Source organism: Felis catus, chromosome C1 (genome assembly GCF_018350175.1).
Source record: "Felis catus isolate Fca126 chromosome C1, F.catus_Fca126_mat1.0, whole genome shotgun sequence".
In the NCBI taxonomy this organism is placed as follows: Eukaryota; Metazoa; Chordata; class Mammalia; order Carnivora; family Felidae; genus Felis; species Felis catus.
In genome coordinates, this window is record NC_058375.1 from 3187292 (window position 1) to 3259380 (window position 72089).

A 72089-nucleotide genomic window follows, 5' to 3' on the forward strand; every position below is an offset into this window, starting at 1 on the left:
CAGCTGCAGGCACTACTCTCATTTAGAAGATAAGTAAGAAATTATAAAGACCATTTTCCCAAAGAATCAGTAGCTTCCGTTTTAATGAAGGCTGAAGTCTGAATGATGTTATTCTAGCTGGGGACTTTGTTTCTGTCGGTGGTTTTTAACTAATTACCATAAGTACTGTCCATTTAGAATTTCACGGCAATTCCAGTCCCTATTAGTGTGTAAGCAATGCCTTATCTTTGCCGCAAGCTACTGTTTATTCATAGTATGAAACAGTACATCACAGACATTGTCATATCAAATAGATGTTTTTTTGTATTACATTGTGTGCAGTATGAATGAGCCAGAAGTGATTTGCTAAATAGGAGGTGCATTTAACAAGAACTTTGAATTTTAAAAGAAATCCACTTGCCAGTTACTTGGGAGTGCCTCCCAGGGTTCTAACTTTCCTTTTATCCTTGAGTTTTTGCCTTAAGGAAGGATGAGCTGGCTGGTGGGCTGAACCTTTGCAGAGGGGCTTGCTTACAGTGTCCCCAGGCCACCAGAGGGTGATGCTGTGCACTGTCTTTATGCGTGGGGGTGAGTGTCTTGCTGGCTACAAGAGCCACGCCACCTCCATTTCTCTACTTTTCATCCACAAAGATGTCAGCTATCTGGCATGTCAATTTGGAGCCATTAGGAAATCAAGCTGGCACATTTTGCAAAGCTTAAATGCTTGGTTGCCATTAGGATTCGGGACGGTACTTCTAGGAGCCACCAAATGGAACCACACATCTGCAGGGACCCAGGGAAAGATCACCTCTCCCCATCTACGAGAGACACATATGGAAGCAGACAGATGTTTCTGATGGAGATGGCCAACCTAATTTGCAGTTTCTAAATCTGCAGAGACACCATGTTCCATCATTAAACATTCATTTAGGACCATCTTAATCGGAGACAATATAACAGAGCAAGGTACCTGGGTGACAAATGGCGCTTTCTGTGCATGAAATACTAAAGTGACAGCCACTAACTTCTCTCCATCTGACCCTTCTAGTAAGGACTCATTTGACTAAAACGGTTCTGTGTTTCCACAAAGCTCACTGAGGCACACGTGATCCATGTGTTCACTGGAGTTGAACACGGTGCTGGAGGCAAAATGGGACGGACGATGTGTGAGATGCAGTGTGGCCATTCAAGGAGCTTCCTGGAAGATCTTTGGGGCATTTAAGAATAAATGAAATAAAGTCAGGGTATGTCTCAGTAAATTACCATGCTTCTATGTTGGATTCACTTTAAAATGAGTTACATTTTTAGCTTCTCAAGTATATTTGACATTTCTCTGGATGTTATCAGTGCCATTTTGAAAGCTTTCTGTGTGCACTCCACTTCATAAAGCTTCTTTCTTATTCAAAGACATATTTAATTAAAACCCAGTTTTATGGTGCATGCACTAATTATTACTCTTGGCTTGAAGGCTTCGACTGAACCTACTTTTAATTCTAGAACTCAAATCCTCTGCAATTATTTTGGAAGCCTGGATGTTTTCAAAATAATTCGATAGTTTGTATATTAGTTGCTCAGTGTTTTTTTAAATGTAAAAATAAAAATAAATAGAATATCCAGGAACTGGTTGCAATACAGCCACATCAAGAGATGTGGCTTGCTTAAAATGCCATATATTGTGAGAGGGCATGGAATTTCAATAGCAGGAAGTTACACTTCTCCTCTGGCCAAGCCTTACTCCCTTCATCATCAGGAGTGTCCATTTCCCTACCTGGCACAGTGCATACACGAGTCTTTGTGCACTTGGGTGAGGTTGATTGTGACAAAGAAATTGTTTGGCTGATTGTTGCACAAAAAGATGTAGATATAGTATGGATGTTGCCACAGAAAGGGAAGTAGACACCCAAGGGCCGTTGACACAGTCTTGACATTGGGGTCAGAGCTAGTATCAACAAGCTCAAACACCACACTGGTCTCAGCATCCATCTCACCCTTGCGGCCCCAGGGGAGCCGGCTTGGCTTAATATTGTGTGTCAGTTCTGGCGACTCATGAGAGTCTCCTGGGAGCTTTATAAAAACTCTGCTACCAAGAATCCCCTGATGGGTCTGCTCAAGCTGCCATCACAGAATAGCACCCAGCAGGTGGCTCAAACAACTGGAATGTATTCTCTCACAATTTCTGAGGCTGGAAGTCGAAGATCAAGGCACCAGCAGGGCTGGTTTCTCCAGAGGCTTCTCTCCTCAGCTACAGATGGCCACCTTCTCACTGTGTCCTCGTATGGCCTTTTCTGTGCACGCACATCTCTGCTGCCTCTTCCTCTTCTTATAAAGACACTAATCAGATTGAATCAGGAACGCACCCTAATGGCTTCATTTAACCATAATTACCTCCTTAAAGTTCCTGTCTCCAGATACAGTCACCCTGGGGGTCACAGATTCAACAAATGAATTTGGGAGGAACACAATTCTGTCCATAACACCTGCCCCCAAGACAAATGAAGTCAGAGCCTGTAGAAGCAGGGGATCATTAATGTTTTAATGATTTTCATATTTCAATTAAGGTACAGTTGAAATATGATAAACTTCACATATCGAAAGCATACGATGTGATATGTTTCGACATATGTACATGCCACTAAAACTATTATCCTCATTGAGAGAGTGGACATTTCAGCACCTCCAGAAGCTTCACCATGGCTCTGCCCCTCATAATCCGTCCTTGCATCCCCCGCCCCCAGGCAACCACTGATCTGCTGTCTGTTTCTCTGTTGTGTTTCATAGAGTTTTATATGATTGGAATGTTACATTATGCACGTTTTTGGTCTGGTTTCTCTCACCCAACATCATCCTGAGCCTCACGCGTGTATTATGCACCCACCATTCATTCTTCTTCATTGCTGAGCAGAATTTCATTTCCTGGTAACCTACTGCAGCTTTCTTTTGGGTAATGTTGACACGGCATATCTGTTTCTATCTACCTGTATCTTTTCTCTACATCACTGGTTTTGAGCAATTTGATTATGATATGCCTTAATTTAATTCCTTTAGTTAACACATGTTTCTTGTGTTTCACCTTTCTTTGAATTTGTTGGGCTTTTTGGATTTGTGGATTTATACTTTTCATCGAATTTGGAAGATTTTGGCCATTGTTTCTTCAAATATTATTTTTTCTGGTCACCCCTCTTTCTCCTCTTTTTGGGGGACCTTAGTTACACATATAGTAGGGCCAGCTAAAGTTGTTCTACAGCTGACTGATACTCCTTTCTTATTTTTTTCTCTCTGTATGTTTCATTTTAGATAGTTTCTATTACTGTCTTCACATTCACTAATTACTTTCTTTTGCAATGTCTAGTTGACTATCCCATCCAATGAATTTTTCATCTCAGACATTTTAGTTTTATTCTCTGGAAATTTGATTCGAGGGATTTTTTATACCTTTCTATGTCTTTACTTGTTTGGGAGCATAGAATGGAGTTCTAATCATTGTTTTAATTTTCTTGTCTGCTAAGTCTGTAGTTGTATCAGTTCTGGGTCAATTTCAATTGATTTTTTTTCTTCCTCATGTGTCATATATATATATATATATATATATATATGTCATATATATATATATATTGCTTTTTTCCTGGCTGGTAATTTATAACTGGGTTTTAGAAATCATAAATTTTACCCTTTTGGGTGATGGATATTTACACAGAAACAGTTTAATCCTTTGTAGTCTTTAGTCTTCCTGGAAGATTTGTAAGATTGGTTAGGTTGGATCAGAACATCAATTAGTCTAAAGCTAATTATTTCCCACTACTGCTGAAGACCCTTCTGATTGGTTTTCCAATCACCTTTTGAATAATGAGGTTTTCCAGTCTGGCTGGTGGTGGGAGGCACTATGCCTGGCCCAGTGTGAGTGCTGGATACTCTTTTCTTTCTTTATAATGTCCCCAAGTGTTTTCTCAAGCATAGCCTGAGTGGCCTAACTGATAGTAAATGAGATTTTCCATTGGATATTCACTTCCGATGTGCAGCAAGCCTGCCTTTCTTGAGGGTTCTCAGCCTCTACACTATGAGCTACAATCTTTTTGTAGCTTGACTGGACTCTGTTAGATCTTGGTTCTCAAAATTTTGAGCAACCATGTGAGTCAAATGAAAGCCAAGAGGTAGAGTGTCCATTGTGTGAGATGAGTGTTTTTCCATTTGTCCCAATTACATGATACGGAAAACAAGCTCTCTGAATAAGATGGAAATTCTTAGGGAAAGGCATGCATATGTTATTCACCCTGGAGAAAACCGAGACTTCTCTTTGTCCCTGTGGGGAGCAGCTTAAGAGTCCCATAGACAAATTAGTCCCCGGTATGCAAAGCAGGGCTCATACCTGACTTAGAGGGGCATGAAACACATAATTACATGCTATCTGAGCAATGCCTCAGGACAGCTGAAACGTTGAACCCCGCCCACTGTCCTGGACCCCGCATGGAGTCAGACACGCCTTTATATCAGAACAACCTTTAATTACATACTGTTCTGCTCTCTCAAGATATTTGAGATAATTTCATTTGGTTAATGGAAATACAGAGGCCCTTGTCATTTTAGCAACAGAAAATTTACCTCTTTGTCACCTTCCCAGAGGATATAATCACTGCTTTCTCTATCCAACAAAAATACATCAAGCACCTTTAAGGCTCTACACACTTTGTGGGGCCAGAGTAAAAATAAAAGCACAGTATTTGTTTTCCAAATAATCTCTTTCTTCTCCAAGGGACACCCTTATATTAGGAAGGACTCAAGGAAAACCTTGGATATGTAGGGTTATTTATAAATTCAACAAATACCTACTGAACATGACAAGTGCTGCTTTCTGTCCACATTGATGGCTTCCAGTCATTCCTTGACCTGCTTTCCCATGATTCTGGTGTGTTTTGTCCCTCTCAAAAGTTGGCAGCCCTTTTCAGTTCTTGGTTTTGCTGTCCATACAATGCACCTGATGGAGCTAATATGGCAAGGATTTCTTCCTGAAATGGGTGCACAGACACAGCACTGACAGCTAGCACCACATGAAGACAGCAGCCACAAAATGAAAATGGCAGAATGGAGTCCTATTTAGCTTTGTGTGAAATATTCTAATTTACCCCATTTACAGTCTCTCACAGAAGAGGCTGGACCAGAATGTTAAACACTTACAGACATTGGAATGGTTGCTCCTAATCAAGTCAGGTAATGAATGAAGAGAATAGAAGATATTAGAATAGTTGGCTGTCACAAACAGTGAATTACCAAGAAAGAATGGGAACCATGTACTATTCACCGATTGTGAATATGGCCTGATTACTTTTACTTTAGGTGATGGCTAATTCAACAGATGAAGTTTTACTGACCTAATGGACTTCAGTGCTCTCTCTGCCTAATTTTTAACAATGAATCCATTGCCTACTATGTTTCCAGGGGAGTAGGAGCAACACATATGCACTGAGCCTGTAAGCTTATAAGCAAACGGGAAGGGTTAACAAACTAAAACCACACTACACAATTATTCATTCACTCATAAAATAATTGTTAAATATTTTAAGCATTCTGCCAAGTGCTATGGGAATTCTGAAAAGTCTGTCCAAGCAAAGTGCCTGACATGTGGAGGGTGCACAGTAAATATTTGCTGTATGAATGAATGAGTGAATACATCTGGGATCAGAAGAGACTTCCATTTAGAGAAGGTATTTGCTATGAGTGGAGGTGTTTTTGAGAGAAAAGGCATGGAGTTGGAAAAGCAAATATTGGATTTGAAGAAAAAGAAGGTGTGAAGTTTACTTGAAGCCTGGGTATACGCAGGAAAAGGTGGAAAGAAGTCCAAATTAAAAGGCAGGGCCATCTCGCAGAAGATCATAGTCTCCTTAAGCAAAGAAAAACCATCAGAAATTGATAAATGTGACCCAGCTAAGGCAACACCATGAAAGTATTTGCTCTTTCTGAACATTCTTGTTGATACCAGGGCAATTTTTCCATGTATTAGTCAAGGTTCTCCAGAGAAACAGAGCCAATGGGATATATATGTAAGAGGAGATTTATTATAAGGAATTGGCTCATGCAGTTATGCAGGCTGAGAAGCCCCAGGAACTGCCATCTGCAAGCTGAAGACCCAGGAAAGCTGGTGGTGTGTTTCCAACCCAAATCAAAAGGACTGAGAACCACAGGTGTCAAGGGCAAGAGAAGATTGATGCCCCAGCTCAAGCAATGAGGCAGGAAGAGACAAATTCTTTTTCCCTCTGCTGTTTTGTTCTATTCCTGCCCTCAACAGGTTTGATAACAGCCTCCTGCACTGGGGAAGTCAAACTGCTTTACTCAGTCCATTGATTCAAATGCTAATTTTATCTGGAAACAACCTTTGGGCACAACCAAAAATAATGTTTAGCCACATATCTGGACACCCTGTGATCCAATCAAGTTGGCATGTAAAATTAGCTTTCACAGTCCATTTAGAGAAATCGACTAATTTTACAAAGCAGATATTCTCCCTGGAATTAAAGATTTTAATCTAAGAACAGAACTTGAGGTTCCAAAACAATGGTGCCAACTCAGCACAACTATGATCTCACCTTATGTTCACTAGGTAGAAACCACTGTTTATTATATCTGACCATAGGGCAATTTGGCTTAAACAGCTGAGAAATTCTATAGTGGAAGACCTGTCCCTAATAAATCTACTTTCTCTTTAATTCAGAAGGAAACTGTTGGCCCTTATTCAGCCAAAATCCAATTCTGCAAATAGTACATTCCTCTCTGACTAGAAAGTGTGGCCACAGTGCCAACTGCCCACTACTGGCAAGGAAAACCACTTCAACCAAAATAATCTTGTCTAGACTATTCTGATATGGGATGAAGACAAACAGCCAACACATTGGCTTGGCGAAGAAGTGGCCAGCAACACTTGCAGGATTCTGGACGGTTATGAGAGCATTTATGGTACCTTCTGTTCCCATGGTGATGTCAATTTTATCTTTCTCCAGCGACTTTTACCATTCTCTCTCCCGTTGCCTATTGCCCTCATAGATCATGTTTTTACTATTATAGATTGATTTTTACAAGGCTACTCCAGTGTGGCTAAGGATACCATATTTTCTGGAATTTTCCCTCTCTGAGCCATCAATACCCTCCAGAGACAGTGCTGGAAAAGGAGAGAACCATTCATCATTTACTAATCCTGTGGAGGTAAGATCATTCTCAGGCAGCTGCTACAATCTGCAACAGCAGTAAAGATGATTTGAGATTTTAACTGCTGTGCTGGCTAAATAGCATTGGATGGAGACCACAGGAGTTGGCCAAGACAAAGAATGCATCTCAGGTGCTGTTGCCTTCCCCGGTGTTGGAAAGAACGATATAAGACTGGAGCCTGTAGAATCGTCCAACTGAAAACTGGTCATGGCTGTGGTGAAGTTCAACAATAGAAGCGTTCTGTGTTTCTGAGGTCCCCAGTCAAGGGAAATGCAGAGAAGGGGCTTAGCAAGCAGCAAAATTGCTCAGAAGTTTGATAAGATTGAGGATATATCCTGCAGCTGCATGTGCCTGGCAAACCCACTGTCTTTACTGAGTGTATGCTTATTGGGGATGTCCTTGAGGTGTTGATGAGGATTACAGAGTGGCTGGCCAAACTGTGATGTCATCAAGGCCACTCTCCAACCTAGATCTCTGATTCTCTTGATCAAAGCATTCCACTAAAATCGTCTTTTAGTCCTCAGAGGTCACCACTGAATTAGTCCCCTCCCTTTCTCACTCTATTCCAACTGGGATTCCGTGGCCCATCACTATAAGCACTGTCTTCCAAATAACTTTAACTTCTTTTGACTTTCTTCCTCCATACTCAGAACAAAATTGTACTCTGGATGATTAATTCAATCATCAATCTTCTTATTGACTATGCCCACAAGGCAGAAATTTGCTGGGGGGTAAAATCTAAATAAAAGACTGGCTCACTGGCTCACTGGCTCACTGGCTCACTTTAAACTCATGATAGAAACCCTCAGCTGGAGTCTTGTGTTGGTTCTCAGGTTAGTTCACTTGCTTTCCTAGCCTCTGGCACAACCATCTCCTCTCCTCACTTCTCATTTTCAACCACACTCTCACTTCTCTGATGTTCTCGCCTCCCAGGAGCCTCCAGACAGGCACTCCTATATCTGTCTAGGCAGAATTTACATCCCCCAGACTCCCTTCCCTCTTCTTACAAAGTGAGACGTGTCCCTCCACCTTTGGAGGACTTCACTCCTTAGAGTATTCCCTGTGTGCTGCACCAATAATCTATTTGATCATTGCTCTATTAGCATAAAACGTGCTCTAGTAAGCTCCTTCTTAAAAAATAAAGGACATTTGTCCACATTCCTCTGGACTCCCTCCACACCCAAACACCAGCATGGTATCTACATGCTCTTCCCTACCTCTCACCGTATGGTGCCTCCCAAGACCTTCCACCTGGCTTCTACCACAGGATGTCTCCTCCAAAGACTTGTATTAAAGTTACCAAAAGCAAAGGAAGAATTTCCATTTCCCTTTGCATGTCTCTCAGCAGAGTGAGACTGGTGCTCCTTTCTTCCTCATCTATCCCTCTTCCTTCTGTCCCTCAATGTGCAAACACCACTGCCTCAGTTTTCCTCACTATCCTGGTTTTCCTTTCTCAGTCATGGCCACAGGTCCTCCTGCTATAATTTCTAAGCGTTGGCCTTTCTCAGTCTACTCTCTTCTTCTTTATTTATATGTCCTGTCTCAATGAGCTCATCCCATAACCTAAGTAGTATCTCTACAATACAACTCCCATTTTTATCCCCACCAGAGAAGCCCTCTGCCCTGAATAGCTCCAAACACATACCTTGGCCTCACTGTCTTTGGGGCATTTTACCTCAGGGCTGAGATCCTGAACCCAATAATGCTTTCACCTGTTCCAGCCACACCCCATCTTCCCCATCTTAGTAAGCAATGCAGTCATACACCAAATTCTGGAACCAGAAGCCCAGAGTCACCCTCTTCCTCCCGGTGAACCCCCAACTCAACCCTCCAGCAAGGCTCATCAATTCTACCTCCCCAGTGTGTTCTTCCTCATGGCCATCATGCTAGTCCAAACCACCTCCGTGACTCACCAGACTCCTGCAAAAGCTTTTCAAAGTTCTCTGCCTCCACACTTGCCTTTCCGAACTATGTTCTGCCTAAAATCTCATGCGAACATTTTAACACACAAGAAAAATCACCCTTATTTCTGCTTAAGTCCCGCAGTGACACTCATTACACTTCAAACAAAATCCAAACTTCTCCCTGTGACTACAAGGTCATTGTGGGCTCATGTCCCCTGTCCGGCTGTATCTTGGGCCACACCTCCTTATGCTCACTGTGATTCTGTGGCACCAGATTCATGAACTTCATAAATGTCACCTCTCTCTTATCTCCTGGGAGCCCCTCTGCCTGGGGTCCTCTCTTCTATACTCAGCAGATGGCTGGCTTCTTGTGCTGCTTCTCTGGTCGGTCACCTTCTCAGGGCTTCTGCCTAAGGGGTCCCCCTTCTGGTATGGTTTTAATCACTACACCTTGTTTTCATGTTCCTTCAGAGTCCTACACAATTCCTAACTGTACTTCAATTATGTACTTTTATTTTCTGACTCTCCAATTCAACAGTAAGTATCATAAGGGAAGAGACCATGTCTGCTTATTGGCCTTTGCCTCTCTAATCCTCAGCTCAGGGCCAGAACACAGGGGGTGGTCTGGGATGGTTGGGTTAATGAGTCAACCTCCTGTTTCTTCTATCCGGCCAGGCTATGCTCTCATCTAACAGTTTCTATGCTTTACTTTGTGATGACCTGACTCCATGGCTATATCCCCCTCACTGATCCACCAACTGGAATGCCCTTCCTGAATTCCCCCAGAGGCCCAAATGACACCTATTTAAGGCTCAGTCAAAAGGCCATCTCCTCCAAGAGGTATTCTTAGATTCCCACAGCCACATTACCCAGTTCCTCTGTGCTCTCCTAACTAAGCTCTCTAATTGGACTTCCCTTGTTCTGGGTCACCTACAGCACATTGTGAGCCAGGATGAGTGGGCGGCCACCTCCTCTGAGGGACCAAGTCTCCTGCAGGCCAGGACCAGGTCATGTGTTCTTTTGCACCCCAGAGTTCCTTGGCTCTATTAATTACTCAAAGGCCTATTGAGAGAAATTCCTATTCCTGTCTCTCTTTCTTTTTAGTAGAACACGACAGAACAGAAAATATTTCAAGTAAGATAACCTCCATGGTCTCCCAGATAAATACTCCGTCTTATCTACTTCTACTTAAATTAATATTGAGTTTTGGCAGGTCAGAAACCTGGTCTGTATCTTATCTTGCATCGTTCATGTTTTTCAACATTTACAAAGGTCCCAAGGGCAGACAAAGTGGGCACAAGAGTTGCAACCTTAGAAGTCACTTACTGAATGTTACACTAGAAACTTCCCTTGGCTAGTTTATCCTGTCAAAAGCCAGGCACTGAGCTGGACAAAAATGAGCAAGACAGAGCCCTTAATCCTGAAGGACTTAATCTGGCAAAGCACCAAATAAGACTCCAGAGCTTACAGGCAGGTGTTCTCCCATTTGGGGAAGACCCATTTATGCTCAAGTGCATCAACGCCTGCACCTCCAGAGATGCTGTGGGCAGATGGTGTGGCAGTAGCACCTGGGATATTTCACTTTCTGTCCTCTAGTAGCTGTGTTACATTAAATGGTAGGAACATGAATTTTTTAGTTGACTGACCAGGCAATTCCTGGTGAAAGGTCACCCTCTGGGGAATGGTGTGGCCATGGAGACTGAATTAAAGACTAACCAACCACTCAAGTAGTCTGGGTTCTAATCTCATCACCTCTAGAATAGTCTTGTGGGAAACATTTTATCCCTATGGTGGCCTGGTTTTGACACTCTCAAAGTAAAATAGGGGAGCTATGTCCTCTCAGGACAGGTCAAGAATGATTAGAGAGTTCCACTTGGATTTATTCAAATGGTGTGTGGGCCCCTTTCTTATTCTGTCAACACTCTGCAAAGCCTTAGTCTGATGCTTGGAAAAAGAAGTAGAATTAAATCCACTTTGGAAAATAGCATGTATGTGTATATGTATATAAGTATGCATGCATATATGTCTGTATCTATATCCTTTATCCTGGAATATACTCCCAGGTACTTACAAATACTTGTTTTCAACATAAGTGAAATCCAGAACTGCAGAAACCCATTAATCCCTTTTGATTGCTCATAGGATCCACGTCTGTGACTGCCTCGCTAGTCCATAGCTGGCTGTCACTCATTGTCAATACACATGATGAAAGATGTTGTGTACTGTTAACTTGACCTTGAATGCAAGCTCACCAGGGATGCAGAGAGCTGGCTGCGGTCATTTGTGGCTGGTGTGTTCACGTTGCCATAGTGTCAGTGAGCACATCTGTTTCCAGCTGAGCTGCTTTTGTTTAAGCTTCAAGCCCTTCCTTTCTCCTGTTTGAAAACAGTTACCAGGAGGCAAAATGATTCAAAGTGACATCTGGGTCCCTCTCGGCGTGTGCATGGTAATTCCCTTCCTTCCATCCTGTAATTAAGTCAATTAGATTCCTAAGTCTTCTATGAGGGGGTTTCCAAGATTACTTCCTCAGTGACACACACACCATCACCAAATATCATCTGTCCCCTTGAAGCACCACCTCCCATATGTCTGCCTTTCCCCTACTTCCGTCAGTAGAGCAAGGTGTAAAACCATGCACAGCAGTTGAAATCCCTTCCAAGTACTGGCCAGGTGGTTAAAGAAGAGAGACACAGTGCACACACTCAGGTCCCACCCCTAGGTGGAGGGGCCCCTGGCCAGTCTACCACAGACGCTTCCTCAGGTATGGTCAATCTTGGAGGGCCATTTCCTGAAATGGCTGTTTATTTACTGAAATATTGACTGATTTGCCGTAATGCCTCAGACATAAAGCTGAGTGTGGATTTCTGCATCCTTAAATATCAGGAAATTAGAGGATGCAATTGGCATACTTTCTTGGGATATATGCACACTGCACTAGTCAGGTGGGCTTCTGTAACAAAAAACACCATAAACTGGGTGGCTTAAATAACAAATATCTATCTCTCACGGTCTAGAGGCTGGAAGTTCCAGTCCAGGTGCCGGGAGATTCAGGGCCTGAGTCTTGTTTCATAGACGGCATCTTCTTGCTGTGTCCTCACATGGAGGAAGGGGTGAAGAGGGTCTCAGGGGTCTCTTCGATAAGGGCATTAACCCCATTCATTAGGTCTCCACCTTCACAATCTAATCACTCCCTAAAGGCCCTACTTATAAAACTATCACATTGGGGGGTTAGAATCTCAACATATTTTGGGAATTGGCTGGGGTGGGGCATAAACATTAAGTCTCTAACAAACTCTAAAAAGAAAACAGATAAGCAAAAATTGTTTTGTTTACATTTTCTTCATGAAAATGGAAATTGCAGGGTGACTGGGTGGCTCACAGTTTGTGGGTTTGAGCCCGGCATTAGCTCTGTGCTGACAGCTCAGAGCCTGGAGCCTACTTTGGATTCTGTGTCTTCCTCTCTCCCTGCCCCTCTCCCACTCATGCTCTATCTTTGTCTCTCAACACGTTAAACAAAAAATTGGAAATTGCACCTATGTTTCATTCAAAGGGTGCAAACATGTTAGATAAGCTTCATGCCTAGCTTAGGAAGTCTCCAATTACATAGAGAACCTGCTTTAACATCTTAAATTCCATTTCCCCAAATACTCATTTCCTGAAATTCTAAAGAGAGTTCTTCAAGGAAATGATCCATAATTTCCTATTAGTGCACATCTGTATCCTTTCCAATAAAAGAGCCTGTCCTTGCAAATAGCACCACCAAGACCCATCCATCAATTAAGAAATGCACTTACTGAGACAGGGGTCACGTAGATGGAGTCATCCTCAGTGGTATTCTGCCACGGGCTCATCCAGAAATCCAAACCTTTAAATCAAGAGAACTTTGAACACACATAGATACACGTGAATACATGCTTGTGGCTGTTTAAATAATCTAATTCAAATTGATTTATCTACCAACATAATCAATTCCAAATCCCTGTTGATCTTGGATCATCAAGACAATTAAAGTCAGGCCTGGCAATGCCATTCGAAATCAGCATAGAAAAATCATTATTTTTAAGAGTCAAACCTCTCATATCTGGCAAAGGCAAACACAGATGTGGGATGGTGCAGAAGACCAGGATTCATTTCCTTCTCCTTTCATTGGGTAAGTCAGCTGAGGGCTCTGATTAAGGTGAACCCTGAGTGGATTTATGGATCCCATTGGTTTGTTGGCTTGTAGGATTGAAGTTCCAGTTGGTAATGACATTTGCTGAAGTCACAAACATGAGTAAACTCCAAGCCTAATTCAGTCCCTTCAGACCTAGCAATTTCCCCAAGGTCTGTGTTAACTATGCAGGCTAGACAACCCAGACCAGAAAAACATGCACACTTAGTAGGGATTCCACAGACATCTGGCTAACTTAATGAGCTATCTCAGCAAATATTTACAAGGACTACTGCCTGTAACTTGTTATAATATGCATCAAATTCATTTGTCTATATATCCACTCATTTAAAAATTTTTTTAATGTTTATTCATTTTTTGATACACAGAGAGAGACAGAGCGTGAATGGGGGAGGGGCAGAGAGAGAGGGAGACACAGAATCTGAAGCAGGCTCCAGGCTCTGAACTGACAGCACAGAGCGCTCTGTCAGGCTCCAACTCACGGACCGTGAGATCATGACCTGAGCTGAAGTTGGACGCTTAACCCACTGAGCCACCCAGGCTCCCCAATATATCCATTCATTTAAAAACTGAAAATAAATAGAGTATCCACTATGTGACATGTACTTTCTTGGCCCTGGGAATGGATGTCTATTGAGGTGTGTATAAGGGAATAAAGGGGTCCAACATATGACCTCTTTGTCCTCTGACCAAGTTTGGAACTACAAAGTTGTAGAAACAGGATTAATCGGAGGAAGAGTGGAATATCAGCATCATCGCTGATAGAGGCTACTTTGGAGGAGTGCTTCTATAATTAACTTTACAATAGTGAACCTGAGTGGAGTAGAATCCAGATCCCAGTTTAAGGTTTGGATGAAATGCAAGCACCCAGTCCCCTGCAGGGCAGAGACCTTACAGGTGACCTTACAGAGACCTTACAGTCAGACCACAAAGGGGGAGATTTGCAAGGCCCGTTCCTTCCACAAACTAGAGAAGTCACCCACCAAGTAAGTGAGGGGGAGAGGCCAGGGTGCCATCCTATTTGGATTTCCCTTCACAATGACACAGAAAGTCAGAGAAAGGAGACTTCCTCACCCCTCTATCTATACACAGCGAACAAAATAACTCAGGGGTATTGACAGTGTGCAGGGAATTCTAATGGCCAACGGGCGCAGACAATGAACAAGCAAACAAATAAATGAACTTGAATGTTTCAAAAAGGAATGATTGCAGTAAGAAAATAGAGCAGGGAAATGTGAAATACTGCAGAAATCGGGTGGGCATGGGGAGGGGCTATCCATGTGGACAAGGCCTCCATACAGGCCTGCCTATGGAGACTCCATTCCAATAAGGCGGATAGACACTAAGCAGATGATTATACAGCTCACTGCCTCATTATAACGAAGATAAATGGGTTTAATGTAAAAATGCATGGTGCCAACCAAGACTCTAATAGGATGAGAGGACAGCAGAGTGAAATCAGAGGCAGTGCCCAGGACCAGGAAGCTCCCAAGGACCCCTCTTTTCTAGACCTAAGACTTGATCATTTTCTTCCAATACACAGTTCACCCAAAGTGGAGCCACCGTTTTATTTTATTTTATTTTTTAATTTTTTAATGTCTATTTATTTTTGAGAGAGAGACAGACAGAGTGCGACCAGGGGAAGGGCAGAGAGAGAGAGGGAGACACAGAATCCAAAGCAGGCTCTAGGCTCCAACCGGTCAGCACAGAGCCTGATATGGGGCTTGAACTCACAAACTGTGAAATCATGCCTTGGGCCGAAGTCGGATGCTTAACTGACTGAGCCACCCAGCTGCCCCTGGAGCCACCATTTTAAAGGATACTTTTTAAAGAGGTAATTCTATAAGCAGCAGGAGAAAGACATTAATACCTTTTTGATTTTTGGAACCAATGTTCGTAAGCTGAATGTGGCAGCAAACCATTCATCGCACTATTCTTCCCATGGCACCTTGAGAACGGGATGGAGTGGAGAGAGTAGCTGAGTCTGATGGTGGTTCAGGGAACTTGCACTGCAGAGCTCCCAATGAGACACCTCCTCCAACCGCAGGGGACTTTCTCCCCCAAAAGAGGTTGGCAGAGAGGCACAAATCACTGCCAATGGAATGGGAACAGTGTGTGATGAATTTTCCAGCTGATCTAAGAGCTATTTCCTCCACAATTCCTCTCTAAATATTGTTGTTTTCTCCAGATACCTTAAGCCCCTAAGCATGAGTTGTTTTTCAATCATGGGCCTGTAAGTGGTTTCTTACCTCCAAACACGTCTGTTTTTGGCTGCTGTAAGAGAGGTTTGGAAAGATCCTTCTCGCTTACTGTTTAAACTCCAAGGCCACAAAGGCCAAAAGAAGGGTACTTTTCAGACTATTTTCTCTCCAGCAGAAGCAGCTGGAAGCCCCTGGCTGGCTGCACAGTGGGGGCAGCTCTTCCTTCTCCCCAGACCCCTCTGTTTTCAGCCATGGTGTGCCTGCCCACGGGCAGAAAACACTCTCTTCCTTCTTGTTCAATCCATAAATGTTTACTGGTTAAGTTAGTTTCCTGTGGCCACTGTAACAAATGACCACAAACATGGCAGCTTAAAACAACACACATTTATCCTGCAGTTCTAGAGGCCAGAAGTCCACAAGAAGACATATGGAGCTAAAACCAAAGTTCCTTGGAGGCTCTATGGGAGCTTCCTTTCCTTTGCTGTTTCTGGTTTCTGGAAGTCACCTGCATTCCTTGACTCACGGCCCTGTCCTCATAGCCTTACAACTTCTTTCCTTAGGTTTCACATCTCCCTCTGCCTCCTTCTTACAAGGATCCTTGGGATTACATGAGTACCCACTCACTTAAGCCAGGGTAATCTCCCCATATCATTTTTTATTGAAGTATAGCTAACATACAGTGTTATATTAGTTTCAGGAGTACTACCTGATGACTCAACAATTCTATTCATGACTTAGTGCTCATCACAGTAATTCCCATCTCAATTTATCCCAGTTGCGAAGGTTCTTTGCCATATCAAGTGACATGTTCACAGATTCCAGGGATTAGAACCTGATACCGTTGGGAGCCATCTCTTAGCCAATCACCCTAAGCAAGTAGACATTGCGTGATTTTCGATCACACCGCATCTGAATCTTCTCTCTAGGCTTGTAGAAACACTCGCCCGGGGACACAGAGCCAGCCTTCCACCCTGGAGACTAAAAACTGGGGTGGCACAGTCTGTTCCAGGACTTTAGCACAGGACTCAGGCTCCAGTGGTCAGATGCGCACTCAGGTTTTGATTTGACAGCTGATCATACAAAGAAGCAGGGATATGGGGGGATTTATCCTAGCAAGGGGGTGGGCAGCAGCTACACTGTGTTTTAAGTGGCCTTGATAGCAGGGGTTCTGCCAGCACAGCCATGGAGCAAGACAGATGTGTCATCAGTGCTGCAGGAACAGTTATGGGGTGTGATTTCATGATGTAGCTAACACACTGGTTCTCTGGCTGTCCCAGAGGCCTTTAGGGTAGGTGATGTCTTTGGATAAACTCACTTTCTACTAAATTGGCCAAAGGTTTTTGTTGTTATTGCTTGCAATTGAGAAACATGGCTGGTACATGCCAAGCAAGGCTGTTCCTGGTTTCCCAGAATTGTTGTGAAGGTCTCAAAGCTGAATAAATGGCACTCCAACACATCTAAAGAGAGCTAGGAAGCCAAAAAGAAGCACCAGTTGATCTTACTCAGACATAAGGAGCAGTGCTTCTCAGATCAGCTGCCTGACTGACCCCTCCTTCTGATGAAAATTAGAAAAGGGGCACCTGTGTGGCTCAGTCAGTTGAGTGTCCAACTTCGGCTCAGATCATGATCTCGTGGTTTGTGAGTTCAAGCCTTGCATCAGGTTCTGTGCTGACAGCTCAGAGCCTGGAGTCTGCTTCTGATTCTGTGTCTCCCTCTCTCTCTGCCCCTCCCCTGCTCATGCTCTGTCTCTCTGTCTCAAAAATAAATAAAACATTAAAAAAATTAAAAAAGAAAATTAGGAAAGAAAGAGAAAGTTATCAGGATTATCAGGAGGGGTCATGGAGTGGGAATGTGGGGCTTAGGTAAGAAGTAATTTCCTCCCCTTCCCATGGAGATGGGAGTTTTACCCTTCTCTCCCTAAAACCACATGGGTGGGGGAGATTTAAAAGAATCGCTTAGAGATAATAGGAGGGAAATGTGCCTTAGGTTTGCTTGGGGCAGACCTTCCTGTTGTCCCACAGTCATAGCTGGTAGCATCTCTCAGAACCTCTTAAGTGTGCAGGTTTGCACAAATGAGTCTGTGGTCACCTATCTACCAAACACTTGCTTATTCCCTGGTTAGGTCTTTCTGAGCTGCAAGACCTTCAGTCCCAATATGTTTCTAAGACACATCCTCGTAAGAGGGTCCTTGTGGGAACCTGACATGAGTCCTTTGAGTTTTGGAGGGGAAGTGCATGTAGACATAGATCCATGTACATATTTTATCAGAAGGTGAAAAGCCTGATGAAATACCAGCTCTAGCATGGCAAAATGGAAGAGGTGTGCAATGGGTCTGTGAAGATCACAGGAGCAACCCTCACCTTACCCTGATGTCCCACAGCCCCTCAGAGTGCACAGGAAAACCTTCTGGGCTTCTTGAGCTTTTATGTGAAGGAGTATGGAGATTCAAGGAGGCTGCAGGAGTTGTAGAGATGCTGCAGGTGCATAAGGGAGGGGCATGGAAACTGGACCCCCCTTCTGAGTCATCCTCAGTAGTAGAGGTTTTTGCAATAAGAGCGAATACCCAAGAAAACCACAGCCTCTACGCACAGACAAGCAGCCATGGTAACCTCCAACTGAAGCATTTCAGAACCAGGGACAGCTCATCCTTGGCCAACAGTGGCTCTTTGCTTTAAATGACCACTGTTTTCCTGTCACTTTTCCTTCAGATCCCTGACTCTAGATGTGTCAGAGCCTAGAAAAGTGCAAAGTGGTAGGAGTGGCCTCCGTACCACTGCCCCCCACCCCCCCCACCCACCCACACATGCATACTCATCTTCCGAGTTCCTCAGGTGAGGGTCTGGCCCACATGGGGTCGGGAAGAGTTTTGAAACATTTATAGAAACAGAAGTTTAAACAGGACTGGATTGATTTTCATAACTGACAGTAACTAGAAAGCAATTAAATCTGCCAAGACATCATTAAGTAACAGGCAAGGAGGGCTCGACATAGCATGGTTAATGAAGGAGAACGGGGAAAAAAATTCCTGTGAAGTTGAGACAGCTCAATAAACCGGGTTCAGTCTCACATCAAACATCTTTTGGTTTTAGCTGCCCAGAATTCTCTTTCGCCCTTGCTTTCCATTGGAAAAATATGCTTCCCCCACTCTTACTTAGTCCATGTGCTGGAGAAGTGGTTGTCCATGGCTCACCTTCCTCCCACCTTCAAACCCCCCAGCCCCAGCCCCACTCCAGAAATAGACATGTGACCTAGGCCTCACCAATTAGAGTGAATATCAAAACTTCTGCTGGAACTCCACTGGGGAAAAAAATAGTCATTTTTTCATTATGGTCATTCAGGTGGCAGAACTGTCAGCCTGAAATTGGTGTTCTCCACCTTCTACCACAAGAGCTGGGCTAAGAAAAACGCCAGCGTAGTGAAAAGAAGAGTCAATAATTCCATAGCACCTGGATCCAGCCATGTCTGAATCTAGATAACTGACTTCTCAGCTTTGTGTGTCAATAAATTCACTCCAGTTAAGACATTTCAAAATAAGTTTCTGTCACTTTCATGGAAGAATGCTTGCCTGAGACAGGTGTTCAAGTAGGTGAGAAAGGAAGGCGTATCAGTCAGGTCCCAGCAGGAAACAAAAGGCAGGGGACAGATTAAGGTAAAGGAATCAACAAGAGACTGCAGGTGGTCCAAGGACTACCAAGAGCATAAGACTTTACCAACCATAGACTTGTGTTTCCTAGAGCCCCATGAGAGGAGTTGCTCTGGGAAAGGGGTCACCTGGTGGAAGTCACAGCCATTTCCAGATCTACAGTGGTGAACCAGGAGCAAGAGCTGGGAAACGTATCTGATCTCTCACCTCTGGCCTTCAGCCTTCTGCAAGTACCACCCACTGGCCAAATCCAGAGGGAAGGAAACGTGGGCAGTGCTGAAGGTAGCAGGTCAGGATGCTTCTAATCTCCCAGCAACACCGTCGTTCAGAAAAATAGCAGGTTTGGGAGAGTCCTCACTGCGTCCAGGGATTTTGAGCCTGGAGTGAATGCCCCACGAGAGTGAAATGACACTCCTGCATCACAGAAGATAAATCTTGGGTTGTTTTCTCCTGAGTTCAAGGCTGGTTTATTTCATGCCTTTGCACATATTGTCCCCTTGCTGATGTGTCCTTCTCCCACTGAATTCCACCCTTTGCTGAAGATATGAAGTCCCATCTTGTCCATAAACCTTGTCTTGAGCTCCCTAACCTGCAGTGCTCACCCTATCATAGCTTCACTGCCTTTAACTCAATGCACTTGTCTGCACGATATGTTTGGAGATCAATCACAGCATCAGCAGATAAGTCCTCATGCCTTGGATGCACTCACTTGACTATTTGTTTCTAGTGAGAGCTTGCACCACCACCACTGTCCACCCCCAGAAGGGCTGGGTCCTACACTTATTGTGTTTAGAGATCTCACTTCATCCCACCTCCAGCACATACACCTGCTGCCTGCTCCCTCATCCCTGTTCATGTGCCATACACTGGAGTGCAAGCCATAAGCACATGATGCATATTTCTGGGCTGAAGTGGTTTTTCCTTGGGAGTAGGGGGAGGGATTGCTAAATGAGTCCAGAGTCCTAGAACCACAATGCCTGTAAGATATCTTTTTGAAGAGCAGCTTTGAACTAGAAAAATGGATGAATCCACACAAGAAGAACTATTCCAAGTTAGACACATGTTCCAAGCCAGTCTAGGGTGCTGAGCTTATGGGGGCATCAGGAGATTTCAAAGCTTTGTAAAATCTCACCCACCCAACATCCCACGTCCCTTTAAAATCTTACCAAAGCTATGTTATCTGTGCTTCTGCCTACACTAACTGTTCAAGGAGCTAGTCAACCTTGCAGCCTTTGGAATGAAATGTTTCATGGAGTTTCTCACCTGCTGTGAGAAGCACTGCTTCCTTTTGTGTTCCTTGATCTTGGTTCCTCTTATCATCTCCACCCCATGGCCCATGGCAGAGCAAAGGAGCCCCTGATGGGCTAACTTCTGCCTTCTTGATGCAGACAGATTCCACTGAGACCCAACCGCAACCCACACTCCACCACACAAGCCACATATGGAAGTTCAGGGGTCTGGACTTGAGAGAGTAAGGGAGAGCCACATGCTGACGTGGCATCATCTCCATCCACAGAAAGGCGCTGACCCCCTTGAGCCCAGGCACCAGATGTTCTTCCTGATCACACACTCAAAGGCTCTGTTCAATCCTCAGAAGGGCTCTCATTTTCTATCCACTGATTTCAGCATCATTTTCTCCCAGCATCGCAAGTCATGGCTCTTGGAGGCCGCTGGCATGTTAATAGGCTGGTTATATGGAAATTGGGTAATATTGCTGTGTTCCCGGCTGCTACAGGCCAGCGCCCATGGGGAGCCTTTGATTAGGAATCAAACACATCACCTTCAAATGCCATTTACTTATTTAACTCACAACCCAGTCTAATGCCACTCTCTTATTTCCAGAAATGCCATAAATAACAATTTGATTCTCGAGAAAGAATACTCCTAGCAAGTTTCATAGTAAATGTAAAGAAAATCAAAGAGTTAGGAAAAAAATATTAGGAAAAATGACTCTAAACTAAAATAATAGCAAATGGGGGGAAATCTGTATAAAACTCAACAGCTCACCTGCGGGAGAAAATATGCTGATTAGCAGAAGGTGGTCCTCATTAACAAGGGTGACACGAATGCACGTATGTCACACCAAAAAGCATTTTGATGAAGGAAATTAAAACCATATCTCAAAGGAGTTCCAGAGCTTCCCTAGGCACTTACTGACAGAATAGAACCACAGATGACATCGCTACAAAAGCATTGGCCACACCTATTTAGCTGAGACCAGTTAACAAGATTCAATGAGCTGAAAGGAAGAGGAACTCTTAGGACAATAAAATGAGTTGATCTGATGAATACCCTTTAAATCTGCTAGTTTGGATCACAGAGAAGAGGTCATGGTTTTCAGTGTAAGCCAATAGCCAGAGAAGAATGAATTCTATTTCAAAGTCAGCAAGAGACAGACTTCCCCTGGGTCACATGGCTCTAAGCTCTGTGCACACACCACTTGGGAAGATGTCACCTCCATGCTGAGTTAATTTCCTGAGCTCCATGGGTACAGTTCATCTGGATCCAGCCTCCCTGGCTCGTCTTAATTTTGTTTGTTTCTCCCTCAAAAGAACTTTGCTGTTTACTCACTTCCAAGTCAGATACTCTCACTCTTCAACAATACAATGGGCAAAATGCTCTCCCATTACAAAATATCAGAGTCAGACACATGTGCCCCTGAGTCCACTTCACATTCCCCTGGCTGTGAATGTGCAAAACAAGGAAAAAGCATCCAGTATTCCAGAACTCACCACCTACAAACATCTCCTTGTTTGTGTGCTAATAATCCCAGTGACCCTGAACTACAGTGGTGTGAGATGAGATTCCACACTGCTCAGGTCAATGAGAAGCTCACTGCACATGAAAATTCTGTCCTTGCCATCTCAGACAGGGAGCTACAAATCTAAACACTCATGCTGAGTAGGGCACCATCTAAACCCAATTACACGCTGCAACTGAAGCTCAGCATAACATGAGCAAAGGGAAAACTTCAAACAATTTAAAAGTTTTATTTCAACAAGCTTTTGCAGTCCACTTCCCTTAATGCAATTCAGTCCATGAAGACTGAACACCTACTGCGTGCCAAGATGAATTTACAGGCTCAGTCCAGAAGGAGCTTACAACATAAAGGGACAGACTCGTGTATTTGTAAATTGCCATGCTGTTTGCCAATGCCATCAGCAAGAAATGCAATGATCTTGGAATTCACCTACTTCCCTACAACTTCCTTCTTTAAGTTAAGGGAGCTAGGAAGCAGAGACATGCCTGAAGGTGGGTAACAAGAGGAAAATAGAGCATAAGGTTCCTGGATAATCCACACTGCACAACTGACATCACACGCCTTGTAATTTGTCCCTCAACAGATCCAAGAGATGATAATCTCAGCCCTATCAAGATATGGTAAGCACTGGAGTGATAAGGTCTATAAAGGGTCTAGCACACTGCCTGTACTAATTTTCTACTGTTGTATGACAAGTTACTACCAATGCAAGGGCTTAAAACCATGCTCATTTAGTATATTATGGTTTTTGTAGGCAGAAAATTTGACACAGGGTGACTGTGTTCTCTTCTCAGGGTTTTTTACCAGGCTGAAATCAGGGTGTTGGCAGACTGTGTTTTCATCTGGAGGCTTGACTAAGGAGGGGTCCACTTCCAAGCTCCCTCCGCTGGTTGGCAGAATGCTTTTCTTGGAGGCTGCAGAACTCATGGCAACTTTCTCCTTCAAAGCCAGCAAGAAAGAGAAAGAGCCTCTGTTTTTTTGGAACTTTTTACTTCAAGGAATGTGTAAGACATATTTTAAAGGGCTCACCTTGGGGCGCCTGGGTGGCGCAGTTGGTTAAGCGTCCGACTTCAGCCAGGTCACGATCTCGCAGTCTGTGAGTTCGAGCCCCGCGTCGGGCTCTGGGCTGATGGCTCAGAGCCTGGAGCCTGTTTCAGATTCTGTGTCTCCCTCTCTCTCTGCCCCTCCCCCATTCATGCTCTGTCTCCCTCTGTCGCAAAAATAAATAAACGTTGAAAAAAAAAAAAGGGGGGCTCACCTGATTGGGTCAGGTCCACTCAGAATAATATCCCTTTGGATGAACTCAAAGTCAACTGATCAGGGCCTTAAATCCTTTCTCCTTTGCCATATAACATCACCTAGAAATGACGTCCATCGTATTTGTAGGTCCAACCCATTGTCCTAGGTAGGGGACCATTCAGGGTGCCATTCACACAGAAGGCATCTTAGAACAGTGCCTGCCACACACAAGCCCTCAAACAATGGTCATTATGTTTGTCCACGTCTTCATCAATACCATTAACTCTGCTACATACATACATATTAGGAAACTGAGACAAGGTGTGTTAAGTAACCTTCTCAAATCTTAGAGCTCACAGGTAGCAAAACCAGGATCTGAACCTAAGCCTTCTCATTCCAAACTGCATGTTTTCTCCCATGCAGCAACCTGCTGGAAGGGGCACGCTAAAAACCAGGCTGAGTTTTGTCTGTGTGTTACCCTCATTTTCTGCCTTCTCAGGGGAGGAGCGAGAGACATAGAACATTAAACTCTTCCCCCACAGCAATTTTTCACCTACTTTTGCCATGGTAACTTCAAATTTGTTCAGCTTAGGGCACAGATATTTATGTGCTTATGAAAGACGAGTTCTCGCCCCAGGCATAAGGATGCATCATACTTGCTCTAAGCCAACCATGGGACTCCGGCTCCTCTTTGCCCATTGTGTCCAGTGACTTAAGGGGAAATCTATTTGGAACTACTGGGGGAAATGTCTTTCCTGATAAAGAAGAGAGGGGTAAGGGGGAAAACTTCTTTATTCCTTCTCTTCCTACTCCTTTCTCCCTAATGAGCACACCTGCATGGGGTTTCAATGCTTGGAGCTGGGCTGACATCTTGAAATTATAAGGCAAAGTTCAAAAGTTAACAGAGACCATTGACCCAGAGCCCTGACCTTGCCAAGCACTGACCTAACCCTGGCATTGACTTCTGCCAGACTTCTTGCCAGCTGGGACCGGTGTGCTCATGGCCTATGCCCCTCTCAGTTGGCTTGCAGCTATAGGAATTTTTAACTGATAGAATATGATGGAGAAGGGCAGAGAGAAAAAGAGAGAGAGAAAGAGAAAGAGGGAGGTGGGGGAGAGAGAGAAGGAGAGAGAGAGAGAGATAAAGATTCATTGTGAAAATGTTGTGGGAAACTCAAAGTCCTGCTAGGATATGAGGAAATACATCTTTCTCCCACCACAAGGATCAAATGCCTGCAGCTCTATAGGTGTGGGTTTTGGAGCTGGAGACAATGTAGCACAGGATGACCTTAGGTTAGTCCTTATATTCTAGCAGCCTCTCCTACATTTCCATAATATCTTTAAAGTTTTGAAGCAAATTTCTTAATAAGCTGAGTTTCTTAATAAGCTGAGTAAATCCCTCAGGAATCTGGAGAACACTTTTGGGACTCACACACACTTGCCAGTAACTACCCTGAGATGGCCGTATTAGAATTAATGGCTAAAAACAAAGAAATATGATTTGAGTCAGAGAATTTCTCTATCGTTTGCTGAAACTTTCAACTAATTAGTATCTGACCTCTTTGCCTAGAGAAACAGACTCCCTCCTCCCCACTCATCCCTCCCCATATTGCCTCTTGCACTGGTGCCGTTGGCTGGAGCCTCCCATATGAGGTATCTGAAAGTCTGATAGACAAGGAGGAGACAGAGAATTATCTCTTTACTACCTATTGTGTCTTATGCATGAGTCAAACCCAACCCTTTAAGGAAGAAAGCAGAAGACGAAACCAGGACCAGCTCAACCGGTTGGTGGTACTCTCTACTATGCTAAGGTCCAGAATTCATAAAAGTTGTTCTGTCTGAACATAAGGCTCAAGAATAGGGGCAATAAACAAGCCTCCTTTCTTGATCCAAAAGGATAGGTAATTTGGGACTAAACATGGGCTAAGCCTAATGAAATTAATGCATTAGCATCCAATTTGATTATTCTCCAAGTATAATTGCCTGTGTCCCAGGCTGAGCCAACATTCTCATTAGCAAGCATGTGACCATGATCCAATATGTATGCAACATGCTATACTAGATGGGATATAGGCCACAGGTCATGGCCCTTGCCATCAAGAAGCTTACATTGTAATAAGGAGGCAAGGTATTTCTGTGAAAATTATATAATAAGAATATCAAATGCCAGTTCTAGACAATGAGAGAAGAGATAACCTAAGACAAGACATGATTAATTGCTAAGCAAATTGTTCAGACAGTAAAGACCAGAGGCCAGAGTGGATAATGATTGCTTCAGTCTAGGATAATCAGGGGAGGTTGTATCATCCTATAGTTAGAAATGTGGAGACAAGACAGGGATAGTGAGTGGATAAGTTTAGTGTTCATCAAGAGGAGATAATAAGGGTGAAAATAAGGCTGGAAAAGAAGATGGGAGCCAGAGTACGATGGACTTTTCAGTCAAATGGACACTTTGTTCTAAGAAATCCCCCCTCTAAATGGCAGATAACGTTGTGGGGAAAATGGGGAAGGGAAATTGGGTGAATGGAAGTGATTTCCAGGGCCACAACCCACAATCCCACACAATGAATCTTAACTCTATGACAAGTGCCTCGTTGGACTAGACTCAATACTGGACCATGAAAAGGAAGAGAGTCTGGCCGTGTTTGCTTTAAGGATATTCCTCATGAGATGAAGTAGAAAAGCATCTACTTCTGAGACAAGGAAGTAGTCCTGAGCCTTCCCTTCTATAAATATGGATAAACCTGGATAAAATATATCAGTCAAATGTTTCCAAGACTGAAAAAGTAGTGAAGAAGTAAAATCTCTGTGAGAGGGCAACATGAGACGAACCTGACATTCACCCCATCTCTCTTCCTGGTGACAAGGCAGGGAACAGTAGTCCCACTGAGGTGAAGAGGTAGAGATTGGAGTTTTGGTAGCACTGAAGCAGCTGGAATTAGTGAGGCAGAATAGTGAGAGGAAAGGTCTGCAATGGAGGTATAGAAGGGGTTTCCTTTGGGTGGTTGGCTAATGGCTGCCTGTATTCACAAAGAGTGAGACTCTTCAAATCCTATCCTAGAATAGCTTCTGTGGGGTTCAGAGGAGAATAGCAATACTAGAATCTCACAGTGCTTGGAAGAGTCTTTATTAATCCACTGAAGTTGCAGTTAAAATACCTGAAAAAGCATACATTAAGAGTTAGAACCATGACCCATAGTAATAGCTACCCTAGGTATCCCTCTCTTCCTAAAAAAAACCTACAACCAAACAGTCAGGATTAAGGAGACTGGCCTATAAATTCACCAACAGACTAAACAAGGCTCAGCACTCTTGAAAGGAAGACAATACATATTCCTTATAATGTTTCACACACAGTGTCCAGTATTAAAAACATTACTAGTCATGTGTAAAACCACAAAAATTTTATTCATGATCAAAGAGAAAATATTCAGTAGAAAAGTCCTCTTGATGACATACATAGATGTTGGAATTAGCAGACAAAGATCGAAAGCAGCCATGACAAATATCAGAGAAAATGAAATAACTAAACAGAACCAAATGGAAATTCTGGAACTAAAAACTAAAATATCAACTACCTAAAAGGAAAAAATACAGAATAAGTTTAACAGAGATTGAAGACAGAAAAGGAAGGTGTCAGAGAATGTTAAAAGAAATGGAATTTATCCAAGCTGAGGACAGGAAGAAAAAAATGTGCTTAAGAAATTTGAAGTTAGCCTTAGTGTCCTATGGGATAATTTCAAGTTATCTCACATATGTCCTAGAAGAAAAGAAAAACAGAAAATGGGGCAGAGAAAATATTTAAAAACATAATGATCAAAATGCTCACATATTTGGTGAAAAGCATTAGTTGACAATTTGTCAAACCCTAAGCAGGATAACCACAGACAGCCATGTCTAGCTACATCATGATCAAACTGCGGAAAACCAAAGTTAAAGGGGAAAATCTTAAAAGCATCCAGCTAAAAACAGCATATTAAACAATGTGAATGGTAACTGAATTCTCTTCACAAAGAATGAGGGTCAGAAAACAATAGCACTGCAACTTTGAAGCACAAAGGAAAAAGGACTGTCAGTGCAGAATTCTTCATCCAGTGAAAATACCTTTCAAAAATGAGAGTGAAATTAAAAAAAAAAATACGGTTGAGAGAATATGTCACCATCCGAACGGCACTATTAGAAATACTAAATAAAGTTATTTAAGCTCAAAGAAAATAGTGCCAGACAGAAACATGAATCCACGGAAAGGAATAGAGGACACAAAAGATGGTAAATATGTGACTACATATTTAAAACATGCAGCTTCTCTTTTCTATTAATGTCCTTGAAAGACAAATTATCGTTTAAAAGAAAATTGTATTATTATGACAGAGAAGTAAGATTTATTACGACAACAGCACAAAGGATAAGTCAGGCAGATAAATTATAGTTTTGTAAAGTTCTTATATTTTTGAAGAGTGAAATGATGTAATTTCTTTAAAAAAAATTTTTTAATGTTTATTTATTTTTGAGACAGAGAGAGACAGAGCATGAACGGGGGAGGGTCAGAGAGAGAGGGAGACACAGAATCTGAAGCAGGCTCCAGGCTCTGAGCTGTCAGCACAGAGCCTGATGCAGAGCTCGAACTCACGGACCGCGAGATCATGACCTGAGCCAAAGTTGGACGCTTAACCGACTGAGCCACCCAGGCGTCCCTGAAATGATGTAATTTCTAAGTAATTTTCTAAGAAGAGTGCAGGCACGCCTCAGAGATACTGTGGGTTCGGATCCAGAACACCACAGGGAAGCGAATTTCACAATAAAGCAAGTTCAAATTATTATTTTTTTGTTTCCCAGTGCATATAAAACTGTGTTTACACTATACTATAGTCTATGGAGTGTGCAATAGTTTAAAACAACAATGTACATACCTTAATTAAAAATACTTCATTACTAAAAATGCTATCACCTGAACTTTCAGTGAGTTATAATCACTGATCACAGATCACCATAATATAATAATGATGAAAAATTTTGATAATGGTGATAATTAACAAAATGTGGCACAGAGGTACAAAGTTAACAAATTCTCACTTTCCAAATGTTCGGAAAATGGCACCAATAGAATTTCTCCATGCAGGGTAGCCGTAAAGTTTCAGTTTGTAAGAAATAAATATATGCAAAGTTCAAGAAAGTGAAGTATGCTTATAGTAAGTTAAGGATGCATACTGCAATTCGTGAACAATTTCTACAAATAGTAAGGGTGAAACTCCAAAAGAAGGAATGAAATTGAACATAAAAGCCCTGCTACATTGTTATCCTGATTTTTTGCTATTGAAACTGAACTGGTCCCTCAATATCTGTTCTCCACTGTAATCAATTTTCTGCTGGTTAAGTAGCTTCCCGGAGGAGAGTTTGATGTGACCATCTGACTAAACTATGGCCAATGGAATATGAACAGAAGTGATAAGAGTGAAACATTTGTGTTCTTTCCTTAAAAAGGAAGACAAGACTGGGGCGCCTGGGTGGCTCAGTTGGTTAAGCGTCCAACTTCGGCTCAGGTCACGATCTTGCGGTCCGTGAGTTCGAGCCCCGCGTTGGGCTCTGGGCTGATGGCTCAGAGCCTGGAGCCTGCTTCCGATTCTGTGTCTCCCTCTCTCTCTGACCCTCCCCCGTTCATGCTCTGTCTCTCTCTGTCTCAAAAATAAATAAACGTTAAAAAAAATAAAATTAAAAAATTAAAAAAAAAAAGGAGGACAAGACTGAAGGCCTGCAAGAGTATCAATACTGGAAAAGTCTGAGCCCCTGGACGGCTTTGCAGAAGACAATGATCATTTTAGCTTGGAAATCTAGATAAGAGCAAAATAAACTTTTATTTTGTTGAAATTTTAATTTTGTGCCCCTGTTACATGTAGCCGATCTTACATTCTAATTACAGCAGTTCTTACACATAAAAGATAGGCTTTGGATATAAAAGAGCATTCAATGTTATACAGCAAATATTAATCACCTAATATGGGCTAGATTTTGTGGTAGGTGTGGAGCATACTGGAATACGCTCGTGAACAAGATAAGCCTTCTCTTCATCTGCACAGTATACACAATCTTGAAGTATCACCTCCTTACAATAGCTCCCTCCACTTCTTCACCAAGCATTACTCTCTGATTTCCTACAGTCAGACTCCCCTCTGTTTTCCTAAACTTGCTCTTTTCAAAGCCACAAAAAAATAAATTCAGCAGGGGCACCTGGGTGGCTTAGTTGGTTACGCGTCTGACTTTGGCTCAGGTCATGATCTCGCAGTTTGTGGGTTCGACCCCCAAGTCGGGCTCTGTGCTGATGACTCAGAGCCTGGAGCCTGCTTCGGTTTCTGTGTCTCCCTCTCTCTCTCTATGCCCCTCCCCAACTTGTGCTCTGTTTCTGTCTCTCTCTCTAAAATAAATAAACATTTAAAAATTTTTAAAAAGCAGATTCAGCAATGTTCTTCTTCCATCAATGGCAGAACAGCTTCTATCAGACAGATTCTTCCACCAACAAGAACCACAGATTTTGGAAGACACTGGAGAGAGGCCACGAATGGGCAGAAACTGGAGAGGAAGCATTACAGGAAAGAAGGGCATGTTACAAGGCAGGTTTCCTTTTTCCTGAGGTCAAGATTTCATCAAAGATACCAAGTGGGTAAAACTCATAAAGAAACCAACATGCAACAGCCTTGAAAAGCCAGAGGAAGAGTTCAAGTCAATACCATCAGTTAGAAAGATAAAGGAGAGGACATTCTAGAATAAAGACAGCCACAAAATGAAGAAAAATATTCTGCTTATAAATGCTGCCAAGGGGCACCTGGGTGTCTCGGTTGAGCCTCCGACTTCAGCTCAGGTCATGATCTCACAGTTCATGGGTTCAACCCCTTCATCAGGGTCTGTGCTGACTGCTCAGAGCCTGGAATCTGCTTCAGATTCTGTATCTCCCTCTCTCTCTGCCCTTCCCCCACTCTCACTCTGTCTGTCTCACAAAACTACATAAAAATTTAAAAAATTAATTAAAATAAATGCTGCCAAAATGTCTGGATGACCCCTGAGGGGTGTGTGTGTGTGTGTGTGTGTGTGTGTGTATGTGTGTGTCTCCAAGCGGCTAGCTAAGTCCAAGGGGACTGAGCAGAGATTTAACCTGTGGCCCTCCACAAGGAGAAAGAAATTGAGAGATAATAAGAATATGTAACAAAATTTAGCAGGATGCTGCTAAAGCAGAAACACAAGGAAATGCTTCGCTTTAATTTTTTTTAATGTTTATTTATTTTTGAGAGAGAAGGAGAGAGAGACAGAACGTGGGTGGGGGAGGGGCAGAGAGAGAGAGGGAGACACAGAATCTGAAGCAGGCTCCAGGCTCCAAGCTGTCAGCACAGAGCTCAACACAGGGCTCAAACCCACAAATTGTGAGATTATGACCTGAGCTGAAGTCCAACACTTAGCTGACTGAGCCGCCCAGATGCCCCTGAAATGCATAGCTTTAAATATTTATGCTAGAGAGTAAAAAGATCTAAAATCTCAATAGTCTAAAATTCAACCTAAAACTGCCAGTAAAAGAAGGGAAAGCATTAAAATTGAAAACAATAAAACAGGGAAAAAATGACATTAAGTATTTAGGTTTTGAAAAATCAAGAAAATCTGAAGCTAGCTAATCAAGAAAAAAAGAGATAAACACAAATTAATATCAGGATCATAAGAGAGTATATTACTACAAACCCTACAGATATTATGAGAATGACAAGAGAATACTGAGAACACTTTTGCTGATAAATTTAACAATTTAGGTTAAATGGACACATTTCTTGAAACATACAATTTATCAAAACTGATACAAGACGAAATAGAAAATCCAAATAGCCCAATTATCTATTAAATAAATTGATTTCATTTTCAATAATCTGACAGGTAAAGCTTCAGGCCCAGATGATGACGTTGATGAATTAATCAAGCACTCAAGGTAAAAATCATACCATCCTCCATAAACCCTATCATAACATAGAGAAATAAGAAATACACCCCAATTTGTTTTATGAGGGCATCACAACCAAGATACCAAAACATGAGAAACCTATTAAAAGAAATAAAGAAAGAAAAAAAACTTTTTAGCAAATGAAAGTCAGCAATATATTTTAAACATTTAATAGATTATGTTAGGTTATAATAAGAATTCAAGGTTGATTTAATGTTTGCGAATCAATCAAGGCTCCATATTCATACAAGTAAATGTAAAATCAAGTGTTTATTTAAATAAATTCACAAAAACACTTGACAAAATCTAACACCAATTAATGTTAAAACACATCAAATTAGGATTTGAAGGTTTCTCAGTCTGAAAAGGGTCATATGCAAACAAAACAAAACAAAACAACCTAAAGCCCACTCCATACTAAATGCTATTGTATTCACTGCTTCTCTCCCAAGATGAGAACAAGGCAAAGTGTTCACTCTTATGTTCTGTATTCCACATTACTAGGATCCTAGACATTGTAACGAGTCAAGAAAAACAAAGGCAAAAATGTTGGAAGGAAGGAAGGAAGGAAGGAAGGAAGGAAGGAAGGAAGGAAGGAAGGAAAAACTGTTTCTGCTCATAGGTGGCAGGCATGACTTTTTAAATAAGAGACACTAAGAAATCTACAAGCAACTTTCATAACCAATAAGTAAATATATCAATATCACAGGAGAAAAGCTCCACACACACAAATCAATGGTAGTTTTATAAACCAGAAATGAACAATTGAAAACTTGATTTAAAAATCAATTCAATTTATAATAGCTTCAGAAATTATAAAATAGTCCAGCATGAATTTAATAAGAGATGTGCAGGAGCTCTATGCTGAAAAGTACTAAAAGTAATGAAAAAAGGTCTAAGTGAATAGAGATGTCCACGGACTGGATGACCTAATATTGTTAAGATATTAATTTTCTCAAAATCGATCTGTAAGATTCAATTTAATCACAGTCTAAATTCCAGCAGGCATTTATGTAAGATTTCTTGAGCTGAATCTGAAATTTACATGAAAATGCAAAAGACCTAGAATAACCAAAGGAATCTTCAACAACAACAACAAAGTTAGAGGAGGTAGCATACCTGATTCCAAGGTCATGTGATATTGGCAAAAGAACAGACATTAGATCAATGAAGCAGATTCTAAAGTCCAGACTGCACTCAAACATGTTTGGTCAACTGATATCCATTCAAGGCGCCAAGGTAATTCAGCGGGAAACAATACTCCTTTTGACAAATGGCTTAAAAACAACATGATATCGGGGCGCTTGGGTGGCGCAGCCGGTTAAGCGTCCGACTTCAGCCAGGTCACGATCTCGCGGTCCGTGAGTTTGAGCCCCGCGTCAGGCTCTGGGCTGATGGCTCGGAGCCTGGAGCCTGTTTCCGGTTCTGTGTCTCCCTCTCTCTCTGCCCCTCCCCCGTTCATGCTCTGTCTCTCTCTGTCCCAAAAATAAATAAACATTGAAAAAAAAATTAAAAAAAAAAAAAACAACAACAACATGATATCCACTCTGTAAAATAATAATTTTGATCTCTACCTCATACCCTACAATAAAATTTCATCTGAGCTTCATAATAGACGAAAACATAAAATTTAAAGCTACAAAGTGGACAGAAGAAAAACTTGTAGGGGAATATTCTGTGACTTGAGGGTAAGCAATGTTTTTATAGACAGGCACAGATAGCAATAGCCATAAAAGAAACAAGGACCAACTACACTTCATCAATATTTAAGCACTGGGTGTTGTATGGAAACCAGTTTGACAATAAATTTCATATTAAAATTACATTAAATTAAATTAAGTTTAAAAAAGACCAGTAGCCTGTAAGAAAGAAATGTGGACAGTTATTTTTATCTTACAAAAAAGTAAATATTTATTTTCCCCACAAATCTAAAGATCTCTAGCCCCAATGTTTTGCCATGAGAAAGAATATGGGAAGAAGGGTATTATAATAATAAAAATAATGCATTTTTCTTCTAAAAATATTTGAAATTCTTTATTATAAATGAACTCAATGAATAAAATAAATGGGCAAGCTATAGAATAGAAAAAATGTGTAATAAAATGTAGTAAGAATCCCTACTATTCAAAAGCAAAAATAAATAAAATAATCCAATGAAAAAGAAACAAACTTTGAACAAACACTTCACAAATGAAGGTATATGGATGGTCAGTAAGACCAGGGGGGAAAAAAAAGCCCAACATCGTTAGTTATCATATCAATATCCATCAATATCCTATCAATGAAATTAAAGTCCCAGTGTGACTGAACTTCACACCCATCAGAATGGCCAAAATTAAAAGGGCTAACCACACAAACCACTGGTAAGGATGAGAAGCAACAGGAAACATCATGCATAGTTTATAGGTAAGTGGAAGGGGAAACTGCTTAGAAAAATGGACTGACGTTTTCTGCTGAAACTTGGAAAACACTGAACATTCCACTCTGGGGTTTATTTACATGAGAAAGAAAAGCATATGTCCACAAAAAGATTATGTGTGAATATTCCTAAGAGTTTACAACAACTTGGTTACAGAACGGGCAAGAGACCTGAACAGACACTTAACCAAAGAAAATACACAGTCGGCAAGTAAGCATGTCACAAGACGCTACCCATCACCTGTCCATGAGGGGACTGAAAATTAAAACAAGACAGCACTATGCACCTATTAGAATGGCCGAAACCCAGAACACCGACAACAGTAAACACTGGGACGATGCAGAACAGCCGGAACCCTCACTCATGGCTGGTGGGATGCGCCATGGTGCGGCCACTGTGGGAGACAGGTGGTTTCTTTCAGGCCTAAACATGTTCTTACCATACGACCCGGCAATCACACTCCTTGGTACTTACTCCGAGGAGTTGAAACCCTGTGTCCACACAAAAACTGGCACATGGATGTTGATGGCAGCTTTATTCATAATCTCCCAACTTGGAAGCAACCAAGATGTGCTTCGGCAGGTGACAGATAAACGGTGGTCCATCCAGACAATGGAATATGATTCGGCACTAAAAGGAAATGAGTTACCAAGCCATGAAAAGATAGGGAGGAACATTAAAGGCATGTCACTAAGTGAAAGAAGGCAACCTGAAAAGGCCACCTCCTATATGATTCTAACTCTATGGCATCCTGCAAAAGGCAAAACTATAGTGACAGTAGAAAGATGGGTTTGCCAGGGTTTGGGGGGAGGAGGGATGAAGAGGCAGAGGACAGGAGGTTTCACACAAGCAGTGAAACTGTTCTGCGTGATTCTGGGATGGTACACACATGTCATGACACACGTGTCTTGGTCCCCTGCCTGGCCCTCGTCCCCCCACTTACTGGTCCATACACACTGGGCTCCTGCCTGGGCCACACACCCCACCCACTAAGATCCTCTCTTGGAAGCACCAGCCTTGAAGCTCTCTCTGCTAAGAGTACTCCTGTGGCTCAAACGGTGAGCTCCCTAGACTCCCCACACTCCACCCCTCTTCACCTTTCCCTTCTTCATCCTACAAAACACCTCACTGCTCTGGGTTCTCCCAGAAGCAGACACCAGGAAGGGATTGAGCAAACAGGGATTTCTTAGGACATATGTCTGTGGAAGGAACCAGTGGCAGCCCCCAAAAGGTGGGGACAGAGGCAGAACCCCGAGCCGGTCTGACCAGGCGGAGGGGAGCAAGGGGAAGGCGGGAGGAGTCCCAGTGGCCTGGAGTTCTCCGGCAGTTTCAGCAGAGCTGCTGGAGAGTCTGTGAGCCAAAGCGGGCCAAGGAGGGAGTCCCTTGTCTCCCAGCAACGGGGTCTGTGTTAGGAGCCCCACCGCACTTGGCCCTCGGAGGGGAGCAGCCCATAGGCAGCGTGACCTGGGACCAGATGCAGGGATGGATTTCAGAGCACGCGGCAGGGGGACGCTGGTCAGTCAGTCTTCTTCCAACAAAAGGAGTGTTGGGGAGGAGCGTGTCCAGGCAGCCTCTGAGCTGGACATTTCAAACGTGTTCCTGCCGGAGCTGCTGGCATCCGCTCTGGACAGAAGCCCTCTTGTTTGCTCTCTAATCCCAGCACCTAGAAAATGCCGGACGCATGATAGATGCTCACTTAAATTTCCTGCATGAATGAATGAATGAATGAACCCAGGAAAGCTTTCGTTCTCACTTCTTCTGGATCCACCGAACTCCCTGTACCCCTTCCCTTGTCACACAGAGCTTCACCAACTTGCGTGCGGGTATCCAGGGGCTGGGCCCCAGCCACGTGTACTCGCTGCATCATGGTAGCAAACACCCCTGGAGAGTGAACACAGGCCTCCTTGATAAATCTCTGCCTGCCCTCGTTTGGGCCCTCAGGACACCTGTGTGAGCAGAAGCAGGTCGAGGTTGTTCACTGTGCAAGCGGAGAGGGGAGAATAGAGTTGTTGATCGCTCCCTGAATGCCATGGCATACACAACTTACCCAAAGTAACCCATCCAGTCTCAAGGTACTAATCTCCCTCCATCCCTCACCCCATTCGACAGGTGGGTCAGCTGACCCCCAGGGAGTGACAGAGCCAGAGCTCAGGAGCCTTTCCATGGCCAGGCACAGACCCCCAGGGCCCCTTCTCTGGGGCTTTCTCCAGCACCCACCAGGGAAGCATCTCCACAGGGACGTACCTGCATATCTCACACCGGCCGTAACACTCACCCGTGAGCCGTTTTCCTCCCTCGGCCGTTCATTTCCCTTGAACTGCAAAATGGCAAAGGTACGTGAGTGAACAGGTTAATGTTAGGACAGCGCCTCGAAATTCCAAGACGAGAGCCGCCCAGAAAGCCTGGCTATGATTATTCATTATTATTAATAATAAAGTCAAAGGAAGTAGAGTTGAGGTGCCCGCGCCTTGCAGATTGATGGATCACCACACCCTCTGCGATTTGCTAATGCCATTACATTTACAGCTTAATCTTCCTGTAACCATTTTTCAATAATCAGGGAAGCTAAATTAAGTGAAATGCAAAGTCCTCGCTATTAAGCACAGTGTCTTGCTTACCCTGCTTTTACCCAAGGGTATCGACTGGAGTGAGCAAATCCTAAGCTGCCTCTTTGTTGCTCAGGCTGCATTTCTTTATGATGCCACAACCTTGACGTTTCTTCTCCCCAAATACAAATTTTGACCACATTGGGGCAAGCTCATGCATTCTGAAATTGACCCACCATTAGTAACAGGAGAACCATGCCCCTCAGGGGAGGGGGGGAATCCTCACCTTAAGTTAATGCTGACTGGGGCGCCTGGGTGGCTCAGTCGGTTAAGCGGCCGACTTCGGCTCAGGTCACGATCTCGCGGTCCGTCAGTTCGAGCCCCGCGTCGGGCTCTGTGCTGACAGCTTAGAGCCTGGAGCTGCTTCAGATTCTGTGTCTCCCTCTCTCTCTGCCCTTCCCCTGCTTGCTCACTCTCTCACAAAATAAATAAACATTAAAAAATTAAAAAAAAAAAAGGGGCGCCTGGGTGGCTCAGTCGGTTTCAGCTCAGGTCATGATATTGCAGTTTGTGTGTTCGAGCCCACATCGGGCTCTGCACTGACAGCTCGGATCCTGGAGCCTGCTTTGGATTCTCCCTCTCTCTCTCTGCCCCTCTCCTCTCTCTCTCTCTCTCTCTCAAAAATAAATAAACATTAAAAAAATTAAATAAAGGATAACGCACTTGAGATTTGTTTGGGATTATCTTACTTCCGCACAAACTTTGAGCAGGGGAGAGAAAAGGTGGGCAATACCTCACACACATCTGTGGTTGCCATAAGCAATGTCTTAAAGATAGCGCCATACAAAGAATGCAAAGATAAATCAAGGAGGCTTACGAGCTACACATCAGAAACTGTAGCACCATCTGCTTTAAGTAACATTTATTTTCCCAGAAAAAAAAAATATGTTCTAAAACTGAATAATGTCCATGTAGTCTAAATATTTGCTCTCCACAAGCATCCTGGGAACGATATGCAAAAGTTCCTGGAACTAGAAGGCATTACAAAATATTGAAATGGAAAGAAACAAAGTTATTTTACTATGCAATGTGTTCAATTGCTATGTAAATGTGGGAGCATTATTATTTATTGCTTTTTCAGCTCTGACAGTTGGAAATATTGCAGAAGCAAAAGACATCTGTTGAGTGTAGCACGAGTATCTACAAAATAGCGATCAGGGCTGAATGGTGTTATTTCTGGACCCCTGGGTGCAGGTGTGAAGTCACAGCGAGAAACAAATTGCACTGAGCTCTTTGCAGCCACTTACTTGGTATAAGGAAAACACTGCAAGAGGGCGTTTGGGGATGTGATGCACCCGCCCCGGCTGACGCTGGGGTTCCATTTCCCCTGATCTGATTCAGAAGGTCAGACTTGGTCCATTGACGAAGCCAACGCACAGGCACCGTTCAGGACGGTGGCAAACAGCAGAGGCTTTGGAACGGACGGACCTGGGCGCACACCTCCGCTCTGAGACTCTGGCTGTGGGGCTCTGGACAAGTTGTATGACTTCACTTGGCCCCAGTCTTCATCTGTAAAATGGGAATAATAATACCTCCCGTGCCTACGGTTCTTACGAGAATGGACTTACCTCATATACACCAAATGCTTTATGTGCTGGTTACCGGGACCCCTCTGACCTCTCCCTGCCTCCGCGGCTGAAGTCATGGTTCTAATAGGGTCCTTCAGGGCCTAAATAAAAGTGCATCTGAGACGTCTTTGCTAGCACGCTTTTAAATTGTATTGACACGTGGTACAGAGCATGGGGGAGAGATAGGATTCATTAGCTTGTGGCTGGGACTTCTGAATTTTATCGCTCAGTGTCTCTGGTCCTATCATCTGGTGGCCTTGTTTTATCCTTTGATATTTCAAATCTGTCAGGAGCCCTGGCACCGAGCCCCAAGCACCAGACCTGAAATATTCCCCCAAAATGCCTTCCCACCTTTTCAAGCTCACTCAGAACACCTGACAGCGAGCAGACTTTCATGAACATCAAGAGAACATCCTTATGCACCTGCCTGACCGCTCAAAACCATTCCTGCCGTCCCTTTTCCAAGACTGCGAGAAAGCTTTCTGCTTGCCAAGAATTCATCACAAGATTCTTTTTTAATAAATCAGATTTCTCTCTAACAAATATCTACCATGCCTCAACACTTAGAAAATATTTATTTCGGAAATGCTCCTATTAGGAAATTCTTACTACGTACCCAGCTTGGTGTTTTTATTGTTTAGATTCCTGTTATCATTGTTACAGACACTTTGGTGATGATCCCTAGAAGTAGGCCAGTTAGCACACTGGTCACTTAACTGATCAGTGATGTCGTAGGGTCCCCTCCCTCCCTAAGGAGAGAAAAGCAAGAAAAGAGAGAAAAGGAGAAAAAAAAACAACCCTCAAGGTAACCTGTCTATGCGCCTATGTGACAACACCCCTCATGACCTTGTAAACTGAGACCACTTAATCAGACTGCATGCTGTCTGTGTTACCATATGTGGGAGACAAAAAAAAATAGAAAATATATTTAAAAAAAACTATGCCACATGACGTTCAGCCCTCAGCTCTTTGGGTACGAACCCCACTGAGTGGTGCCGGCACAAATAAAGTTGCTTCCTGGCAAAAAAAAAAAAGAGCCTCAGTGTCATGACTCTCTGTGTGAGAATCCTGCTACAGTGAAGTGTGTGGTTCTTAAGGCCCTGGTCCCGAGGAATAGCATTTTTTTTCTCTCGTGGTTTCTTGATTGAAAATAAGAATAGAATCACCCAGGTATGAGATGCTTAATACCATGTTCAAGTTCTGGAGAAAACCTCAGCACACATTAAAAAGCACAATTCTGCCTAAATCTTCCTTTTCTCCCTTAAATAGTGCTTGTCAGCTTAAGGGCTCTCGAGGTGGGCATTTGAGCCCAGCCGTGACAAGCAACGTCCCCAGGGTGTCACAGGACACTGTGGGACACTGGCCAGAGAGCAGGACAGCAGATGTGTTCCTCCCTTAACCATCTGCAAGCTGGAGGTGGCCACAGAGAGAGAACCAAAGCAAGAGGCCTGGCCCTGCAGCACATCCCCCACCCTCTGGGAGCAGCCGAGCACAGGGCAGGAGAGTGTCTCTGCAGCAGAGGGCACAGAGGGAGGGTTCCAGATGTTTCTGGACCTTTAAGGAAAAAAGGCTGATGATAACATCAAGAAGGCGGAGAAAGGGCTGCTGTTTCAGAAAGACCAGTGCCCAAAGAGGGCCCTTAGGGACGTGGGCTCGTGGAGGAGGGGAGGTGAGACAGGCAGGTGTCTGTGGCAGGGAAGGTTCCAGGGCACAGCAGCCTGTCTGTTCAGAGGGAGTGAGCCTCCCGTTCCTCCCCACAGGAAGAAAAAGATCCTGTTGGGGCAACGTGACACGTCTCAAGGTAGAAACAAGAAGAGAGGGGGTGCCTGGGTGGCTCAGTCAGTTCAGTGTCCGACTTGGGCTCAGGTCATGATCTCGCGTTTCGTGAGTTTGAGCCCCGCATGGGGCTCTGTGCTGACAGCTTGGAGCCTGGAGCCTGCTTCGGATTCTGTGTCTCCCTCTCTCTCTGCCCCTCCCCTGCTCATGCTCTGTCTCTCTGTCTCAAAAAATAAATAAATGTAAATAATAATAATAATAATAATAAAGAAACAAGAGAGATAGACTGGAAACAGACAAAATTAGGGGAGAAGAGGGAAATGCTGGGAACACGTAGGACACGCGGCTCCGGTGGATTGAGATGAGGAAGGCGGGCTTGGCGGGGGGTGTGCAGGGACAGAGGAGGGAGAGAGGCAGGCGAGGCTGTCCGGCTGCAAGGGAAGGGCAGCGGGGGAGAACACAGAGCCCTGGCAAGCAGACAGGGTGGGGCTCTGACAGGGCCCACAGAAGGCTGGATGAGAAGGAAATAGCAAACCAGAGGCAGAGTCAAGGCAGATCGATGGCGATACGGTCAGGCGCTCTGAGCTCTGAGGGAGCTCATCTAGCGAGGCAGGGAACGCTCCCGGTGGGACACCTGCGGCCACTCTTCACGAAGAAGTTGGTGCAGGTAGGGCCTCAAGCATGCACTTGTCTACACAGTAGCACTGGCTCAGCTCGGCGACCACAGCCAGCTTCCACCTGCCTCCTGTGCGGGAATCGTGGGTGGAGCGGGCTCTGAACACTGTTTCCAGGGCAGGGCCCCCCTCCCCTGCCCAGACAAACCCTGTATCCAGACGAGCAGCTGTAACACCACTCACCTTTGCTCTAGTGGTGGAAAACCCAAACACGCGTGGTGCTTGCGTTCCCAGAAGCAATGGTACCAGGCCGCCGTTTGCAGCCACTTGGAGGAAATGTGTGACCTTGTCATGTACTTTATTTAACACTTCCTTGCTTCGGGATTCTCTCGCTCCTCTCCTGAAGAGTTTATATGTTCCGGTTCCTTGAGGACCTCCCACGGGCCAGACTCCATGTAAAGGGAAATGAGACAAAGTATCAGGAACGAGGCAGCATTCGCTCTGGGCTCTGCAAGTTGGCAAGTTTGCAGGCCGCTAGGGAAGCCCCGGCCAGCCCCACACTGTCGCCACTGTTCTCCTCTCCTGCAACAACCATGAGGGACCGTGAGCCCCCTCCCCTGGGTCAGACCAGAGGAAGCGGAAGCAGGAAAGCCCTACCTCCGCCAGCTCCAGGGTTTTGGCGACAGTGTTAGCAATCCAGAGAACACACGTTGGCCAAAACAAACGTCACCGTAAGGAGAGGTGGTAAGGTTCAGACTCACGACAAAACGTCGGGCGGCTGCCAAGGGGGAGGTTGACAAGATCTGTGTTGCAACTAATGCCCCCACCCAGTGCAGAGGCAGAGGCAGGGGGCAGGGGGCAGGCAGCCGTGGCGGATGCCCCAGAGGCGGGAGGGGGGACCCGAGGAAGAAAGAAGGGATCCAGGTGTGCCCAGAACAAAGACTCCTGAGGGTTTCGCCGGTTTCCCGTTGAGAGGGTCTCGAGAGGAAGAGAGAGAGAGAGGGAGAGGGAGAGGGAGAGGGAGAGGGAGAGCAAGCGAGAGGGGTTGGACGTCAGTGACCGAGGCCCCTCCGTGGACCTCCCTCTGTCTGGGTGTATCACTCGGCCTCCCTCCCAGGCAGCGTTTGATAAACATCAGTGCACGAGTTCTACAATGAGACCCTGCCCCACGCGGTGACTTAGTTTGTCTCTGCCTGGCAAGAGTCATTGCACAGGTTGCTTGAGGATTGAGATTAAATACTCAGTCCACACCAGGCGCTATGCCAGACGGTCACGAAAGGGTGGCTATTTTCTCCTTCTCTTTCGTCTTCCCGTACTGCTCCCTCCGGCATAAAGAGCCCCCTCAGGGACTGTTAGTCAGGTCTGCGGAGCCGTGAAACCCTTCTCCCAATTTCGGCAAGGCCCACTTGGCCGGGATGGATCGGCCAGGCCAGCAGCCCCGTGTTTCCGCGTCGAGGCTTATTCCTTTCTTCCAGGTCCGCGTGTAACACTTGAACAACGTTCTCCCGTGTGGACATCAGGATAGCCTGTGACTAGGGCGGGCTTCGTGGGCGTGTGGCTCTGGCACCCACCCAGGGCCCCGTGCTCAAAAGGCCCCGGCACCTGGCCTAATGCTCTGCCATCACGGTTTTGAAACTCCTAGTAATTTCTTTTTCTTTTTTAATTTTTTTTAATATGTACTTATTTTTGAGAGAGAGAAAGAGAGACAGAGCGTGAGCAGGGGTGGGGCAGAGAGAGAGGGAGACACAGAATCGGAAACAGGCTCCAGGCTCTGAGCCACCAGCCCAGAGACCGACGCGGGGCTCGAACTCACGGACCGCGAGATCGTGACCTGGCTGAAGTCGGACGCTTAACCGACTGCGCCACCCAGGCGCCCCTGTGAACTTGTTTTAAATTGTGGTAAAATACACATAACATAAACTTGACCATCGTAACCATCTCCAAGTGACCGATCGATAGCATTTAGCAAATCCACTGCATTATGTGACCATCACCACCTGGTTCCCAAATATTTTCACTCCTTCCCTCCCTCCCCGGCTGTAAGCAACAGCTAATTGACTTTCTGTCTCTACCGATTCATCAATGCGGGGTGTTTCCTCTAACTGGAATCCCACAATATAGGGCCTTCTTTGAACTTTCGGACCCATGTTTAACTCATTTATAAAACACAGATAATAGCATCGAACCCCAAGCGTTGATGTGAAAACTCGGCGAGAAACTGTTTATCTTACCAGGTCCTTCTAGGACGGCTCCATTGTTATCTGCTGCTCCTGTCACTGTTGTCACGGCGAGGGCCAGGGTGTTGAGCACGATTCTGCCGTGAGCTATCGGCGATCACACAACCAGCAAATGCCCGCCGGGAACCCTGGACTCTGATCCTCGTTCCAAATCCTATGCTTCCGTAATCTCCCCGTCGCCCGGGTAGGATTTCCGAAGGAGCAAGGATGGGGAGCAGGTTAAGGCAATGCAGTCAGTGACAAATGCTGAGAAAGGTCTAGGGCAAGAAAGGACGGGGCGGGTGGTGAAGGCAGATGAGCTGGGCTGGTCGGCTGGGGCCACATCCTGGGACCTTCAGTACCTATCCTCGGGTCTGGGACACGCTACGATGGCCCTGCTGTGCCCCTGGGGGCCTCTTTCACAGGATCCAGACTCTGCAGAAAATTTAGCTGGAAAGCAGGGCTGTGCGGGATGAGAGAAGGCAAGCCGAGCCAGCGCAGCATCCTGGGGAAGCACTGTGCCCTGGGCGCATTCTCTTCTCTATCCGATTTGTGTGTTTTAAAATAACCACAATGCTGTGCAGGAACCCCACTGCGGAGCCGTCCGGTATTTGCAAACAACAGCTCATTAGGCCTTACCCTTTGTCCACCTGTCTGTGGGTTCAATGGAACAGGCACAGTTTCATAGCTGCAACCTGCCCCTCGCTGGAGTTCTTTCTTTCCTCTTGTGGCATTGTCTGTGCCCCGCAGCGGGCCCAGGTCAGCGACACAGGCCCACGGGAGCAAGACCAGCCTCTGAATACAAGGGGAAGAGTCTGGACAATGGCCAGACGGCACCTGCCAGGCAAATAGGTATTCGTCACACCTTCTGAGATGACGTCGGGCAGGAAATGTAGATGTTTTCGGAGACAAAAATCCCACTCCTGTGCAGCCACTGTTTGCCATAGGAAAGTCCATTCCAAACAGGCTGCAGCTCTCTCTGGTCCTTGAACCTGACAACTGGACTTTGCTCTCCAGAGAAGCCAGATGGCCGTGGTGCAGTCTCCAGGGCGACCAAGGAGAGACTCCAATTTCAGAAAGGAGGCAGACGCAGACAGAGAGGACTTGGAAAAGCATGTCTCCCCAGAGCTCGGGTCTGCGGGGCGGAGCACATCTTTGCTGTCTTTGCTACAGGACGACCAGAGAGCGAGGAAACAGCGCTCCCCCAGCATGATTTTAGAGCGGGCATCCCTATTTCCAGGAGGCTGTCTCTGTGCCCCCCAAGCCCCCTGCCACTTCCTGGCTTCGTGATCTTGGGCAAATTGTTTATGTTCTCTAGACCTCAGTTTTTCCACCTATAAAATGGCTATAAAGTCATGGAGCCCATGGGTTGCTTGTGAATATTTGATGAAGTAATTGGGTCCAAGGCACTCAGGACAAGCTGGCGTGTGGTGAGCGCTAGGTGACTGGCCACAGCAGGACACGTGGAGACTACTTCCACCCGTGGAACTTAGTTGTTCTTGAATCTCTGATAATCCTGTTGTCAAGTTCCACACTGTTGTCTTGTCTTGTCTTGTCTTTTCTTTTCTTTTCTTTTTAATTTTTTTAAATGTTTACTCATTTGTGTGTGTGTGTGTGTGTGTGTGAGAGAGAGAGAGAGAGAGAGAGAATGAATGGGGAAGGGCAGAGAGAGAGGGAGACACAGAATCCAAAGCAGCTCCAGGCTCCGAGCTGTCAGCACAGAGCCCGACGCAGGGCTTGAACTCACGGACCACGAAAACATGACCTGAGCCGAAGTCGGATGCTTCACTGACTGAGCCGCTCAGGGGTCCGTTGTGCTTTATTTCCTGAAATGGCTGTCCATTTGCTCATTTTCCTTTTCTGTTGTTTTGTTTTAGGTGTGTTTGCAGAAATCAACCTTCAACGTATTTCTTTCTTTTGCTTTAAGCCAAATGTTAACTCCTTCACGGTTCTTAAAATGCCATCCCCCCCCCCCCCACCATTTCTACCATTGTGATGTTTCTAGCTCCCTCTTGAAAACTGTCGTGTTCACTTCGTTTCTTTTCTTTCATGTATTTATTTGAGAGGTTTGGAATAGCTGTACTCTATTCCTGGCAAATGAGTAATCACCCTCAACCTTTTGGCCAAACTAATTATATATGCTTTTTCTTTTTCCAGTAAACTTCCAAAATTAATTCTATAACCTCTCTACCATAAAGGCAAGACTTTTTTTTAGCACAATTCGTCCCACATCCCCTCTCCTGGTAATCAGGTATTAAACTTTTTCAGGTTTATGCTGCAGGTTGTGTCAACGTTCTCCGCATTAGGACTCTGTTTAACCCTGAGTTTTACTCAAAATAAAGACGACGACATTTCCGCGTTCATCACCTCCACTTTTTCTTGCGTTGCGTGCCTCCCCTCGTCCTGGGCTCCAGCTTTGACTCTGCTGGTGTATGTGCTGCAGCACATTCCTTCAGAAACAATTTGCAAGTAATAGAATTTTTTTTTAATCTGCGGGTTTGTTGGGATGGTTTTCTTCTCTTTCTTGGCTGTTTGGCTGAAAACATAACTTTAAGTCAAAATTCTTTTCCCTTAGAACTTTGAAGATATTGTCTTTCCTTTGTCATTAGTCAAGTGCAATTAGCATGTGTTATATTATTTTCAGGTGGGGCTATAGTGGCTCAACAATTCTGCACCCTACTCAGGGCTCATCACGGGAAGTGCGCTCTAAATCCCCCTCACCTCCTTCCTTCATCCCTACCCACCTCCCCTCTGGGAGCCACCAGCGGCTGTTCTGTATCTCAGAGTCTATTTTGTTTGTTTGTCTCTTTCTTTCTTTATTCTTGCAAAGGGCATATCTGACAAGGGGTTAATGACCAAATTACGTAAAGAACTTATACAACTCAACACGAGAAAAACAAATAAACTCCCATTGTCTTTTATAATTTTTCTTAAAAATGGTAAATCGGATGCCAGTTTAAGCCTTGCTGTTTTGAAAATAGCCCACTTTCTTCTATGCATTTTTAGGATTGGCTTACTTTTTTTTTTTTTTTTTAAACTTAGATGTCAGGTATTTTAGCTGTATTTAGGACAATGTACATTGTCATTCTTTTTACTTAGCATTCAACGATCTCTTTAGAATCGAATCTTTCTTAAAATTCGGCTATTTTCTTCTACTGTCTTTTCATCATTTTGCCCCCTACTCTTCTCTCTCTCATCACTCTCTGGATTGCACGTTATTAGGGAATTATGTTACTTCTTGAATCAATCATCTATATCTCTTAATTTTCCCTTACTATTTCTCTCTTTATTTTCCTGTTCTGTGTGTTAGCCAACTGCCATATCCTATCTTCCGAATCAGTGTCTCAGCTCCAAGCCACATTCATTCTGCCCCACAGCTGAGAGAGAGAGATTATAGTGTGGAGTAATGAGTGGAAATAAATTTTCGATGAATAATGCTAATACAGTTGGTTTCCATAGTTTTAAAAAGTGAAATACGTTATCAAACTCATTCTATACAGAAAACATAATAATTTCAAATAAATTTAAATCTTAAAAAGCAAATCTCCAAAATGTTTAAGAGGAAATATGGAAGAATGTCTTTCTGATCTTGAAACAGAAGGAGCTCTTAAACAGAACCAAAAAAAAAATAAATACTTTTAAAGATTGATAATTTTGGCTACATGGCAATTAAAAAGATGTTTATCAAAACACACTATAAAAAATCTAGAAGCTGAGAGAAGATACGTTCAACACATACAGCTGAAAACAGAAAGGTTTTAGTATTTAGAATCTATAAATATGCCCTTTAAGTCAGTAAGAGAAAAAGAAATGAACCAACAGAAAAATGTGCAATAGACATGAACTGTCACGTCACAGAGGTGGAAACACACACACGTCCAAAAAACAAGGGAGATAACTGGCCTCATTAGAAGCCAGGCTAACTCACAGTAGGACACAGTGATAGACCACTTGACCCCATGGCATTGCCACAACCTATAATGTCACGAAACAGTGGCAGTGTAACTATAGCCACTTTGGAAACAATGTGGCATTACCACATTGTTGTGGTACATTGTTGACCACACACATATGTGAGAACTTGGCAATATAGCCCTAAGTACCTTAAGAAATTCTTGTACAGGTGCACCAGGGGCCAGCACAGTTCAAATTAGGAAAAAACAAACTGGAAACAACCCAGAGTTTTGTCAACAGGACAGTGGATAAAAAAAAATTGCGGTATATTAATACATTAGAATATTCTGGACCATTAAACATGAATGAACCTGAGAATATCATATTGTGAGATGTACCATTAAGAAGGAATGAACTATGATACACACAACAAATGATGAATCTTGGAAACATAATGTTGCATGTAAATACAAGTCCCAGAAGGCCACATACAACAAGTTACAATCTTTATAATAATCAGAAACATGTGAAACTAGGCAGCACACTGGTTAGGTATGCACATACGGAAGCATCTTGCTTTCCTTCCAGCCGCAAAAGAAAGTCAGTGAAACAGTCTAGCAAGCCCTGTTACCAGATAGTCTCAGAGTGCTTTTTTGAGCCTCTTTTTCTTAAGAGCCACAGTGAGTGGATATTTCTACATTATTACGTTATTGGGTAATGATAAATAGTTTGGAAAACGCAAGCGCTAAAAAGAAGAAAGTACAATTGCCCGAAACCCAACATCTTCAAAAAACATCCCTGAAAAGGGACTGTTTTCTGTTCTGAAGTGCGATACTAATCCAATCCCAACAACGTCTTCCAACTATGAGGGTGCAGAGACAAGGATAGGGGTCCACCCAGAGACTGCGTGGCAGGATGCATTTGTGAGTTTGAGCTGCAGGGACCCTGGCACCAAGGGACTCTGGTCTGTTGTGGGGCGCTCCAAAACTGGTCTTTGAACCATTTGCTCCTGCCCAGGTTCCAGAACCATCATTGTATGGTTCCATTTGTGTGACGCTGTGACATTGTCTGAGGCGCAGTCTTTTGGAAACCAAAATTTTTGAGGACAGAATTTCCACTTAAGATAAAATTTAACAAGCTCTCTAGAGAAATTAGCCAAGGTCGGAGATCTAAACTTGCCAAACAAACAAATTGTCAGACACTAAAATGGACAAGTTTCTCCCCCTCCCCATTTTTAAACATTAAGGAGCTGAATAATTCTGTTTCTCCTCTCGCTTCAGATAGAGCAAGTGTTCATAAATATTCATTTTTTCCAACTGGAAGCATTAGGCCTTGTTACTTCGAGTGGAACTAACTGAAAATTAATGATGGTTTTCAGAAAAAGCAAGATTATATACACAGAAGCAATTAAACACAAACCTATTAATTATTTAACAACTTGTTAATGAGTAGAATTTCAGCACTGGGGTTTTAGCTACTCTAGACTGCCCCTGCCAAGTCACTTATACACCATCCTTCCAAAGTTTGGCTTTGAGATGTAAAAGAATTTGGGGGGGGGGGGATTTTCACACAGATTTGCACCTTGCAAAAAAGAATCTGGGATGCCAATTATAGAGACATGGCAACCATGTGAGTTGGAAACAGAGCAAAGAAATCATCTCAAGATTTTGATCCAAACCCTGAGATGTGGTAAAGTTTAATTTCAGATTCAGAATATTTGTTTTAAGAAAACAATATCCACACTATTTCTATTTTGTACATATGTGTACATATATATTAAGGATTTTAACATGATGTTGACCCATTTTAAGTTAAGTGTGTGTGTATGTGTATGTGTGTGTGTGTGTTATTTTAAGTAAACTCAATATACAAAATCTAATATTTACAGAACCACTAAGGCTGAATTTTCACTTATAGTACAGGACCCCATGCTTTAAGTCTAAAATTCATGTCTTTTGAGCATACGGTGTGCACCACCTACAGGCAGAGGCATGATATTGCAGTGCAGCCCTATTAGACATTACAAACACCCACCCAAAAAGCTTAGCCTTTCTTCTCCATCCTTTCTGTTTTCTCCGTGGACATCTAGGTGCTCCAGAATCTTTTTTCAACCTCTTCTTTATTTTAAGGTTTTTTTTAATTTAGAGAGAGAGAGAGAGGGAGGGAGGGAGGGAGGGAGAGAGAGCACCATCAGGGGAGGTGCAGAGAGAGAGGGAGAGAATCCCACACAGGCTCTGCACTGTCAGCACAGAGCCTAATGTGAGGCTTGATCCCATGATCCCTGAGATCATGACCTGAGCTGAAACCAAGAATCAGATGTTTAACTGACTGAGCCACCCAGGTACCTCTCAACCTCTTCTTTTCTCAAGCTATACTATCCTCCAGGTGGCCTCATCCATCCCTGTGGCTTTAAGACCATCTCTATGCTAGTAACTCCCAACTGCAGATCACACCTAGACCTCCGTGCTGAATTCCAGGTGGGTAGACCCACTGCCCTCTCAAAATCTCCCCTTGCCCGTCCGACAGACACTCGCCACCAGTCACGAGCCTATTCTGCTATCTCAGTGAATGGAAATGCCAGCCTTCTTGGTTCTTCGCCCAAAGTTTGGAATCATCCTTGAAGCACTCTCCTTCCTTTGTGCACCCCCCATCCAATCCTTGGAGTCTACTGTAGGTCTTCCTCCATACGTTCCGCTCGTGTCACTATCCTGTGCCAGGATTAAGTTCCTTAACTGGTTTGCAGGCTTCCACTCTTATCTCCTGCCCATTCCTGCTCCTCCAGACTACCCCCAGAACAGCCCGGGTGATTGGTTTAAGATATGACTAATAACACAGGACTGCTCTGCCGACAGTCACCCAATCCTGCCCCATTTCTCAGAGCAAAAGCCAAAGCCTTGTATGTCCTCAAGGGCCTACATCATCGGCCGGCACCTCAGCTCTGACCCAATCGGCTGCTACTTACTCCCTCTGTTCCTGTGCTCCTGCCACATGGGTCCACTGTTGTGGCCAAGATATGCCCAAGCCCTGTCCCAGGGCCTTGGCCTGCCCTTCCCTCCGCCTGGGTTTCTGTTTCAACACAAGCCTGACCAAAACAGCCCCTCCTGCTTTCCCCGAGCATGCCCACCCCTCCCCCCGCCTGACATAGTTTCTCTTCCTTTTCATCTCTGCATTTCCTATGTGTTTCCTATGTGTTTCACTCATTCCCACATCCAATCAGTCATTTATTGTCTCTTTCCTCCTACAGAAATGGGGCAGGGACTCTGTCTGTTTTGTTTCCTGCTATGTTCTCTGCACTAGAACAATGTGTTACACAGAGTAGGCACTAAAGAAAAGTTCGTCAGGTAAAAGAATGAATAAAGATTGATTGCACGAATAAAATTATGAATGAATTACTAATTATTAACAAATGATTGCCAACAAGTGAATAGATTCGCTGCATTGTGAAGTGGGTACGAGATGATCTCACAGCACAGAGAAAATTTACAGGACAGAAAAAGGGGGTTTCCAAGCCACCTCTAGGTGTCAAAACCAACACATGACTCAGTCAGAGGTGAAAGTCGCTGCTCGCTGGCACGTCCTCCCCCACCGCCTTGGCAATCCCGTCTTCCCGCTGGATCCCACACAGGCTTCTAGAACCTTGCCACTCAAAGTGTGGCCCACAGACACACGCAGCACGGCCACCCCATAGGAGCTCACCGGAAACACAGAATCTCAACTCCACCCAGACCTACTGAGTCAGAGTCTGCGTTTCGGCAAGACCCTCCAGTCATTCGTTTGTGGGTGACATTTGACAAGCATCCACTGGTGTGCCCAGACGTGCAAATCCACCACCGCTGGCTCACAAGCCCAGACTTACTACTGGCCATCCCTGAGCTGAGTGCTGAAACTGCCCTCCTGACCCGAATGGCATCCATCCCAGGGCCCACATCCTTCCGTGTGTTGGTGATGCCACCGTGCCGGGAAGAGAAGGGAGCTGACAGCCACCTCCGTCCCTCTCTCCAGGGCCTTAGCCCTCATCAGGTCTGCTGTTGGCATGCCACCCATATCCCCACTGGAGGCCTCTGTGCTGTGCCCCTGATATTTGCTTACGGGGCCCTTATCACTCCAGCTGTCTGTGAGATGGGCAAGGCTGGAGCCCAGCTGGGAGGGGTACCTGCAGCCCGCTGGGCAGCTTCCCAGGCCTTCCTCTTCCTCCTCACTCTCTTTCCAATCTCTTAGCTGGGCAGGTGCAAATCTGGGAGCCACTCCCCAGTGAAACAGTGTGTGGGAAGAGGGACTGAGACACTTGCAGACCAGCCATATGGAGCAATGCAGCAGGGAGGGAGTGGGTGAGCCCAGACTGCAACCCTACAGGACCTCTGCTCCGAATCACCTCTACCACCCCTGGAAAGAGGCACAGCCCTCCCCGGATGAGCCCAAGCTGAGGCCGAGGATCGTACCCCATCTGGCAGGTGCACCTATCAGCCCAAGCAGCTGAGCGTTCTGAAGGAAGGGAAGGGAGATATACAAGGTACACACATGCCATTTCATTAAGAAACAGCCTGCACCAGACAAAATAGAATTAATGAATCGGACAGAGCAAGAATATAAAGTAAAAATTTTTTTAAATGTCCTCAGAGTAGTAGTAGCCGAGGAGACTGCATACATGAAGCAGGTTCAAGCCCTTCTGAAAAAGAGGCAGAGGACGTGAGTCTGAAACGATAGTATTTTAAACGGTGAGCTCCCTACATGGTGGGGTGCCAGAGCTCCAGGGACGGTAAGAAGCAGTGGGGGTCAGGTGAGCGGCTCACATACAAGGTGCGGGGAAGGGGATAGCGTGGGGAGACCGTGGATGCTGGGGAACAAGGTCTCGACATCCACATAATAGGAGCCCTGCCAGCAAAGAGAAAGGTGAAAAACTGAAAAGGGCATTTTTGTGAAAAACAAGAAAAGACCGAGAATTTCACGGGCTTACGAAAAGATGTTCTCGGCTGGAAAGGACTTCTAGGAGCCCCAGCTGGATGGATTAAAAATACAGAACGAAATAAAAAATAAACATCACCTGGACCCATTAGGGTAAAATCTAAGACCGTCAAAGGAGAGGGAAGATTTCTAAAACATTTTCAGAAGGATAAGGCAGATCACCTTCAACGACGAAAGAGTAAGATTAAAAACGTTGCTCACGTGCCTCCAATCTGCTGTTGAGACACAGGGTGTCCAAACGTGAAAGGAAGGATTACAAGCCGAGGGTTTTGCATGCAGACAAGCTATCGTTTAAATGCAGGCCGAATAAGAAACTTCAGAACCTTCGCCCCACAGAGACCACCAAGGGCTGGTAGTCACCGTTCAAAGCCAGAGGCCCTTGGACTCTAATCTAGGAATAAGACATTAAAAAGTAAGGAAAAACAAAAAGTTCTGGTTTGGGTAACCAAGCAGTTTAGAAATCTTTGAAAAGCTCTGTCACTAAAAGTCACCTGGAAATGTTGGATAAATTACAACCAACCTAACTTTAACTGGAAAGCTGAACTCACAGGAAAGTAAAGGAAATTGCCAAGGGTTAGAGGCCGCAGAGAAAAGGGAGTAAAAGCCAGAGCAGTAGGTGGGGTGAAGTAGGACAATCACCAGCGTCAAGGGCATATGGTGTTTATGGGTTTTAACAACTGCACGGGGGCATAAGGGAAGACCCTGGTCCCTTGGAGATGAGACCCTACACAAAGCCAGGCCCTCCAAGGGCAACACCTCCAAATTCCTAGGTTGAATCCTAACCCCCAGTGTGATGGCATTAGGAGGTGAGACTTTGGGAGATGATTCGGTCATGACGGTGGAGCCCTCATGAGAGGGGTTAATGCCCTTTAAAAGGGCTCCCAAATAACCCCCTTGCCCTTGCCTCCATGTGAGGACACAGTGAGAAGATGCTGTCTATGAACCAGCAAGAGCCGCCCCCGCCCCCAGACCCTGAATCTGCCGGCACCTTGACCTGCACTTCCAGCCTCCAGAACTGTGAGAAACACATGTCTGCTAATACCACTCTGGCATTCTCGAAGCCCGAGTGGACTCAGGCAAGAAACAAGAAGGAAATCCAGCTGAGAACGCACGGCCACAGGCCGGCCCCTACGTGGGTTTGTGGTTCGGATGCATACCTGCTATGGAGGAAGATGGATCATAGCAGGGGCGATCAGAGCAGTGGCATGGACATTGGCCTCAAGGCTGCCTGGGTGCGAATCCTCATTCCGCCATAAATGATGTGTGTGATTTTGCTCAGATTAACTAATCTCCTTTTATCTCCGTGTCCCCGTCTCTAAAAGGAGGATATACATAGTGCAGTGTCTGCCATGTTGGAAGTACTAATACATTTTTTTGTTGCAGGAACACTGAACGAGGTCCTGGGCTTTAACGACTCCAGCTGTAAGGCAGAATTGAATACAAATCCTCTCCAGAGGATTACATCTCCCTCCAGGCCCGTAAGGATTCCCACAGCTTAAGATCAACTAAACATGAGCTCACAATAGGAAGCTATAAAATGCATAGAGGAGCAAGGCACCATCCCTTAGAGTCAGAAGAAACAACACTCAGCATAATTAGACCAACAAACACTTCACATGTTAGATTTACTCCACATAGAATAGGAAGGGTATGTGTTTAAAATGAAACAAAGCGGGGCGCCTGGGTGGCTCAGTCGGTTGAGCATCTGACTTCGGCTTAGGTCATGATCTCCCGGTCTGTGAGTTCGAGCCCCGCGTCAGGCTCTGGGCTGACGGCTCGGAGCCTGGAGCCTGCTTCCGATTCTGTGTCTCCCTCTCTCTCTGTCCCTCCCCTGTTCATGCTCTGTCTCTCCCTGTCTCAAAAATAAATAAACGTTAAAAAAAATTTTTTTAAATAAATAAAATGAAACAAAGCATTTAAGTCATGAACAAATAGAAGGAATTATCAAAATGTTTATATTTGAAAAGGGACTAAATAAATGGAAATTAAAATTAAAACACCTGAAATTAAAAATATAATGGGGGCAGCTGGGTGAATCAGTTAGTTGAGTGTCTGACTCTTGATTTCAGCTCAGGTCATGATTCCAGGGTCGTAAGATTGAGCCTCCAGTCAGACTCTGGACTGACAGCACAGAGCCTGCTTGGGGTTCTCTCTCTCTCTCTCTGCCCCTCCCTCCCTCACTCACATGTATGGTCACGTGCTTGTTCTCTCTCTCTCTCAAAATAAATAAATAAACTTCAAAAAATACAGTGGATTGATTTATAAAAAAACCCAGAAACATTACTCATAGCTAAAGAGAGTTAGTGAACTGGAAAATACACCTGAAGAATTATCCAAAATGCAATATAGAGAGAAACAGAAAGAATGAATGAGATTCAAAGATCAAAACACAGGGGATAGAATGAAAAGGTCTGACAAACATTTAAGAGGAGATCCAGAAGGAAAAAAAAATGTTTAAGTGAAGAAAAAGATATTCAAAGTTTGGATAGCTGAACACTGTACATAATAAATTTAAAAAAATTAATACTCTGGGTGCCTGGGTGGCTCAGTCAGTTGAGCATCCAACTTCGGCTCAGGTCCGTGGGTTCGAGTCCCGTGTCGGACTCTGTGCTGACAGCTCAGAGCCTGGAGCCTGCTTTGGATTCTGTGTCTCTGTCTCTCCGCCCCTCCCCTGCTTGCACTCCCTCTCTCTCAAAAATAAATAAAAGTTAAAAAAAATTAATTCTCAGGCTCAGAAGTCACAGTGAGTCGCAAGCAGTACTAAGTGAAATCCACACGTAAAGACAGTGTGTTGAAACCAAAGAACATGAAAACCTTAAAATCAACCAGTGAGATGATTACAAAATAATTAATAATAATAATAATAATATCACATCAATTGTCAGTTTTATTACAGAAAAAAAAGAGACAACAGTGGGATAATACCTTCAGTTAGCTATCACCCCGATATTGTCATTCAAAGCTTCTGGGTGCTTGTATGTGTCTGCAGAATGAAGACATTTCCTGACAAATGGTGGGAGATGTTACTGAATGTTTTCACAGCCATGTACGTGACCCAGGAGAGAGGGGAATGTGGCCATCGTTGGGTGATATCCTGGAGCAGGTGAGAGGCCGGAGCTGGCACAAAACGAAGGAGGTAGGCTCATTGGACACATGCAGGTCATGTGGGGGTGAGATTGGTTCCCCGTGTCTCTGGTCTACCCACAAAGTAGGAAGGAGGTCATCGCCAGTGAGGGGGAGTTTCAGAGGAGGGCTTGGAGGTTTTAGGACGGAGGAGAAAGTGTGAGACAGTCCTTCTGGATGGTGGGAGGGGAAATGGACGAGGGATTTATCCTGGGGCGTCCCAGCCCCACCAAGGACGCTGGCTGTCCGCATGAAGCAAGACCAGGAACTCAGTGTGTGCTATTGTCTCCGTTTCCCAGGTGCAGGTGTGCTGGGGGGCGGGGGGCTAGCCGGGCAACCCCTCTGCAGGGTGAGTGCACACAAAAAAAATGCCACATGCTCTCAGACAGACGTGGATCTGAGGACAGATGCAAAACCCATTCGAGTCTGTGCCTGCAGAGGTGGACGTGGGGATCAGGGGGAAAGGGAAGAGACGATGCTAAAATAAAATAACAGAGAAAAACCAGGAGAGGTGGTTTGCAAGGGACAATAATGACCACGCACTGTGAACTGAAGCATATAATTGCCCAACTGTGTGCACCTGAGGTCCAAAACCAGGAAGAAGGAACAGCGTAATGCCCATTTGTTCGTCTGTTGAATAAATTGGAAAAGAGGAAGCCTTGGCCGTTTTTATTCACCAGTGTTTCTCTGTTCTTAGAAATGTCACCAAGAAAAGCCAGGTCACCGGCATGGGGGGCTGAGGAGAAAGTTCCCAACCTGAGCACCCGAGACCCCACCTCTGGCCTCGCTGGGCGTGGCAGTCACGGGGGGCACGCTTGGGGCTCGGCCCGGCTGCATCTATTTGCAGCCACTGATCCGATGCACAGCCTTGATTGTATTTTATTTTTTCCTTGCCTGTTAGCAGCTGATTGAGGAATAATCATCTGGGTTGACTGCAGAGCTATGCAAACTCGCTGTTAAAATGCCATAAATAACCCAATTGGCCACTTGGCATGAGGGTTATTTCTGTTCCATACAAAAGGGCTTATGTAACTGCCATGCGAGTTGCTGCTGGGAGTTGTTAGCAGTTGAGAAAAGAAGGGAAACTCAGAGTCCTTCTCTGGCAGGAGCCCTTCTGGGCAGTCAGCTCCCTGCCGTCTGGACGTGGCTCAGAGATCACACCTCCCCCACCTTCAACGTCTTCGCTCCCTTCTTCGGGCCACAGCCTCTCCGCTCAGCTGCTTGTCATCGACCGCTGGGTCGCAAACCAGCCCCAAACAGAGAGACTGAAGACGGTGACGCTGACTGTTGCCTGCAGTGCTGTGGGATTGGGCACGGCCCGCTGTCCTTCTGTCCCCCGTGGCGCCACCGGGGAGGCCCACGCGTCAGACTTCAGGAGGAACTCGGGCGCAGAGGCCTCACGCCCGCGCCTCCGTTTCGTGTGCACCTAAGCCGTCGCGGCTCAGAGTACAGCCAGCAGGTGTCAAGGTAAGCCTGTCGGGAAAGACCAGAGAACCCGCGGCAGATCCGGTCAGATTCTCCCCACGGTGGTTCCTCCTGGGGCTCCCTCTCTGCTCCGTGCTGTTCCCTCCACGCTGGAAGGACGTTTCCTTCTTTCCGCTGCTGGGTCACACATCAGTGGCCAGTGGCACCCTCACCTAGGATTCCTCAGCTGGGGAGCCCCTCCCACCTCCACTGTACTTACTGACCTGTGGCCTGGTTCCTGGTCCCGTTCTGAGCTTTGCTGATCTACCTGTAAGCAGCACTTGGGGATTAGCCCTAGAATGTTCTGCCAGGAGCTTTGGGCGTGCAGGACTCAGCAGCTGACATGTAGGCAAGCTGACCGACTTCCCTGAGTGGTACCATTCCACCGACGCCACCCCGGGGTCCCTGGAGCACAGAGCAGGAGACCTGTGCAAGCCAGAGGGCGAGCATGGTCAGGAGTCAGGCAGCCAGGCCACGGAGGGACGTCCGGAGCCCCTGGCTTCCGGCTCTGTAGAAACAGTGACCATTCTTACCACCTTCAGCTCGTCGCTTTTGTTTAGTTGGGACAACCTGGCCCAGAGTAAGTGCTAGCTGAGGAGGGGCTGCCTCTGGTCCGTCCTCTGGTCTGGGGTTGAGGGGCACTGAAGCATGGGCTCCCCGGAGGAGGGGCGCACAGGGACCCCGTCAGGCCACGGCGCTCTGTCTGGCACAAGTCAGACCACCTGCTGGCTGCTGTGCTCGGTGCTGTCCGTGCATGGAGCTTTCACTCTTTCTCGGACACCCCAGGCCCGTGCGGGACAGCTCTGTCCCCAGCTCCCGTCGTGTGTGACAATGACCGACTTTCCTTCTCTCCTGCTCTTGTCTTCTCTCTCCCTGCCACCTCACCCAGCTGCTCCGGCTCCCTGCGCCCAGGGCAGGGTCCTCTCTCAGCCCTCCCCAGACGTTTGTATCCCCCGGCCCTGAGGCTTCTGGCCTCTCCCCGTCTGGCTGGACGCATATATTTACGTCTCTACCAAGGATGTCATTTTCTGGATTCTGCTTGTATATGCTGCTTCATCTTTCCAGTGTTAAGCGCTATTTATTTAAAGATTGCCTTTGTCACTCATTCTGCCTTATTTGACTTTCGGCCTGAAGTTATCCCCCAGGATTCAAAGGCCTGCCACATCCCTTCCTTTCGAAGTCAAGCTCATGGGGTCCGCACTGCATTTTTCATCGGTTTTACAAGGCTCGCGGAACATCTTAATTGAGAGGAGCTCTGAGCCACCTGTCACCTCACACTGGCCCAAATGCTTGCAGACCCCAGGACGCCCCCTCCTCCCGGTCACACTCCCAGGATCCAGGAGCCTGAAGGGCAGTCCAGCCGAGGGCAGGTGTTTCCAGAAGAGGCACCCTCCCTGGCCCCTGCCAAGACGCCCCCAGGCTGCATCCCTGTTCCCTAGGGCTCCGCCCCAGGTGAGGCCGTGTCCGAGCTGGGAGCAGGGAGCACTCAGGGTTCCCAGGAATGGCAGCCAGGCTCAGACGCTGGAGACTTTTCAGAGCTGGATGTGGATGTACTAATACGTTCCCGCCGACGACCGCCTCACTGCCGACTGCACATCTCACTCCTCCTCCACCTATAAATAACTCCATGCCATGCTTATCCGCACTCTGCAAACCCCCGCCCCTTCGTGGACATATTCCCGCACGCAGTGAAGTCCAGCTGGGGAACCTAGAGCAAACTACCGTCACCTTTCTTTGCCAACCACTTGGTTTTTTCCTGACTCAAACACTTGCCGAGCGCCGGCTCTGTGCGGGGCTCTGTGGCAAAGCCCACCTTCCGGAGCCTCTAGGTCAGAGTCCACTCATCCACCCACTGCATGGGGCTTCTGCCTGGGACCTGCCCCTGGGCTCGCCTCGCCCCCACAGGAGGCTAGTGCTTGGGACGTCCTTGCGGACTTGCTCACAGGCCCGGGGGGCCAGAGGCTCTGTGCTCCTGCCCAGCTACCAGGACACGCGACCCTCCCGTCTGAGGACCCCTCTGGGAGCCGCGGTCCGGAAGACCGTCCCCTCCATGGAGGATGCTTCTGTGCGCACGCCCTTGGCCAGCTCTGGTCCCCAAGCCTCCCCTGCTCCATCAACCCGGCTTCCGTCTCTGGCCGTGACAAGTTGTTCCGGATGCCTGACCCTGCGTCCGGGAGTCCTTCCTTTCCACCACCCCACCAACGGCACTTCCCAGTCACCCCCCCAAATCCCCCTCAAAGGGCTCCACCTGCAGGAAGACCTCAGTGATTAGCCCTCCCCTTCTTTGCAAACCTTTATGCAGCAGGAGAACCTTCAGAGTAAATGATAGGAAGATCATCACGCTCCAAGGTTAACTGTGGCCATTTCTGCCTGCGAACACATCACAAAAAGAAGCTGCTTCCTTGTCAGGAGACAGCGGGCCTTGGGGGTGATAGCCCAGGAACTGCCCCCAGGGAGGGTCTGGATGCCCTTGTTCTGGGAAGTATCGAGGTCTAGAGCTGAATTGTTCGACAGCACAGGAAGGTGTGTGCGGTGGGGTGGGGTGGGGCTCCCCGAGCTGGAAGGACAAGATTGCACCTGAGTCCCCAGAGGCTTAGCACGGACCACCCCAGGGCCTTGGGCTCTTGAGTGGGGGCAGTGCCCTGGCCGTCTTGGGCACCACGGCCAAGGTAGGAGGTGGGACAGTGGGGCTGAGTGTCCTTGTCTGTTCTGCTCTTGAATGGGGCCTAAGGCGTGACATGATTCCATTTCCTCCCGGATCTAAGGCGAGGGGCTGAATCACATTTTATTTGGTGTAGACTAAACTGTGCCATTTCATACTCCTCGAGTGCCCTGGAGCAAATTCTTGCGGGTGAATCACTCTGCAGGGACGACCTGTTGACGCGTTCTCCTAAGCTGGCTGTGGGTGGGGCTCCTCCTCAGAGCAGGAGCCGGGGACACACCCCCTGGGGAACACGGGCTTGTGTGGGATCAGTCGGGGCGCAGGCCTCTCTCCCATCTGGGCCCTGCCCTTTCATGCCCCCCATCATAAGGATTCCTCATCAGACACTCGTGGCACAAACTTAGGGTCCTCTCTCCCCCCAAACATTTTTATCAACCCAGATGGCAACACCTATGTCTATTCCGCTCTCCCTCATTACCTCTCCCAGCCCCTGGCAACCACCAATCTGCTTTCTGTCTCCATGAGGTGAGGAAGCATAAGGCCAACTGAGACCCCCTCAAGCCCCCTCTTGCTTTGGGTGGGATATGTGTGACATTCCTCAGGCTCTCCCGGCCACCCGAGGACAAAGGAGAGGACAGAAATCCGATGGTAGCTGAGAGAGATCACAGGCCTGCAGGACATGAGTCTCCATCAGTTTACAAATATCTCAGCAAATTCGAAGAAAAAGGCAATCTTGCCAATAGCCTGATCTCCAGAAACCTGTAGGCTCAGTTCCCTGGAGCCCCAACATCACCCTCCCCTCCATGGTGACGTGGGAACAGAGGCGAGAAGGAAGTGGCAGGTGACATTAAATTTCCTTATGACCCGCAGCCCATTGGCAGATACTTGAGGCAAATGCAGAGCAGAACGTTTCTCCAGGACCCCCCACCGTCCTAATGTCAGTGTCTCACCAGAGGGAAAACAGCCTCAGCCTGAGGACAGCAAGGCCTCGGGTATCTTAGGAGTCCTGGTTAGCACATCACAGTCCCTCTGGAGGCCTCCTTGTGGTCTTTACCTCCCCCAACTCCTTAGTATATAACCAGTCAGTGTTCAGAACCCCAGGGTCCCTCTTCCTGCCCACGGGTCCTGTCCCCGTGCTCTAATAACATCACCTTCTTCGCACCAAAGCCAGAATTCTTTCTGGCCCTCAGCTCTAAACCCCCATCACCCCAAAACCCCGTCACGTGCATTTACCTGCTCTGGACATTTCATAGAAATGGAGTAGCTGGTTTCTTTCACCTGTTGTGACGTTCAGGATATGCATGTTGTAACATCCGCGCTGGAACATGAGTCAGCGTGGGCTTTTGCACCAGTCAGGGCTTCATCAACAAACAGAAGCCACGCAGGGATCTGAGCTGGAGAGATGTAACATGGGGAGCTGATTATCCAGAAAGGAAAAGCCCAGAAGCCCTTCTTGTGTCAGAGGCTCCCCGGGAAAAGGCTATGCCGTGGAGTGCACGGGTCATGGGACGGAAGCCAGAACCGCACGGGGCCTGTCCCGAGGATGCTGGGCACAGAGGTGGCTGGGCCGCTGCCAGAGATTCTGTGCGTGAGGCAGGGCGATTGGGGAGGAATATCCAGCTTCCCTCCTCACCCCTGCAGGCATCACCTCCATAGCCTTGAGGACTCACACCCAGCTAGAAGCCAGAGACTGGGAGCCTGGCTAACACAGCCTGCAGAGGCCACATCCCTGGGCAGACAGGCCCCGGACATCACATGAGTCCGAGTAAAATATCACCTGAGTGATTCAGTAAAGCGATACTGTCCCCACAGACATATCCCTCAGGGCACAACGGGAAAGTGGTCCACAGAAAGTAGCAAGTAGCTGAGAAGGGGCAGAGCCCGGGCGCTGCCCTAAGTGTCCTCACATCTGAATGCACGTTCCCTACTTCCGTAGCCCGACCAGTCCCGGGACAACCAAACCTCTGTTATACGCGAGTGGGTTGCGGGGAAGGTCGGCCGGGGGTGCAAGGCTGGGGCTCCAACCTCTGCAGCCAGAAGGCTCCCGTCCTGTCGCAGGTGAGACCCCTCCCAGGAGCTCACCCTGTATCATCTTGTTAAAAGACAAAAATGGTTGGGGCGCCTGGGTGGCGCAGTCGGTTAAGCGTCCGACTTCAGCCAGGTCACGATCTCGCGGTCCGTGAGTTCGAGCCCCGCGTCGGGCTCTGGGCTGATGGCTCGGAGCCTGGAGCCTGTTTCCGATTCTGTGTCTCCCTCTCTCTCTGCCCTTCCCCGTCCATGCTCTGTCTCTCTCTGTCCCAAAGATAGATAGACGTTGAAAAAAAAAAAAAAAAAAAGACAAAAATGGTTGACGCAAAGCCTCAAAGGATGCTTCTGGTCTGTCCCCTCCTGAACCCACTCCCCCTGGAATCTACGTCCGGCCATTACCATTTTGCACACAATAGCAAAAACACAAGCCCTCTTGAATTTATAGACGGCCGCAATTTTAATCATCTTTTATAGTCTGCCTTAATTGTATATCATTTTTAATGACAGTTTGAAAAATAAGTTATTCTTGCTGACATTTTTATGACCTATGTAATATCACAGATCAGGAGTTTTATTGTACTGCTTTCTGGGTGCTACACCCAAAGTGGGAAGCCAGGAGGGGAGAAAAAGGCGCTGGTTGAAGCCACGGATTGCAGGGAAGGAAAAAGTGCTGATAACAGTCTTACAGTAGAATTGTTCCAGATTACATGGCTTACCCTGGGCTTTTATTCCTGTGTCTGTGTAATAATTGTAATTTTACTGCAAATACTGAGTGTTGGATAAAGACTTCCCTTAAGGGGTAATTTAATTTAATAAAAAAGCTCTGCCCAGGCTCTGTGTTGCAGAAAAGCCGAAGAAGTTTCAGGAGCCCGCCTCCCGTCTCTGATGACGGCTACCTTCCCCCAGGCCTGTTCTGCCGGCTTCAGCTCTGTGAGAGAATTTGATTTCTTAATACAGTTCTGCAATGCAAAGGAGGAAAAAAAAATAATAATAAGCCTCACTAATTATTAAACCAACAATGTCCTGACCTCTTTTCGGAGTTTTAGGGGGAAAAACAATCCTAGATAAACACAAGAAAAAAAGCTCCATTTTGGGTCCCTGCCCAAGGCCTGCTCAGAATCTTAGCACTTTGGGGCCTGGGAGCCCCCGGTCGTGCACCATCATTGGGAATCTCTCTCTCTCACGCGGCAGAATCCCAGCTAGAGTCCCACCCCAGCTCAGGCAGTGCTTTTTTTTTTTGTTTTAAGTTTATTCATTTATTTTGAGAGAGAGAGAGAGAGCACAAGCAGGGGAGGGGCAGAGAGAAAGAGAGGCAGAATCCCGAGCAGGCTCTGTACCATCAGCACAGAGCCTGACGTGGGACTTGAAGTCAGAAACTGTGAGATCATGACCCAAGCCGAGATCAAGGGTCAGATGCTTCACCAACTGAGCCCCCCAGGTGCCCCCAAAGGTGCAGCTCAGACCACCTTGGGCCTCCTTTGGGGAGGAAGAAGTGAACGTGGCCGAAGGGAGAAGGATGCAAGGGTCGGGTCCACTGCTGGCTGGGCAGCTCCCACGGAGGCCAGATGCAGGCTGGTCCCTCACACCCCTGTGGCTGATTCAGTGCAAATGGCCAGCAGACTCCAAATGCTCCCAATCCAGCCAAGATGATCGAGCAAATCATCACCCAAGGCTCTCTATCACCTCCCTTCACACACCGGCTAGGAATGGGGGGGGATACTGGTCCCCTTTATAGACTGTGACCTGCCCACTGAGGCAAAGTTCTAACGGGACCTTGGATTGCACACGAGACCCTGGAAAGATGCAGGGTCCTGCCCTGTGAGCAAACGGGCAGAAGAGGAGGCTGAGCCAGGAGCGAGGTCATGACAAACACCTGCCTCAGAAGCTTCCGGTATCCCTGTGCACTCCAGGAGACGCGCCCCGTCACTCTGACGGCCGTTCAAGATTTCTGTGGTGGTGGGTGTGGCCCCGCCCAGCAAGGAGATGCTTCCGTGGGGCCTGCGGCTTCTCACCAGGGATTTGAGAAGAAGTTAGAAATGTTTTTCTCCAGGAAAAATATGTGCAATCTTGCAAGAGTGTTCTGCCTGTCGGGTGTGGCCACGTTCGCGGAAAACCCCAGCGAACCGCGTCTGATTAAACCCCCACGTGAACTGGCGGGAAGCCCGGCTTTCCATGGGTGCCCCCCTTTCCCCCGACAGTGTGGTACTGCGTCCAGTTCCCCCAGCGGCGGCTTGCACGAACAGGAGAGCTCTGCAGACGTTTTGCCAATATGTTGTTGTTTGTGTTTGTGTTTCCCTGTCTGGGATCTGGCTGCCTTGCCTGGCTCCATCACTGAGGAACAGATGGGGGGCCGCTGGGGTCTGCAGAACCCAGCCTCTCCAGATGGCCTTCTTTGGACTCCCCGCCTCCAGCCTGGCGCCCCCTCTAATACTCGGAGGTTGTCCGTCATTCAGAGCCTTGCACTTTGCTGTTTCATTCATAGTTGTTTGGCTCCCTGTCTGTTTCCCTGGGGGCTGGGATGCCCTTTGCTGGCCAGTTCCAAGGCCTGTCTACCTGGGAACCAGCAGCTGTTCCCAAGCACCTGACATACTTTCCTTCATTTCCTATGGACGTTCCTCAGATCGCATCTACAAAGTCCTGGGTCTCTTCCGGGCTCTGGCAAAAAGGGTGAAGGGAACAGACCTCTCCCTGCCCTCTCGTGGAGTTAATATATTGAAGGGGAGGGGAGGCAATGAAAGAAAAGGTAAACGAGTTGTCTCGGCAAGGTTGCTGGTGACAGGGATGAAGGAGAGAGGTGAGGGGGCAGCCAGGACAGGACCAGAGGTGTGGCTTCAGATAGTGAGATGAGAGGTGACCGAAGGAGGGCCAGAAGCACCCTGAGATCATTCATAAGAAGAATGTTCCGGTATCGGGAACAGGATGGGAGGAGACCCCAGCAGGCAGCCGGCGAGTGTGAGAAGGCATGATACGGGGAGCCCAGGGGGGTCTCAGTGCTGATGTGGTGGTGGGGTGGGGGAGGAAGCAGAGCGTGAGAGTCTACAAAGGCAAGGACGGGGCTCTGATGCTGCTGGGGCAGCAGGACTTTGGGAGAGGGGTGGGGATCTAATTTGTCACTGAGTGGGACCCATGCTTTGCTGACACTAGATCCTGGGTGTCCCTGAGGACAATGCAGGAGGAGCCCTCAGCTGTCACAGCAAGCAGGCAGAACATGATGGTGGCACATCTACGGTGGTAACCGGAAAGGATGAGGAACAGGCTCTGGACACTGGTGGATTGTGATGGCAGAGCTTATGTGATTTGGTGGCAGCTTGGGTGAGGGCTGCGGCCAGGCAGTCCTCTCAGGGAGAATGGAGCCAGCTGGGTAAGGAGCCATCTGGCCACTTAAGCTTGAGATACTCACAGACAGGACACGGGTGCCCAGGCGTCCGGAGATCAGAGGAACAGCTCCCACTACAGAGATGAATTGCGGGGTCATCAGTTAGTCGGCTGTATCTAAGACCATGAGATTGGAGTTGGGGGTACAGCAAGTCAGCAAGGGGCCCAGCTGTAGACCCCAGGGATGAGGGTAGTGGGGAAAACCAGGAAAGTCATGAGTAGGAGCCACTGGGTCGAGTGCTGCCTACAGACCCAGCAAGGTGAGGGCTAAGAACTAAACCATCGCATCGGCCAACCCCTGGATTGAGTCAATGGTAAGCTTGACGAGAGTCATTGTGACAGGATCATCGTGGGCAACCCCGAGTGGAGAGGGTTTTGTTTTGTTTGGGACACTCTTTTTACTAAGCTTTAAGTATAATTGGTTCAAAATGAACTGCACATAAATAATGTGCACAATTTGAGGTTTTGACATGTACGGGATGTGTATGTATGTCTGCGGATGTACATAGACACACACATATATGTCTATGTGTCTATGAAACCAGTAAAGACAAAACATCTGTGACTTCCAGACGTTTCCTTGGTCCCCCTAGGATCCCTCCTCCTCCCCCCTGCCCAGTCACACCCCATTCCCCAGGCAACCACTGACATGCTGGCTGATGTAGAATCCTGAACTCACGGAATTGTGCTGTATGGACGATTTTTCTGTCTGTCTCCTTGTCTTTCTCACTCAGTTTCTTAGGAAACTGTCAAATTCTTGTCCAAAGGGATTGTGTCATGAACCTTTCTGGTGAGCATCCCGTGGAGGGAAGGAACCAGCTGTCTCTGTGTCTGCGGCTCCCGGGGTTCAATACCACAACACTGGCCGACACCTGGCCTGCAGCAGTCCATTCCAACTCTAGCTGATCTCTTCCCAGCCTCTTCTTCCCACCCTCCACCATGGGTGAGGCAGTCCCTGTGTCCTGAACCTCCTTGGGGGTCTGCTTGTCCTGGGATTTCAAGCTAGTTGGTAGCCTTTCAAGTTCTATTATTAACCCATTTCACAGATGAAGAAACGGAGGCAGAGTGAGAGTAGGCACGTCGCTCAGTGTCAAAGAGCTATGACACCAACCATCAGACACCATGGAACCCAGTATGGAGGATCCTCAGAAAGCAAAAATAGAACTGTTATGCGATCCAGCAGCCCTACTCATGGGTCTATCTGTGAAGGAAATGAAATCAGTCTCTGGAAGAGTTCTCTGCACACCTGTGTTCACAGCAACATTATTCACAATAGTCAGGACGTGGGAACAACCTAGGTGTCCATCGGCAGATGGATGGATAAAGAAAATGTGGTGTGCGTATAACGCGGTATTATTCAGCCTTAGTAAAAAGGAAATCCTGCCATTTACAACGACGTGGATGAACCTTAGGGGCATCATGCTGAGGTGAATCCGAGAAAGACAAATACTGTATGGTCTCACTTAGGTGTGGAATCTTAACCAGCTGAACTCAGAAACAGAGTAGAGTGGTGGTCTCCAGGCGCTGGGGGAGGGGGAAATAGGGACATATTTCTCAAAGGGGACAAGCTGCCAGTTACAAGACGGACGCGTTCTGGGGCTCTATCAGACAGCATGGTGACCGCAGTTAACAATACTGGGTTACACACTTGAGAGTTGGTTCAGACAGCAGATCTTAGATGTTCTCACTACACACAAAAAAGTGATAAGTAAGCGGAATAATGGCTATGTTAACTAACCTTAATGTGGTAATCATTTCATAAGATAGGGTGTATAAATCATCACGTCGCACGTTTAAACCCACGCAACATTTGGTATGCCAATTTGGGCTCCAGAACTTGAGCCACTAAACTCTGAACCACTAAATTACCTCTGCCTGAGTACACAGTAGGTCCTTAATTGGTGTCTGTTGAATGCCAGGCAGGAGAGAGAATGAGGTTTGGCTAACTGGGTGGTGCGGCCAACCCTGAATTATCCCCCATGTGCAGTGCAGCACTGGGGACCAGCCTGAGCCCTCCTCCATCGGGCTTCCCCATGTGGCCAGCACAGAGGACTCACGTAACTGCTTGTTTGGGATCCCTAGGCAATGGGCTTGTAATTGATTTCTGTATAGGGAACATTCATATTCATGAACGACAATTACATTGTCAGAAATTCCCAACCATTTAGATGTGTTAAAAGTTGTATTTTCAGAGGCTCTTATGGCTTTTAAATCATTATCTGCCGTCCATTGGAAGGGTTTAATTGACTTCTTGCAAGTGCCTTCATAAAGTATCCACTAAATAGATCTGAAGTAGTGAAGTCTTCCCTTCTTGCTGACAAAGTGATTTTGTGTCATTAGTTTCAGTGGCTAAAATACAAATCAGAAGGTGAAATACATACACACACTATTATGAAGCGCAGTATCGCTTTTCAGACGTCTTGAAGTCACTCGGGGAAATTGGAAAAGTCTTGCCGTTTTTAATATGCCAGGGTCTGCCTGAGCCCTCCTCCGTGATACTGCTTAATTCAAAATGAAATGGTATTTATCCAGAATTTGCCTTTTTTAGACCACACCATCTAAGAATATGGGTTAAACGTGATAAAACTCTGCTTCCGAGAACTTTGCCCTCTCCACCTTCCCCTGCTGGAATTGGAGGCCCCTACAAAAGGAACATACTGGTAACAAGCCAGCCCACAACGTTCTGAACTTAAGGAGGCTCGGCGCCTAACGAGCTGGTGACTGCCAGCAGCCGATTCACCCCTCAGTGTTTAGGCCTGATCTCCACGAGCAGAGTTTCTGAGGTCCTTCACACACTAACCATCTGGAGTGGACCCCAATACTGTGTGTGCATGTGTGTGCACACATTAACACACGTGTGTGCGTGTGTTTGCATACGCTCATGTGCGTGTTCACGTGTGTGCACGGGTAGCATGCCCCGATGATGCTGGTTCGCTCCCAGGTAAACCGGGATTAGCGTATTCGAGATTTCTCAACAGCGTTCTGACCTTTGGGCTCTGTTCAGACTTGTTTTTCATGTGATTTGGGTAATGGTTTTGGCTTTCTTAATGAATGGACGATAAAACCAAAGTAGAGGGGCAAAATAAAATGACTTTGATGATCCGACATTTACAGCCACCTATAAAAGATTGCAATACCATGGATGAGATCCACTGGGGGAAGGTCCTTATTACAGCAAATCTCACATCGTTATTAGAGTCTGAGCACCCTGACATGTTTTCCAATTTCCCTTTAAACATTTGCTATTATGGTCATGACTGCTGTTGTTATCACCGTTGTCATTATTTTGCCTGGAGAATCATCCCACAAGGCAGCAGATGGTTACGAAGAAATTGTCTTGAGCTGCCTCCCTGAAACTTGGTCCTGTGCCTTTGAGCCCGGCTCTGGGAGGTGTGGGTCTGAATTGGAAAGAGAGAAGAACCCCTCCACAGATCTCGTCAAGGAGCCTGTTGGTACTGGCACAGAGCTTTTGGAGTGTGCCAAGATCCAGTCTGACGTGAAATATAGGTAGCTAGAAAATTATAGCCAGGGGCCAATGCCCAGAAAACACACACCATGGCTGTGAGCCTGAAAACTGGCAGAGTCGACCCGTTGGATTCGTGCATTTCTAGATTGACCGGCATTGATTTCTGTTCGTATGTTGAGGGTGGCAAATCAAACTTACACGATAGAAAACAAAACCATCTCACCGGGAGCAGCCCAGTGAGCACACAGTAATGGCTGGAGAGCGGACAGAAAGTCATTAGCACGTGTGTGTAAAATACATGTAAAGAAAGACAAGCTGAGACCTGTACCATGAAGCAGGAACAGAGGGCAGGGTTCATAGTTTGGAGCTCACCAAATTCAAACACAGGCAGACAAACACAGACTGCCATGGTCATTCCCTGCATCTCACATACGCCCCGGTTACACCTGGAAGTTGCTCGTTTCGGGTAGATGACCCGTGTGACATCATCCATAAGCCCAGTCGGTAGACACCAGGAGCGCCAGCTGGATCCCCCTGACCCAGGTAGACTTGCTCAGGTCAAAGCATCTCTCCAAAAGCACCACCTCTCCACGTGTGGTGGGTTCTACCGTAGGTGAGCCAGGGCACCCAACACGTGTTTGACCCTCCTTCTTCAAGCAGAGTCCCTGCCTCTCTGCATCCAGACTTCCTGGTGGGTCCCCATCAGCCACAATGTGTCTTTCTTGCTAACACTGTCAAGGGAAAACATGTCCCCCAAAGCCAGGCTCCCGGCGCCTTGCGAAGAGGCGCTCACCTGCACAGCAATTTATGCAAGGGCAGCGAACAACGCAGATTTCATCTGGTCCCCCGAGTGCAGCGTGTCCCTGGGGAGGGTGCCCCGGGAAGCAGCTCTTGTCAACGCTTGGTCCCCGTCACATCTCCAGTAGACCCGACTGTGACAATTCCCTGACAGCTCATTTACATGTCATGGCCTACCTTTTTGTTGGCGCTCCTTTCCTCTGAGACGCTGTGTGCAACAAAGGCAATGGAGGAGAACTCCTGGAGCCACGTGGTAGGAAGGGCCTGGACACCCTGCACCCTGCTGTGCCCCCGCTGTGTCTGCAGGGCGACTCAGACAGGGAGGGCTCCTTCCCATCCAGTGCTCCTCCCTGGGGTGTCAGCGTGTAAAACATGCAGAGCAGACAGCCCCCAGGTCCCAGCCTCCCTGCCACTGCAGACAGGCTGGCTCTGACCCTGTGTGGACAGTGGCTCATTCAACAGGATGAGACTGAGCACTTTCCTAGGGCAAGCATCCCTCTGCTGGGCCCTAGGGATGCAGGGACAAAAGGACCTCACGGGCTGTTGGGAATGATGGACAAGTGAGTATGCTTTGATAAATGACATTATGGAAGTAGGGACTGAGCGAGGGCTATGGGGCACTGAGCAGTGACCCTGAAGCTCCTTAAATCAGACAGTATGGGAGAAGGAGGGCCTGAGGTGGGGCAAAGTTCTAGAGAAGTCCCAGCTGCCAGGTGCAGAGGATACCAGTGAATGAGCACAAGTAAGTGCAGCAGGGACGTTCTGAGCAGACCCTTACTTCCTGGTAGGGACATTCCCCATGTCACAGTGCCTCAGCCTTGCCACTCACCTTACAAACCCTTGGATGACCTGAACAGTCTCTCTGTTTCCGGGAAGAAAGCCAAATCAACAGGCGGAGGTCGGGAGTCCCTGTTCTTGAATGGGCACACATGGGAATGTTGGAGCCTGGGGACAGACATGCTGTCACCTGCCTTCCTGCTCCTGGGGCCGTGTCTATAGCAGCTCCATGCAACTGATTCGCAAAGCCCGGACAGAAGGAGCGATGTGTCGGGAAATGCCACCAGTGCAAAGGCCAACACACTGCCCTTCAAGGTAGAGTGAGCCCTTGATGTTATTCCAAGGGAGACAGAAAGCCATTTGCCAGGATGGGTGTGCACATGCTTCGGGCCCCAGAGAGGGAGGCAGAGCCCCGGCATGGATCCCGCTTCACGTTGGTCTGCAAACACTCATCCCCAGCATGCTTTTCGAAACTTGCAAACTCCCATGTTGCGGAACAGGGACCTGGACGCCAGCCCTCAGTGGTCATGTGACTGTGGGCAGTCATTCAACCTCTCTGCCTCAGTTTCCCATCTGTAAAGAGGGAGGACAGCAGTGGCTCTCCACAACCACTATCAGACTTACATGTGAGAAGGCACAGATAACACACAGCTCTTGGCTGGTGAGTGATGGTGGTTGTTTTATTTTTTACTGTATTGGGATTATACACGTTTTAATTGCAACTTAGCTCATAAGTCTCCTTTTGGTTTTTCCTCTTTCTTTGATTTCTTATTTGCTTATGAGTTTAGCTGTGCATCGTGACCTTCCCTGGGGGATCCTCCAGGGTGGGGCTTGGGGAACACACCCTCCCCGTTCCAGATCAGTGCAGGGTGGCCCCATCTATCCTGTGACCCCTTGAACTCAGAGCTAGGGGACATGGCCTGCAGGCAGCCCGTGGTTCTTCCCCAAACTTTGACCCTCATGTGAATGATCCTGAAATCTAGGGAGTGGAGTCAAGGCGGGCTGCGGGCATCAGGGGACACTGTCCAGCAGCTGCTGTGTCCAGCCAGCTGCTCTTGGCTTCTGCCTGTTCAGCCTGTCCTGTCCGCCTGCCTATTGATTCTGGGAGCCACCCAGGAGCATCCCAATAAAACCCTCCCTCCCTGAGTAAGTAGCCAGAGGCAGTTTCTGTGGCGTTAACCAAGAACCCAGAGCTGTGAGTAAATAGAGTTGGCTCATGAGGCGGGAGCTTCTCCAAGTAAACCCGGATGGACAGAGACCAAAGGAGACTCTCCTTGCTGGGCTCTCTCTCCCTCTCCCTCTGTCTCGTCCTGCACAATCCCTGGTCCTTTGTCGGAAACAGCATCAGAATCTCTACCCCGAGGCCAGCTGTCCGCAGGGACGGCCTCCCCTTCTGGTCTGGGAGAGTCCAAGGCCAGGCCCCCAGCTGTCCCCCGTTGCATCCACCCTCAAGACCCTTCTGCTTTCAAGGTCAGAGCTCCTTGGATTCAAGCGCAAACTGACATTCAGTTTAAACCGAGCCGTCATTGTGGAAAGAAGGCGTTGCCCTGCCAACAGGATGTCCTGGTCTTTTAAAGTTAGCCTTGTCCAGCACCCCATCCCAAGGCGGCCTCAGAGGAGAGGACTGAGTCCTCCTTCTGATGCCTGGGGGCTTAGTAACCTCAACCAAGTCCTTTGTCCTCTCTGGGCCTCAGTTTCTCCAGCTCTAAAATGGGAGCAATGCCTGCCTTACTTACCCAATAAAACGCTTGTGCACAGCAAATCAGATTGAGTACTGAGTGATTCACCGAGTCCCCACCTGGATTGCTCCTGGATTGCATCAGTAAATACCCCGTGTTTTCTTCTTTGGCGTGTGCACTGGGTGTCCGGGTGGATTTGACTGTTGTCACCCTGGGGTCCAGAACTGGACACCACCACCTTTCCAGGGTCCTGAGAGCTCCCCAGTGCCACCAGCCTGAATCCTCAGGGCCAGACTGGAGGCCGACCTGGGGAATAGATTCAACACACTGTCTAATACATGGTTGAACAGGAAAGTGAAACACACATCACACATCCACTGAGGGCTCCACATGGGTGTGTTTGCTTGAAAAACAAGACACCCCCACCCCCAGCTCCCTGTTAACTTGGGAAATCATGCTCCAGCCAGCGCACTTGACCTGCCCTGCCGCCGTCCTTCTGGGCACTCACTTCTGGGGTGTTGAAGTGCATGGCCGCATCCTGAACTGAGGGCACTATCCTGATGGACTGACTGTCAAAGCAGCTGCTCTCATGGCCGGGACGCAGGTGGGGAAACCAAGGCTTATGGACGCTAAGTGACCGATGAGGGAGCATAAGACAAGCTGAACCCTGCAAACCATTTCCCCCCCACCCCAGATGGGATGTGTGTGAAACTCCTCAGGCACTCCCAGCTGCCCCAGAACAAAGGGAAAAAAAAGAAAATAAATGACTGATAGAGATCAAAGTCATGCTGGACAGGAGTCTCCATCAGTTTACCAATATCTTAGTAAATTACCAGAAGAAGGCAATCTTATCAACAGCCTAATCCCCAGAACTCCCTACTGTCTTGATGACCATGCTTTGCTAGAGGGAAGAACATTAGCGTGACAATAGCCAGGCTTCCAGTAACCTCCTTCACTCCTTCACTCCAGTGAATCTTCTTTAGCAGGAGGAAATCCTTTTAAGAAACTTCCTCTTGACTTTACCTCCCCCGGCTCCACACTATATAACCAGTCAGTCTTCACAATCCCAGTGCAGCTCTTCCTGCCCACGGGTCCTGTTCCGTGCTTTAATAAAATCACCTTTTTGTGGGGCGCCTGGGTGGCGCAGTCGGTTAAGCGTCCGACTTCAGCCAGGTCACGATCTCGCGATCCGTGAGTTCGAGCCCCACGTCAGGCTCTGGGCTGATGGCTCGGAGCCTGGAGCCTGTTTCCGATTCTGATTCTGTGTCTCCCTCTCTCTCTGCCCCTCCCCCGTTCATGCTCTGTCTCTCTCTGTCCCAAAAAATAAATAAACGTTGAAAAAAATAAATAAATAAAATAAAATAAATAAATAAATAAATAAAATCACCTTTTTGCACCAAAGACATCTTCAAGAAGTCTTTCTGGGCCTTCAGCTCCGGAGCCCCCATCATTCCAAAACCCGGTGCTGATGGCAGAGTGGGGTCCTTTCTGACTCCATGGCCACTGCTGGTCATGATGTGGGAGTGAGTGGTGTAGCTACAAAAGCAGGTGGGGCCCCACATGGTTCAGGACGGGGAGCACAGCAAGGCACTGAGTGTGTT